The sequence below is a fragment of the Nelumbo lutea genome, chromosome 1 (genome assembly GCF_056320005.1).
Source record: "Nelumbo lutea isolate HS-2025 chromosome 1, American lotus-T2T, whole genome shotgun sequence".
NCBI classification, from domain to species: Eukaryota; Viridiplantae; Streptophyta; class Magnoliopsida; order Proteales; family Nelumbonaceae; genus Nelumbo; species Nelumbo lutea.
Window position 1 is genome coordinate 115,730,558 of NC_142684.1, and position 72,089 is coordinate 115,802,646.

General features: G+C 38.9%; 2 protein-coding genes across 4 annotated transcripts; both read right to left on the reverse strand.

The window, feature by feature from the left end:
* Positions 1–9,089: 9,089 nt before the first annotated feature.
* Positions 9,090–17,009, reverse strand: LOC148876956 (protein DETOXIFICATION 33-like). Of its 2 annotated transcripts, none has more exons than XM_088979197.1 (8): positions 16,612–17,009; positions 10,977–11,518; positions 10,780–10,866; positions 10,572–10,628; positions 10,200–10,438; positions 9,966–10,084; positions 9,767–9,853; positions 9,090–9,408 (listed from the first exon to the last, which is right to left on the reverse strand). In XM_088979197.1, the coding sequence occupies exons 1-8, from the start codon at positions 16,858–16,860 to the stop codon at positions 9,274–9,276; spliced, it is 1,515 nt and encodes a 504-aa protein (XP_088835323.1). In that variant the 5' UTR covers positions 16,861–17,009; the 3' UTR covers positions 9,090–9,273. The 2 variants fall into 2 exon arrangements, with proteins under 2 accessions (XP_088835323.1, XP_088835331.1); XM_088979205.1 differs by having other exon boundaries at positions 10,977–11,359; positions 16,612–16,959.
* A 2,506-nt stretch (positions 17,010–19,515) lies between these two features.
* LOC148876957 (cytochrome c biogenesis protein family) lies at positions 19,516–24,319 on the reverse strand. Of its 2 annotated transcripts, none has more exons than XM_088979216.1 (8): positions 23,600–24,319; positions 22,072–22,291; positions 21,884–21,995; positions 20,816–21,088; positions 20,403–20,668; positions 20,139–20,295; positions 19,978–20,061; positions 19,516–19,876 (listed from the first exon to the last, which is right to left on the reverse strand). In XM_088979216.1, exons 1-8 carry the CDS (start codon positions 24,012–24,014, stop codon positions 19,748–19,750), a joined length of 1,656 nt encoding a protein of 551 aa, XP_088835342.1. In that variant the 5' UTR covers positions 24,015–24,319; the 3' UTR covers positions 19,516–19,747. The 2 variants fall into 2 exon arrangements, with proteins under 2 accessions (XP_088835342.1, XP_088835348.1); XM_088979222.1 differs by having other exon boundaries at positions 20,403–20,527; positions 23,600–24,308.
* Positions 24,320–72,089: the final 47,770 nt, after the last annotated feature.

Consider the following 72,089-nt stretch of genomic DNA (forward strand, 5'->3'; position numbering starts at 1 on the left):
CATAGATCTGTGAGCCACTGGTAGAGTTAGCATTTTTCTTGGCTCCACAGCCTGGCTTCCACTTTTCCCAACCTTTAGGATATCCAATCAATTCATAGCACCTATCCTTAGAGTGACCTTGACGCTTACAATGTTTACACCACATTTTGAGCCGAGGGTTGGAAGCACGATCAGCAGATCTAGAGACAGTCAAGGCAGCAACATTTGAAGGATAGGTGGTCTCATGAGACATAGTTTGATGTTTCTCATCTTGAACTATGAGTGCATAAGCTTGATTAAGGGTAGGAAGCAGATCTAAGGCCATAATGGTGGATCTGACATTGTTGAAAGCATCACTTAGACCCACCAAGAATTGGTAGAGTCAGTCTCTTTCACGATCTGCTATTATTTCTTTGATCGAACTGCAATATCCCACGGTCACAATTAGGAATGATCATACTGCAATTTTCGTGTAGGCAACACTCTCGTGGAGTTCACGAGCTAGGGAGTTGAAGATCCATGTTATCACCATGGAATTAACCTTGATCCATGCATGTTCTTCCACCATGGACAAACTTGGCTGCTACAACGAACCATCCACAAATCCGTATTTGTTTTTCGCCCTCAAAGCAATATGCATCACACATTCCCAAGTGAAGTAGTTGTCTCCAATGAGTGGGCAAGAAACTAGAATAGCTTAAGGATTATCAAAGGGATGTAAATAATAAGGAGAACTTGGATCTAGATCTGTAGTCATCTTTGGTGATCAGTCATTGATGAAGAGAAACAGAGTATGATGAAGAAACTTGATCGCCAGAAGTTGCAACTGCCGACATTCTATAGTGATGACTACTTGTCGATAGGGAAAGGAAACTCACGCAACAGGAAGGAACAAAGTGAGTCTTGATCGTTATCAAGGCTCTAATACCATGACAAATATGGCTGCGCAAAAGCAATGTGCAAAGAAACTATTTTTTTCTGTATTAAATATGAAACAGATTTACATATTTATAAAGGTGACAGTTGGTGTAAGTCGGTTGGGATCTTGGATCTTTTATAGCTGTCTTGCTAGGTCAGTTGGTTTGGTTCTAATAATCTAACTGTTGTGTATCCTCTAATAGGGAATGTGATTAGGGGGCTAGGAGAATGAGAGAGGGACATAACAAGTGAAAGGATGAAGTCACTATTGTTGGTTCATTCGTGACAAAGGGGGACAAATCTGGAAAAGATGAAGAGGAGAAAAGGAGGGGAAGAAGAGAGAGATGAAGAAAAATTTTGCCATTTTGTAAATATTTAAATCACACATGATGTCACGAAATACACATAATTGACTGCTAGTTAACGGTAGGTATTAAATTGGCATATTTTGAAAGTTTAGACACTGGATTGGTACATTTTAAAATTCGAAGGCCAAAGTGAGACTAGGCCCAAAGTACAAGATACTAATATGCAATCTCTCTCTCTCTCTCTCTCTCTCTCTCTCTCTATATATATATATATATATATATATATATATATATATTAAAATTGGTTTGTCCTCATCAGCATACCTCTCCTTGCAGGAAACCACCCATTCTAATTTTCTGTTTTTTTTTCTTATTTTTTTAGTCCACCTAATTACCACAAGAACCAATTAGATGAAGTGGGCAGAGACGTGCCAAACCTTACTCAAACTGGACTCTCTTCTAGTTGTACTGCAATTGCTCTCTCTTCTCTTATTGCTCTCATTGGTTCATCTCTTAAATTGAACTCTCTTGCTCTCTCTTCCTGTACTAGTCTCATTGATTCATCTCTTAAATTAGACTCTCTTCCCGTTCTACTGCAACTGCTTTCTCTTCGATCCATTGTTCTTCAAGCTCCTGTTATATGAAACTGGACTCTCATTGGTTCATCTAGGTATGCTTGCTCAAATACTCTCTTAAATTGGTTTTTCTTCTATTTGGTGATGACTGTATCTACCGTTCTTCAGGCTTAACCCACAGCATAAGATCATTCATCTCAACTTGCACCTTCTCGTTTGTTTTGCTCAGTCTAGGTATGTATTACTTTTTTTTTTATTGGTGACGACTATATATGAGTGGAAAAAAAAAACAACACATTAACATGGGATAAAAAATGCTGAAACACTTCTGCAAGTGTCACTTATAACAAATTGATTTTTCACATGAATATCCTTCCTTTCTAGATTTTTCTACGAAAAATGTTGCAGAAATATACAAAAATGATTATCAACTAAGAAAAAAGTGTATTAAAAAGGAAAAAAACTGAAAAAAAGAAAAAAACGCATTCGAGTTGATGCAGGACCCGTATTAATGATCGGGCAAAGAAGATGATCAAAATAGGTCCTGCGTGGCCCGATTTCGATACGTGTTCAGGTTTACCCGAATACAACCCGTGTGGCTCACGGGTTTACACAAGCTGTGCACCATACAATTTGAGCATACCGTCTGATGCACGGTTTACACAAGCCATGTAATTAACAGTAATTATAATTTAAGCTATAAATAGCATAAAATTATAATTAATTGCCAGAAAATTACATTTAATTAGTTTTAGCAAAGAAATTACCAATATAGTATTAATTAATTAACATAATAATAATAATAATAATTAACAGTATTATTAAAACACAGTATTTTAAAAAAATACAGTATTAACAGTATTTATAGTATTGATAGTACTAATAGAATTAACGGTATTAATAGTATTTATAGTATTTTAAAAATATTGTATTTATAAATTAACAGTATTTATAGTATTCATTAATATAGTATTTTTTAATTAATAAATACAGTATTTTTCATAATTTTTAATTATTGTAGTATTTTAAAATTACTATATTTGTTAATTAATAATTACAGTATTTTATTTAATTAATAATTACAATATTTTGATAAATGTAGATAATCGCAGTATTTATTATTTATAGTATTTTTTTAACAATTACAGTATTTTCATAATATTTAAATTGTAATTAAATTTTCTTTTTCTATTATTCTTATTGGATTAGCTCATTAGCTCATAGGATTCTATATACCTAATTAATGCTAACAATAATTAACACTGTATATTATCAGCACATGGGTTTAGATCCCTTTTTTATTGAATATGAACAAATGTTTTTTAATAAATTTAGTTTTATTAATAATTTGTAGTAATTTTAATAATGCTTATTCTTTTTATTATTTTAAAATGAAATTTTGATTAATTTTAAATAAATAAAAATAATTATAAAATCTAACATTTTTATTAATTCCACTTCTAATTAACAATTATATAGGAATGACAATGGGGTTGGGTTCAAGATAGGGCACCCCATCCCTTTCCCTGCCCCATAGTCAAGACACTTCCGATTTGCGTCTATTTTTTGTTTAGTCTATTTGTTCAAAAGATTTAAACTTAAAAATTAACTTTAAATCACATAAATTACAATGATATTATTAAAAATTAAATCTATGATTTAAAATATTTTAGACTAAGAAATATGGGAATTTTCCTACTTTCCATTATTAAAAAAATTAAATTTAAAATATAAAATATTAATATATATTTATTAAACCAAAGTCGATCTAAAATACTAAAAAACTGATCAACTCGGGTTGAGTGATTGAATTGTTTATTAAAATGTTAAAATATAAAACAATTATATACTCTTATGTATTTCTATTGTTTAACTTTTCACTTAACAAATCTCGTGCATCACATGGGTCCCCGTCACCATGCCTCTCCTTGCTCTATTATCCCCACCCTACATTCTCTTTGATTTTCTCTCCTCTACCCTTCCCACCACTCCCATTAACTCATGTCACCCAACTACCTAAAAGTATTTGTATAATCTCTCCTATGGTATCTCATTTAAACCAATAGGAAAATATCATGTTGCCCTAATCCCTAATCAATTCCTCGAATGCATCCCACCAATCTATATCCACTCTCCCTCATTTAAAATATTCATATTAATTAATAAATTGTTAAATATGGTTAATATTTAATTCCATGCATATTCAATAATTATTAAATAGTGTTATTACCAAAAGTTAATAAATACGATTAGTAAATTACCAAAAATTAAATATTCTTATTAGCACGGTTAGTAAATTACCAAATATTAATAAATATTGTTATTAATTAACTCATTAACAACATTTTATAGAAATTGAAAACTCTTTAATTAATTTCTATAAAATTGAGAATTATATTTAACAATTATAAAAAATATAAAATTTTAGTTATTGTTATTATTATAATTAATAACCAAATACAAATGGGGGAACAAAATATTATGATGATAGAAAATGAAATTATTAATTAATTTATATTGAAAAATAAAAGATAAATTAGTGTAATTTTGTTAGTAAATACCCAATAAAAATATATATTTAATAACAATTAAAAAAAACTTTCAATAAATCCCCATAGTTATACAAATGTAATAAAATTTTCAAAAATTTTCATAAAACTACATTTTCTTAAAATAACATTTTTGAAATTAAAAGATATAAAATATTTGAAAGTTTATTTAAAATGCATTAAATAAATATTAAAAATTATTAGAATATTTTGGAAATTTTAGGAAAATTTATTACATTTGATAGATTTTGGAAAACCATTGAAAAATTATGTAATTTTCATTGCAAATTATTGAAATTTACTAAAGATAAATGACTATGGGAAATAGAAAACTATAATTTGAAAAAATAATTACATAAATTATTATGATAAAATAGTATATTATTGGAAAAGGGAAATTATTGGTTAGTTTATATTAGAAATTATAAGATAAATTAGTATAATTGCATAAATAAACCATTTAAAATAAAAATAATTATTTAATGAAAATTTAAATAAATTTGAATAAATTTTCAAAATTACACAAGTACAATAAATTTTCCAAAATTTTCATAAAATTACATTTTTGAATATTAAAGTCAATTTAGTGTACTTTTAGAAATTTACCATGTGGTTGATACCTAATATATCCTTTTGATAATTTCTATCATCATATTGGGTTAACGCGGACTAAGTTTTCAAAATTGGATCAAACCAGATGGTTAGACTAGAAAATTTGGGAACCGGACACTATTTCACCTCAAAACCGCTTTTTGTCCAAAAATTGTTTAATTGGCTAGCGATCTATTGACCTAGGTGGTCAAACAATCAACCCAGACAACAATTTTTGGCATTTTTTTTGTTTTTCTAATTTTTTATTTATTTTTTGTCATAACGGGTCATCCATTCAGACCGAACAGTCGGACCACCGTTCGACCCTAGAATGGTTCCCTATCTGGTCCAATTTTAAAAACCTTGGATAAGGAGTGGGTGCGTTGCCTTGAGCTTGGCTTGGTGTGTGACATGGCCTGACCCATGGACAAGCCTGGCCTAAGGCACAGCATGGGCCCGTGCAAGCTCAAGCCAAACTAACCCCCCAAATTATCCTAGAGGAGGGAGGTATGGCCTAGGACACCTCGTGGGCCAGTACAGCATGACTCGCACTTTGTGCGGACCACATGCAGGTCGTGTCATACCAACCGAGCACGACTACCCAATTTACACCTCTACTTGAGCCCGCCCAATACTAGAGATGGGGTAGCGAAATTTGAGGATTCTCCATCCTTGATGAGGAGTGGGGTGCCTTGCCCCTGAACTCGTCCGACATCGAGGAGTGATTACCTTGCCCTGAATCCATGTGACACTGGGGACGGGGTGGGGATGGAGTAAAGTGTCTTGACTATGGGGGTAGGGAAAGGGATGGGGTGCCCTGCCTTGAATTATTAATAAAACTAAATTAACATTAAATGAAAAATAAAATTATTAAGTCATATTCAATTAACATTAAATGAAAAATAAAATTATTAATAAAATTAAATTTATTAAAAAATATTTGTTCATATTCAATTAACAATAATTATTTTTTTAAATTAACATTAAATGAAAAATAAAATTATTAAGTCCCTGCTAGTTTTCCATTTAAAATACTATTGGATATAAAGCATTAATAATAACATATCCTTTAATTAATAATTTGATATTCCAAAGCAGCGTAAATTACCAATGAAACTATCTAATCCTGGTAATTGGTATAGCCTTGGATACAGAATGCTTCTCCATTGTAGGAGTCTTCAGTGGATTCTTTTTATTTGTAAAGCAAGTTTTGATTTTGTAAGGTGCCAATCAGCTGGTTGGTAAGGTCTCCTATACTGGCAGTAGCAGAAGGTCTCCTATGCTGGTAGTAGCAGAGACTTGGGATCAAATCTCGCCTGCACCTAGATTGGATGGATTATGAATTGGGGGATGGGCTACCCCTGTTATATAGCCCTTCAAAAGATATCAAAAAAACAAAGCAATTTCTGATTTTTCTGTTCTTGTCGAATGATAACTCATGAGATATTTAAAAGGGATCGTAACTCCACTATTCAAGCATGGGTACCTAATCAAGGCTTCTAATTTAGGGACGAAAAATAGTTTCAGCTTCTACTGAAGCACTTTTGTCTATGTGAAAGAAATGTCAAATGGAGAAGCTTATGGATTTCACAATCCTTACAAATAAGTTGTATTAGCTGAACAGTACAGTTGTACCCAATTTTTGCTAGGTTACCAAATCTCCAAGTCGAAATCGTCAGCCTACAATCTTATCGGGCCAATTGATAACGTGATCCCATCAAACTTGAGTCCAATCAACCATGGGCTTCAAGAGAAAAACCCACTGTCGGATTTGAATTAAAAAGTCAATCATTTGACCATTAATCATGAAAATGAAAGGTTCTCCTTTGGATTATTAATTTAAAACCATCTAACATCACAATTTGGGCCCAAGTAATGGTTTCCCTCTCTCAAAACATAATAATATAAAAATTAATGTTTTAAAAAATGATCTGGAATCAGAACCGTTGTGGCCACCGGTTTCTGGATTAATAGTTTAACCGTTTGATTTAAATGGACAGTTTGTTCTGACAAAACAAATTAAAAAAAATAATTAAAATTAAAAAACAGCTAAAAACCATTGAATGGGTTAATGGTTTGATCGCCCCGCATTAACAATTTGTTAACCGATTCAATAATTTTTTGTCAGAAATAGAATTTGGGATAAAACAGAACTAATTGTCTGGATGATTCACAAACTGAACAGTCCAACTGTCTAGATCAACAACAGTTAAAAAATCATACAAAAAACCCATACACACACTCATACATATGACCAGGCGTCCCCTCAACGTTGCATAATGCAAATACGCCCATCAATGCCGTGAAGCAGTAGGCATTCACATGGTAGGAATGGGACATCTACAAATCAATACTGCTTTAATTTTAATTTTCAGATCATTTGGCATAAAGGTGAAGTGGTGATCAGCGAGATCACATCTCCGCCCCACAACGCCCCACAGCATCTCCTCCTTGTATTGGGAACATCACCCATGATAGTACCAGTTCCTGTGATATCATCATGAGATATGTTTTCAATACATGGCGGGGACGTATTGTGGAGAGTTGTGGGGCAGCCCTTGTGTGGCGGAGATGTGAACTCGTGATCAGCAATGTGCCAATGGCAGCTCATTAAATGTAGAGGCTTCAAGTAATGTGATGAGCACATCCTTTTATCAGACTAATTAATCGAAGACAAAATGATGGTTTGGCGCTTTTGTTGCTGCTTGTTTTGCTATTATAAGCGTTAATCTGTATCTTTATTGTCTTTTTGTGTATGCACCTCATTCTGTTGTTAGCGTAGAATCCATGGATCAATCTATTCCTAAGTCTTATTTCGTTGCTTAGTTTTGGTGACTATTCTATGTAAAATTGTAAGACGTCAATTAACAACTTTTAGATTGTATGATTCTTTGACATGATATATTATTTGACCAACTGTTCTAGTGTTTGGTCTTCATCGGGCCTATTATAACAAATTAAGTTTACCACAAGATATGGGTGGGCCTACACTTATCCATGCTTCAAGCCCAATGGGTGAATCATGAGATAAAAACCTATTCGAGGTTGAACGGTTTTTTAATAGTTTTACATTGAAAATGTTTCTTTTTTTTTTTTTTTTCTATCAAGGCATTGATAGGAAAAGTAGTTGTTTATGCCTAACTAGAGATGTCAATTGGACAGATTTGGTCCAACCCGATTCAGTCCATTGCGAGTCCATTTATAAATGGACTGGACCCAATCCAGTCCAAATCCAGTACAAACCAAATCCAATCCAATCCATTAAAATGTAAATGGATTGGATTGGATCCAATCCAAATCAAATGAAATGTAAAAAATTATATAAAAGTACTTTGATAAAAATATTTTCATAAAAGTGCTTTTACAAAAACACTTTTCTGAAGTACTTTCAATAAAGTGTTTTTCTAAAAGCATTTTTTGAAAAGTATTTTTTGTACAAGTGCTTTTGCATAGTACTTTTGTAGAAGTATTTTTATAAAAGTGCTTTTGTAAAAGTTCTTTCATAAAGTGATTTTTTAAAAGTGCTTTCATAAATGTGTTTTGTATAAAAGTGCTTTTGTAAAAGTACTTCCGTAAGTTTTTTGCAAAAGTGATTTCATAAAAATACTTTCATGTAAAAGTACTTTTATACTTTTGTAGAAATGCTTTTATTAAAGTGATTTTGTAAAAGTGCTTTTACAAAACTACTTCCATAAAAGTGCTTTCATAAAAGTGCTTTTGTAAAAATACTTTCTTAAAAGTATTTTTATAAAAATGCTTTTGTAAAAATATTTTTCATAAAATTACTTTTATAAAAGTACTTTCATAAAAGTATTTTCATAAAAGTGATTCTATGTTGTTTTCAATTTTGAACGATTTTAAATTGTACAAGGGTTTGGCCTTATGATTAGACTATTGAAAATTTGGTTTAGGTCTAACTCAAACTAATGAGAATATGAACCAATTTATTTCAGATTGACACAATCTGAAATGGATTGGACCCAAACCAAAACCGGTGGATTGACACCCTATGCCTGAGTCCTATGTACGTTTGTGTGTATCTAATTGTATTTTGATCTTTATGTCGCAATGAAAAAACAAGAATGCATGTTTGATTTTTTTTTTACTCACTCACTTTCTTTTCTCCTGTTCCTATTTAATCCATAAACAGAGATACCGAAACAGAGACATTATGGAAGATGACCACTTCACTTGTTATTACTTATCAAGAAGGTTGAACCATAGAATTACAAATTTCCTCGTTACAGTGAGAAATTTAATACGGTTTCCTTTTCCCTTTGCTTTCTTTCTTCCTATTTTGTTTTAATAATCTTTTTGTTTTCCCTTTTTTTCCTAACCCCCTTCTCAAGATATTCAATGGCTCATGATCGATATAGATTCTCGCTGTATCAACTCTTGTACTCCATTTTCATTTGCCGTTTCTTTTGGTGTTTGTTGAGGCTCCGATTGACCACCCCATGTTCTGACCCGCTCCTCAGCTTGCAATGCCTGTTGCATCAGGAAAATCCGGTACTCGTCATCAACGGGACTAATGCCTCAGTAAGAACCATTGATAGTTATCGTGATCTTGGAAGTAGTACGCATACAAATATATGTAGAGTACTGCAAGCAAGGTTCAAAGTATTGACAGGTATTGGCCTGTATCGGCCGATACATATCATTCTGGACCCCTCCCATACACCCGTCTGATCGGTTCAAGAGGTAGAGGAGACCTAAACCGGGCCCCTGAACCGGTTGCGAAAAAATAAAAAAATGTATATCGATTCGCCCAATATGCCATTATCGATATTTTGAGCCTTGAATACCATTTCTACCACTTTCTTGATTAAAATAAGAATCCACTTACCTCTTTATGCCAGTTAGCTCGGAGCATGATAAACAACAAAACAACAGTCTGAAGTAGACATCCCGCCAACATCCCTGTCCAGATGCCCTGCATGAAGAATGATGGCCAAGTGATGAGCTGCTGCTTCAATATTTCTTATTTCTTAATTACTAGTAGTTTCACGTCTGTAGCTGTGAGTAAATAGGGTAAATTGCTTTACCTGAATGCCAAGATTGAACTTGTAACCAAGTAAGGCACCGATTGGGAGCCCAAAAATGTAGTAGGACACAATGTTTATAAAGGCTACTAAGAATTGCCAACCTGCACCTACTGCTACCCCTGAAATTTGAGAAACTCATGCTTGTAAATGAATTGAAGTAGTTTTTAATGCTTAGTTTTCTATGTTGAGAGTTGAGTGACAAAATTCATTAAAAGAGAAGGAGAACATATATACCGTGGAGAACTGGTTGGATGCTGTTGAGAAAAATAGTGGCTGCCAAAAGGTACCCGAGTTTGGATGTCTCCCTTATAACCACCGGTTTTGCCGTGAAAATTTTGGGATAATGGCTCCTGGTGGCTAGAATTGCAACAGTGAAAAATGTCCCAAACAGGACTGATGTGGTAACAGCCACCACTACCGAGAACTTTGCAGCTTTCGGTTGCTTTGCTCCAAGTTCATTAGAAACCCTCACGCTGTGTACATGAGAGAAGATCGATCAATAATATATATCATTAAATGAAGATCTAAGCCTCCACATGAACAGTTAAGTTAATTAACAGAGGAGCCATGCATCTTCACATATGCCCCTCTTGAGGAAGTGCTTACCTGACAGCAGCATTGAAACCCAGAGCAATCATCAATGTCCATTGCTGCAAATTCATGCTGCAACATCCATGCAGGAAAAAGGGAGAAGAGAGGCAATTAATTAAAGAAGGGAATAAATCAATATAACATAAAAGAAAATGTACGGAAATCCATTTTTCAAGCCTTAAATAAAAGATGGGAAATTAAAAATGAATTGGTAACAACTTACCAGATTGAAATGGCATCTACTGCTATTTCTGGATTTTTCAAGCGGCCAACCAGGAGAATAACTATGGTGTAATACCAGAGCTCCAAGCTGCATGTTATCAATTGCGTTTTATGAGTAATTAGCAACAGGGAAGATTTGGCAAAAATCGAATTGCTTGCATTGCATCTGAACTGAAAGTCTGAAATCCAAGTACTAACCACAGCATAATGGCCGAGGCGAGTGAGAGCTTCACAAAGGCAGCCAATTTTTGGAATGCTGACAAGGAAAATCCGGTCCATGCATCTGGAAAGTACCCAGAAACCACATAAACTAGTTGAGCCAAAACCACTAACCACCATGAGATGTTCCCTGCTATGGCAGCCCCGGCCAAGCCATGTCCAAGCTTGGTGATAAGTATCCAATTCAACAATGCATGGAATGCCAAGACAGCCCCAGAAATTATAGTCATGACCCAGACTTTGCTCTGAGATTGAAGGAACTTCTGTGTGGGGAAGTTGAGAGCATAAGCAAACAATTGAGGGATCACCCATATTGAGTACTTTCCTGCAAGCTCTGATATGTCATCACTCTGATGAAGCAGCTTCAACAATGGTGATGCAAACACATAGACAGGCATCAGAATTAGTGCTGTGACTCCGGTTATGAGCCATGATCTTTGCATATAGATACCCAGCATGTTCATTTGCCCCGCACCGACTGCTTGTCCACAAAGTGTTTCTAGGGCACTTCCCATCCCTAGCTATATATATTTATATATTAAACAGGAATTATTATAAGCAAATGAGAGTTTTTGCAGCTCAAAACTGGTAAGTAGGAAGATGAGTGTCAGTCATGTGTTTTGATTATTGGGTGGATAAAGCTACACTGATATCAAAGCTTGAGCAGGAAAGAAAAAAGATTCGATCAATTGATAGACGCCAGATTAAATGGGAGACGCTGGGCAATGCTTAGTATGATATACTTTTGTTTGTTCGGCTGAAGATGATCTAGCGTTTCCCTTTATTATAATTTATGGAGTAGTCCAGAAATAGTCTTGACCTGTTGTTTGTTTGGACCCCTGAAAAGCACTCTTGGTTCTTTCCACACACACACATAAACTTGATAGAGCATAGTTGAGGGGACAGAATTAATGCAGACCACCCCAAATAGTGTAGGATGATTAAGGCCTGAATTGAGTTAAGTATATTTTCTTGCTCAACAATGTTTGGTACTTCAGGCTTGTAGATACATGCAAGAATGAAATGGTTAATAATTTGAGTTGAGACCATTGAATCAACAGACATTACGCTTTGTCCGGTCATCTCTTGATTTTCACATTTAAACCCTAAACCCCTAATCCCTAAAACCCTATGTAACATGCATTTGGTAAAAGTAAAACATATGTCCTCCAACCAACCAGGTAGAATGGACAGATCACAAGAAAAAGGGGAAGACCCTCCTCCTCCAGACTTGGTCAAGCAGTCGAAACCCACTCACTAATCAACACTCTAGATCTCAATCTAAGAAACTTAGATATTACTCAATTTGCAATATGATAATTTGGTGAAAGCCTATCTAATCACTATTACCTAATTAAAGATTCCTCTCCGTGCGAACCTGAGTTTCCCGTCTATATATATTGATCATGTTAGAGTCGTTAGACACGATTTTATTTCATTAAAACAATAAATAAGCACGTCCCATTTCTTTTAAATTCAAAACTCTAATCACTATGGGTGGTCAACGAGATTTTGGACTTGCTGCGATGTGGGAGTGGAAGGGCTAACAAATAACAAAGAAGATGAAGATGCACACCATCTACCTAGGAATGATTTTTTTTTTTTTTTTTGTTGCCATGTACATGGACCATATCATCCATCTGATCCATTGTTTTGAAAAGTTCCCTCCCAACACGGACCCATTTTTGGTTCCTAACACACCTACCTTGAGTTTGGTAGCATCAAATGTATTAAAACATCTAGATATATATCTTTCCAATCTCTACGGTTAGCATTTTTATTATATAAAATAAAATAATACAACCATACAGTAATCTGATGGCATGTTCCAACTTCCATGATGAGAAAATCATAGAGCTAACTCAAATTCAGAATAAGCCTGTTCTAAATCAAGTAAATAAAAAGATGAGTGAAAGCATGTCCAAACCAGCAAGAAACGAGGATGATGATAAAGAAGAAGAAACTTGTTCACAGAGAGCCAAAGCGTGGGAAGATACATATACATTGAATGGAATAAAATCCTTGTTTTTCCTTCAATTTTGTTAATGGAGGGATCATTAATCCCTAAGAAAGACCAATTACAAACAAGAAAAGGAGAGCAATGTGAAGGGAAGGTATCAGTAGTACTCGCCATGATCCCATACACAAAACCTTCAATAACATTTTGAACGATAGAGACGGCAGCTAGCTCCACATCTCCCAAATGTCCCACGAATGCAACCGTCACAAATCCAATGGAGAATTGAGCGACTGTACTCAATATTGCAGGTCCTGCTATATGCCACATCTTCTTCGATTCAACCCAGCTTTTATCACCCAGCTTTCTCCTACTCTTTATGATCTCCAACGCCAACCTTCCTATCATACCAAATCTTTGTCCCTCCATTGACGAAGCTTTCTTTGTTTTCTGTCCAGATCTCTACACTCACGCTTTGACCCTTACACTCTATATCACCACTTAGCTTTACCAACCACCCGACAAAGCCTTTGTTTCCCGGATCAAGAAATGTGCAGAAAGCCTCAGAGAGGTAAATCCAAGTCAAAGAAAGCCCAGTTCGGAAGCATCTTTGGTTTTCAGAATTGAATAAACAACTCTGCAGGGTCGTTACAGCTGGTTTGTCAAACCATGGAGTCACCATCGCAAAGGCTCAATTGGGATAACTAAATACAACTTCTAATTGCTTCTGGTTTTCGAAGTTAGCTATGAAAAGAACAAAAACACAGTGGGTTGGTGTGATGCGCATTTTAATTCGTTACTCGATGGCATATTCGATGTTGTTTTCCCTGTAACTTCACCAGTTCAGACTGAAGCGACCCTAATCTAATCTTGCTGCCTTGGTAATTGAAAACCGAGCACTCCATTGCAGTTAAATTAAGAGGGGTTTCTCTGGTTTTGTTTTCCTCAAAAGATGAGATGAGAGCGTTCCGCCGACGGATTACCTCGTAGATTTTCTGCCATATATTCCAACACGCCAGTGTCCTATCACGCGAGCCAGTTGATGTGATGTTTTATTTTGTGTTTTAGCAGGGGCCTCGGAATTGTGGAAATGTGATCTCCGCGGACTTAAACATCATCAGCGCCTCCCAATACAAAGTCGGGATGTGCTGCGGGCACTGATGAGTCATGTGAACTACTATTTCCGCCGGATCGATGGCACCTGAGAATGTCACGGGGGTAGTTATGGAATGGAAGAAATCCGTGCAACGTACAAGTTAAGGTGGTTAGTGATATGAGGCTAAAAATTGTCTGAGATGGCTGCGTCAAGGTAACAGTGTTTTTTTTTTTTAATCTTATAGGCAAAATGACGGTGGTGGCCCTTAATGTAAACCCGTCAAGTATAGACAAGACTAACCTTGTGTCAGATCGTGACGGTCTCCCTCACTTAATCCATTGTGGTCCTCGACAATGGCTCTTCTCGTGAATGGGCATATGTCTCGCACCATTCACTTGTCTACCAATTCCTGGGCCCACCTGACCAACTTGGGTCTTGACTATATTGGTGTCCATTTATGGGGACGGAACTATTTCACCATGTTGGCCTACCTGGACTTTACCCCCTGTGTTGAGGTTACTTAAACTACACAATGGCTATGCCGTTGAAAGTGTCAAAAAAGGGCCCTCGAAGAAATTGGATGTGATGCTTCGCGAAGGTCCACCCCATGTATCCATCTTTACCTTAAGGCTCGACCGTCTTCTTGGTAGCATTTCGGTGTTGCTACCGAACACGATGTGATGGATCTACTCTTGTTGTTGGCGTGTCCTGAGTGTACCCTTTCACCATGCTGGCCTACAAACTTCACCTCACTGTGTTCAGGTTACTCAAACCTAGCCATGGCTTATGCTCTTTTGGCCCTCGAAACTACATTTCACATCGCCGGTTTGGGCTACATCTTCGGTCCAAGGGGACCCCAATCTGTTGCCTCAAGGAGATCTAATTGCAATGTGTGTGCGAGTGTGGCAACTTTTTCCCATGATATTATCAAACATGCATTCGCCTTGTGACGTGAGTTGTTAATGCAAATGTTTCGCCTGTTGAGCTGAGCATGTCCTCCTGATACCTTGCCGATGCAGGGCCACCATGCTCCAATGGCCAGTGTACCCACATTCCTATCATTCCAATATTGTGGCTTTAACTAATGACCCATTTTATACAAAACTGCCACTTCAGTGATATTCCTTGACCAACTGTCGACACCAACCAATTTCGGACTGTTACCCCCACCTTAATAGTGCCTCAAACAAAACTACAAAACAATGGCTAATCCGTCATAAAACCAAGATGTAGACACACCGCCCAACACCTCACCAAAATGAACAACAACTAATATCTATGAGGAAGCATGGCACTCCCCCACTCAAACCACCACAAAATGCCTTCAATGTGAAACTTGAAAGCATGTATGATGTATCCTCCTCCCCACCCCCCACCCCATCACCACAACCTCACCCTTTTTAAGTCCAATGCCAACCGCCAACCCAAAGTCAATCATTCTCACCAACTTTATTAAAATCATTTCAACCGATATGTCATATGGTTGTTGGACTGGGCTAGTGCCATCACCCATATCAATATGAATTACCAAACGCATACCCACTTTAACCCTTAAAAATCTCCACACGGCAAAGTTTTCTGTTTTGAAATTCCGTGCCTATTGTTTAAAGCCGTGTTAGTTATTGGCTTCTTGCTTTTTCCTGGTTGCAAACTCACCTGCCCCATCCTTATTGCTACAAGTGTCTATTTCGCCGGGGCAATGCATGCATCTTCTTTGGGGAAATGTCAATGATAATATTATAATTATAATATGATCTTTTATTATTTTAATGTTTTTTATATTATTTTCCAAAAACTTAATTTATAAATAAATAGTTGAGTGGTACAATATAGGTGCCTTCTTATTACGTTTTATACATTGTTAGTTGCATTGTAGACTTACTCAACCCAATCGAGTGCCACACGGGGCCTCGTTAAGTAACCCCCGAGCCCCAACAGTCTGGTCTCATACCTCACCTTACCTTACCCACCTGAAAATTATAACCTCTTTAAATTCTGTGCCTATTTTCAATTTGCACATAATTGATTACAAACAATAATCATAACCCTTCCTTTTACCTGATATTTACCCTAACGACACCCCCACCACCAACAGTAATAATAAGCCATAGTATGAACTTCAGCAGGTGCAGGTGCAAATTACCTTTGCTTCATAAGAAGTTTCCTTCCTTTCGGTAAGAGAAATCAGAGCCAAAGTCTCTGAGATCCCATAACGAGCTAATGGAGATGTAGTAGTAACCCCATACTACCGAATTCCTATTCCTATTACTGCCTGACCCTAGCTCAGCCAGTGAGATTAATTTGAAAAAGCAAACAAGAAGCAATACTAAACCACTTCCAGGGGAGGGGAGGGGACATGGAGAGGCAAATATATGGGAAGAGCAAGCTCTTGGAGAACTTTCTTTTTTTATTTTATTTCGGCTTTCTGTTCTTCAAAGATCATATTCCCAATAGAGGCCAATAACCAAATATTAATGAAAAAACAGAGCGATATAAGAGAAAGTGGAAGCTGAAACTAAGAGTCTTAAATTTAATGCAAAAACGGTGGTATTAGCACTCACCATGATTCCGTAGACGAAACCTTCAATAACATTTTCAACAACAGAGACAGCAGCAAGCTCAACCTCTCCCAGATGTCCAACGAAGGCAACAGTAACAAGTCCAATAGAGAATTGAGCAACTGCAGTAAGTATTGCCGGCGCTGCAATATGCCACATCTTCTTCGATTCATCCCAGCTTTTATTAGCCAACCTTCCCTTACCCATAACTTCAAACGCCAATTTTCCAGTCCAGCACCTCTGTCCCTTCATTCCAAAGGCCTCTCTCTCTCTCTCCCTCTCCACTTCTCCAGTCCAGAACCTCTGTGACTTAAGAGATATTGGAAGAGTTTATAGAGCAACCAACTCAAAGAAAGTCCAATATAATACAGTGAGGGGACGTAGTAAATGTCAAAATAATCAAAGAATCTGTAAGGTTAGGTGTAGTAGAGTAGTGGGTGTTTGTGAAAAAACAAAATATTGGTGGGGGCACATCAGAACATGCTGAAGGCCTGGCCTCCTGTAGCTTGAGGTTCTAGGTGGTTTTAGGAAGGGTTGGTGTACAGGATGACATGACATGAGGGAGGGTTGATGGAAAAGAGGTTGGTTAAGCAGGGAAAAGGACATTTTGCATGAAATTGCGTATAGACTACTTGAACTTTTTGAGGGATTACAATTTACAAAGAGGGGTAATGAACAGGAACAGCAGAACGCGAGTATATGCTTTGATCTTAGCCAACAGGCCGAGAAAGGCATGAGTTTATAGAGTAAATCTGGTGCCTACCTGCGTCCTATTCCGAATCTCCCATGGCCAATGGGTGTCCTTGTCCATGTCCAAATCTCACATACAAGAGAGGGTACATAAACGTCAGGTGTACCCTATCTTGATCACAGAAAGGGAGGTGGTAGTTCACGGGTGGCGGCATTTGATTGAATCAGTATTAAACTGGGGTCACTGACAAGATGAGAGCAGGAAGGAGGTAGGTAAGAATAAAGATAAGGTATAGAGGGAACACGACAACCGAGGAAAATCGATATACAAGCTGCCAGATTTGAAAATAATTTATTTCTGTTTGACTTGAAGAGAAAAAGATTTAGGCTAGGACTGATGGCAGAGACTGATCGATTGCTAGAAAAATCAGGAACATACAAGTATAAGAGACGTTCTAACCCGAATTTCCGAGTCCTGACTGACTGAGATTAGCATCAAGTCAAACAGGTTAGGCGTCTTTTTTTTGTTTGGTATTTGGTAAAGAACGGAGCTCAGGAATCTCGGTTCTTTTATGTGCTCAAACCTTCATGTCATCTATTCCAACTCCTCGAATTCTTTATTTAGTTTTTTAGAAAATTCTGAAACTCTTGAAGGTTTGAGTATATGATATGGTTGGCAAGGTTAAATTTGTCGGGTGGTTGTTGTTCATCAACATATGATTAAACAAAAATCTATCACATCACGTAAACCAGACACTGGATCTTATGATAATACAGATGTGTAAAACTATGAGTGAGCACGCCATGGGATCCATGTGTTCTTTCACGAGTACGGATCTCCTCCCAACAAAAAAAAAATGTTTGAACTTCCTAACACCATCTATATCCACACATCTCATATATGGCGGGTCTCAGTCTCATGGTGAAATGTGCAATACAGATCATGTTGAAACAGTTTTTTGTTGGGAGGGAATCCCAACTCCATCTTCATTCTTAGTTGGTTACATAGCATGTTTTAGGCCATGTATTTAGAGTTAGGATCTGCCCTCAACAAATCACTACAGCCAGACGGGTAACATCTCCCCTTGACATTCATGGGGAGATGAGATGTTCCAAATGTGCAGCTGTGCATGGTTTCCTGTTGGGAGGCTTGTTGGAAGTGCAGTTTCAGTTTCATGACAGAAGATTCCGATATATCTTGAGAAGCAAAGCATACATGTTTTTGCTGATGCAGAAATTACGTTTTTCTGATAAATATGTGGCAATTGTTTTTATTTTGGAAAACAAAATCATGCAAATTGGCCAACACTCTAAAATCATCAAATGTTAATGGGATCCTCTTATCATAATTTGACAAAGTCAGTTAACTTGAGGTAATGTACAGACTAATTTCAGAAACCTGGAGTGGTGTCTACTGTCTATCAAGTATAAGCTAAAACAAAGAATCATAATTAGCAAGGTAAACAAGATTAATGATAGGATACGAATGGGTGCTTCCAGGAGCGCCCAAGAACCACCCTTGCAGAAAAGCACAAAAGTTAACTAGTTGGTGAAATAATAGCTTACCAAAAACATCAGTAGATGCTCTAACAAGGTAACATAATGGAATAAGACATGAGCTAGACTCCTATGTCAGATGGCAGTAAAGAATTTTATGCAATGGAAGAAAGCCAAGGAAGACATTTATGCAATGGGACAAAACCAATACAGCAATTCCAAAAAGACCAAAATCCATAGGCCTTAATTCCTCTTTCCGTTTCTAATGAATTATATAACACATTCGACTAATATTGATCAACACAACGATTGAACTAAAAAAATGTAATTTAACACAGTCAAGGGCAGTTGCCTAACTCTCATTCAATGACAATGCCATCATATGGCTTCAATGGTTAATAATAAGCCTAATACCATGATGTTCTCAGTTTTCAACCTTTTCATTATCCTTTCACATGAATAATGAGAAATGAGCAAGGAATCATGTCATTTCTCCTCCCCTAACCTATCATTCTTCATTCTCATTCCTTTCATAGTTCTTCCTGATGTTGGGCCTCAAATTACAACTCTTACTGGCAATATCAATCAAACCTTACTGCATACGGAGATATGATTAAAAAAGTCAGCAAGCATCTTAGATGACATTAAGTATACCGCATTCAATAGATTGAACTCTTTATGAAGTCTGAAAGCTGAGTCAAATCTTCCATAGTACACAAGTGGATGCAAATGCAGATATGTATAGAATATATGGAGAAATTATTTGCGCTAGACTTTCTGTTATTGTTTCAGGTTCCATGCATATAGAAAAAATCAGCATATATACATATTCACAAAGAATTAAATTGACTGTCATTGTCATTCTTTTTGGATTCTGTTAACATTCTCTCTCTCTCTCTCTCTCTCTCTCTCTCTCTCTCTCTCTCTCTCTCTCTCTCTCCCCTCATTCCAATTATAAAGAGGAATCTACTATCTCTGGAACCCAGTCAAGCAAGCGATTCATCTCCTCAGGAAATTCAACCTTAGCTCGATTAGTCTTTCCTCCAACAACCACTGTTGTTCCATCTTGTAAGGCCCAGATCTTTAGGATAAAGAAGCACATTCAAGATTCATCAGATAACAGAAACAGTAAATAGTTCACTAGAAGAGAGATCCATGAATAGAACAAGGCGAGTATTTCACCTGAGAATGAGATAGATAGCTAATGCAAGTTGTGAGCATAAGGGCACCAAATCCAGCATATACAATTGGAACCCCTGGATCAGTCTGAATAGAAGAATATTAAGCTGGTAAGATAGAGAGCTAAACAATTTTACAAATAAGGCAATTATTTAAATCATAACCTTCAGATCAAGGCCACTACTACCGATGGCATCTTCAATTACTATTTTTATCCCATCAATTTCAATTGGAAGTTTCGAATTAGGTCGCCGGACTCCTGCAAATTTCCCCTCTTGATCGTACAGGACAATTGACTGTAGATCGCGAGCAAGCATGGATCTGAGCTTTAGGGAAAATAAATAAAGGGAAAATGAGGTGAGAATGCATTCCTTCACTGTCCCGGAACAGATCAGCAAAAATAAAGACAAATGAATAGAAGAGCATACATTCCCTTCACATTAGGAGAATCAGAATCTGCAACTGGTAGGAATGTCCCAAAAAGCTTCTTGTCCCCATTTAGTTTAAGAGGTGCCACAGCCAAATTGAATGGTCCTTCATCATCCTTGCGTATCTGAAGTGCTGAAATACTCCAATCAGTCTGATATATAGTGACACCTCCATATCTCAAAGGGTCATTCACACTTATTGTTTTCCTCAGCACCTCTTTCCCATCGAGGTCAAATAGAGAAAGATCGGTATGAAACTGTGACACCTAATGGAGTGAAAGAGATGGGGATCTAATCTTTAGAAGCTTATTAGAGTCAAAAGGGTAAGAACTTTCATGATGATCTAGTGGTACAAGATATTAAGGTGTAAGTCTAAGACAAATCTAAAAGGGAAAATAAGAGATGTTACCTACCTCGCCACTGTCATAGTAGTCCATGTAGAATCTGTTTATATGAACCTCAGTATTGAAAGATGACGTTGGAGTAGAAAGAAACCCACTTGGCCTTAGCACATCTCCAACAATAAAGTTCAGTCCCTGTGGAACAGTGACTGAGCCTCTGTAGCTTCCAGCAGCACTGAGAGTTCCTCCTGCCATTATCAAGAGCATTGCTAAATGGACTCCAATTGGGGCAAATCGACCAGCCAACCCCTTGAAGGCATATAAACATGGTCCTTTCAAGAATACCTACAGCAATCAGTTTTCACAAAATGAATGATCCAGGAGCAAGGGCTTTATATTAGAGGAGAAAACCACATGTGGTCCAAACACTTATTAGCCAGAGATGTGGAGACTCTATAACTTGATGTACCTTATTAGTATAGTCCCTGCTGTATATTACTTTTACATCTTATTCTTCTTTTCTCTTTCAGCCCTGTATGGGCATTCTTGTAATTGTACATATCTTTTAATATATAAGAGACTCTTGGAGGTGGGGGTCATTTTATTCTTGACACCTCAAAGATTATTCTTGTTCTTTTCTCTATTCGGCCAAGAGTGTTGACAAGAGAAGTCTGATACCACACAGATGGCCATTGACTCATTGGATTGACTTAAATATAATAAAATGATGTATGTAATGGAGATTTAATAACCAAGAAATGTTAATACAATTTAAAAATCATGTAAAGAAAATATTGAAATGGCAAAATAAGTTGGGGAACATTTTATTGATATACCAGGTTCTCTTACTATCTATAATATTAGTAGTTATTTGCTATTCATTATTGAGAACTTCCTAGAAACTCCCTTTTTTTAAGTAGCTTCCCCATTAGACTTCACCTTGATACATTTGTTCGCACAAGTATCAATGTGTGCACAGAGAAAATATTGGAACGTTCAACAAGTATAATGTTTCCTTGTAATATATCTGAATTCTAAGCAAAGAACAGTTGGAAATTAAAGAGATAGCTTACACACTCATACGTTCAAAGTGAAAAACAATAGGGAAAGCACACAACACTAAGATCACGTATGGAGTACCTCATAACCAGCACCCATTAAAATAATGCCCAAGTCTTGAACTGATGCTCTAGGCAGAGAATCTGCATATTCTTGTTTGCGGATAGCCTCAACTGAGTGCAAGAAAGACCATCTGCAGATACTGATTCATTTTTAAAGAAAAAGTCCAGATAAAGAAAAAATGATAAGATATGCAGAGGGAATCAGACCTTCGTGCAACCTTAACAAGTGGAATCTGTGTTGTGTATGTACAGGCCATGAGTGATGCAGCAAGGAGAACCAGCATCCCCAAGAAAACAGGAGATGAGAACATGTGATCAAACCCAAGCCCAAGAACCCATCTCCAAGTGAAGAATCCCAACAAAGGATTATCTTCTGGGTACTTCTGGAAATAGAAATCTGGAGCTTCTCCTTGATCAATTACAGTCCCTGCATAACCAACGAATACATTGGGGAAAATCCAGCCATTAGAGAAATGCATCTGGGGTAAAGCACGAGGACATTCAAGATCAGGGTGCAGGTTAGAGATTCTAAAAGGTAAGGCAGGGGTACCAACCTTTAGAACTCGTAAGTAAGAAGGTTGCCCAATAAAGTATTTAAATTTGGAGATGGCATTGTTGAAAGACAGATTATTATAGAAATATAAAGACGTGCTCTAAATTATATTTGGTAGAACTGATCAACACTGTACATGCACTTCAAGGTTATGTACCGTGACTGCAGGGGGAGGAGAGGAAGAATTGGATATTCAAACTTTTTGACAAATTGGAAATAAAGTTTATTACCTAAAAAGTATCCCAAATTACTTTTCATTCCAAAGAACAGATCATCATCATCATCTAAGTCTTGTCCTATGGGATCAGCTACAAGACTCCTGTTTCAACATTTCGTCAAATTATGAGCACTTAAATTACTACTTCCCACCCAAGTCCTTTTCAGTCTGCCCCTAACTCTTCTAGCCCCTTCAACTTGTAAATGTTCACTTCTTCTAACAGGTTCTCTAGATGGTCTTCCACGCACATGACCAAACCACCTCAGTCTAATTTCTCTCATTTAATCATGTATTGGAGCTACTCCTAAGTTCCATAATATGACTTCATTTCTGACCCTATCCTTTGTAGTTTTACACTCAGACATATAAGGATAAGCATTTATGCCACACTCATTTTTTGGATGTGCTGTTTCTCAACTGCCCAAGACTCTTGCTCCATACAACATAGCTATTCCAAGGAACAGATGAAGGAATCAAAATTATCAAATTCCTGCTCCTTTGACATCTCTGCCATTCATGAACTGAAGTTTTTACTTAAAGGAATGCAGCAGAATAAAAGTCAACCAAGTTCATTTTCTTACCCTATGTTGTTCAAGTTTCTGTCTTTTTATATCTTCATTCTTCATTTGGAAATTTGTACACAGTTCTGAATTATTCATCTGAGCGTCTGCAACCAGGGGCAATGATTTTATTGCTGCTTTTTTGCTCTCCCTCCCCTCCCTTTTGGCTTAATCTGACTGTCTGGTTCTTCTGTTCAAGTCTATGAACTTAAACGACAAAATCTCAAAACCAATAACGGACGATGCCACTTATCGCAATTTCAGAAGTTGCTAAAGTTATACATGCCTACATGTTATGGAATTTGGGCAAAAACTTAAAAATCCGATGCTCAACGTCTTAACTTTCGAAGATAACAACATAAACAAATCAAAGAAAAAGGGAAGAGAGTGAAAATAACGACATACCTAGAGCCATAAAAGCTGCAATGGAAAACATTTCTCCAATAGCCAGGGGTAAATTAGAGAGGAGCACTAAAAACCTTCTTGGTATCCTCTTAAAGAACCGCAACACCGGCATTGGACTCGACGAATTCTGGGACTTGGCCGAAGTTTCTTCATTTCCAGCAACGTCCTCCGACAGAGGCGGTGCCCCTTCAGAGAGAATTATCTTCTGGGTAATAGGTTTCTTCTTGCTATCTTGAGAAGTTTTAAGTTTAGAGTCAATTTTGAGAGAGGGAATTCTCCTATCGGGGAGAGCGTGAAGATGGCTATTGAAGAAGAAGCGCTGACATTTGAACGTAGATTGAAGAAGAGGAGACTTGGTGAGAAGGGCCTTTGGTGATACTCGCTTCAGGGTCTTGGTGGGGATTAGAGGCTCCATTTACAGAGACTGTTATTACCCGAAACTCGCATGGACTGAGAGACACAGCGCACATATAATGAAGACGTTAGCAAACCGCGAACAGTTGAAGAGAGAATATAGTGGATAACAGATAAGATGAATATTCCGCTTTCTCTTCTAGATTTGAGATGGATCCAGTGCCACATGATCATCAATCAAAACCGTCCTCCAAATATTTTTCTATTGATTCCTTCTTTCGTTGGTAAAAGTAATTCATTGATCAACGAGATAAAACAACGGAAAATTTTTCGATTACTACCCTACCCTGTACTTGGGGCCTTGCCGCTTTGGTTTTCAAACCTTAAAGCGCAATAATTAATTACCCGAACTTTCAAAATATCTATTACCAAAAAAAACTTTCAAAATATGTGAATCCATTACCTCTCATTAATCAACCCGTTAACTACCTGTTAGATGGCATTTGAAAAGATACAAATGTTTTTTTAAGTGTCATAATTCTTTTTATCAATATTTGAGATGGCATTTGAGATGGATTTTGAATTCTTTATTTTTTTGTCAATGTTTAGATGGTTAATAAAGAGAACTAGATGACATTTGAATGGCATTTGTATCTTTTCAAATGCCACTTAACGGCTAGCTAACGGCAAGTACTAGATTGATACAATTTGAAAGTTCGGATATTAAATTGCCACATTTTAAAGTTCGGGGGATCAAAGTGGCACTAGGCCTGAAGTACAAGGTACTAATCGGGAATTTTCAAAACAACAAGTACCCCCATTCCACTCCAAACAAACAAAGAAAAAACAAACAGAAACTTGAAATTATAGTAATTTGTATATTATAGATTGGAGTTTTATAAAATAAAATTATAAATAAATAAAAATTTGTTAGATGGGGTAAACCATAACTTTCATTAAAAAAATACATTTACATATCCATTAAAAAATACAAAATTAAACATTTACATATGTTTGTATATTGGCGTGCTGTCGTAGGCACCCAAAAATAAAACCTATACTCCTAAAAATAAATGTAGTAGTGCGAGTAAAGATTGTTCCATAGAGAGTATCTAACCTAATTTGTGTGTTATGGGGGGGGGGGGGTTATATGTAATGAACCAGAATTAAAAAGAAAGAAAATCAAATGAGAAACAATGCAATTCAGAGTACTGAAATTAATCAAAAGAATGAGTCTTGGTCTAAGTCAACATCTACCATCAAAATTTCACTACTATTCATCGATGCAAAGATAAATCAATTCGGACTTTGAATATTCATCGTAGGAATTATTTTCTTGCATCTCCCTAATCTCAGTTAATCGAAAAACAAGCGATCCTTTTAACCCTTACTACTGAACAACCCCTAAACAAGCGTTAAAGATTTAATCCAACAGTGGCCTTAAGCATAAGAGATCGATGAAACTAAACAACACAAACACAAGCGGTTGCATTTAATTCAGTCGAGTGTTCTTCCTAAGATCTAACAATTTTTTATGCAACAAATCATTAAACCCTAGTTGCTTCGCAGATTAGAGGGATCAAACAATTACGAATCTGATATCTAACCTAACAGTAGACTGTAACAAATAATAAACTAGTAGGCCTCCTAGCAATCAGACGAAACAATCATAAACATGAACATAGAAGAACATTTGATATTCAAAGTATAAATCAAATAATAAAAATCAAATTAGATCTCAAAGTTTTGTTGATTTTGAGACTTCCTGTTTCCTTCGACCAAGTATCAGAGTTTAGCCACTCATGGTCATGGTGAAAACTCAAGAAAAATCAGAGAAGAGAGAAGAGAGAAGATAAGAGAAGAGAGGTGCAGCAACCCTATGTCTGATTGCTTTCTTGATTTTCTTTCTCTCTACTTCCCCCAAAAGAAGCCTAAAAAATCTCTTAAATTCTCTAGATATCAGTCTCCAAGTTTGACTTATCAAGAAAAATATCAAAGATAAGATAAAACAAAGTTCTAATGCAAGTGGGAGAGTGGTGATTTCGCAAAGGAATGCTTCCAACACGTCAGCAATGCAGTTGCAGCTATTTTGGGCCCTATTTCGACCTCGATTTAGTCACTATCTATCAAAACTCAAAACATGAAATTTGTAGAGCTTTTCCTTATAGTTCCAACACATCTTTAATCATCCCAATCGGAGTTTGGATGAGAAAGGTATGTCCAAATTACGACACAGTGCCGAAACTATCTAGAATTACCCGATTAGCCTTGTTTTTCACTTAACGCCTCCATTTGTGCCCTAAATCAAAATATAAGAATAATGAGTGCATTTGGGCATCAAATAAGTATAAAAGACTAAATATTAAGGGAGAAAAATATGATATTTTTCATTTTCATCATATATCATAATATGGGAGGGCTCGAGTTGGGTTATGCCTAGGGGTGGATTCAAGCCGAGCCGAGTCGAATAGCACCAGGCTCGAGACTATTCTACAAGGCTCGAGCTCGGTTCGAGCCAGAACCTTGAGCTCAAGCTCGACTCGAGTCAAGAGTTCATAAGCTCGAGCTCGAATCATTTTATATTTTATAAAAATATTCTATAAAAATATTTAAAAAAATATTTTATAAAAGTAAAAATTATATATAAATTTTGTTTATTTTATATTTTAAAAATTAAGAATTATAATATTTTTATTATATATATTAATTTCTATAATTTTATTATATATATTAAATATCAAATATATATATTCAAGCCGGCTTGCGAGCCTCACAAGCCGAACTCTACTAGGCTCGAGCTCGGCTCATTTAACAATCGAGCCACTGATTGGGCTCAAGCTCGAGCTCGAGCTCGGCTGAAACTGAGCCGAGCTCGAACAGCTCGTGAAAAACTCGGCTCGTTGCCACCCCTAGTTATGCCAGACTTGGGTTACCCAAGTCCAACCCATTAGGCCAGGCCCGAATTTTTTTGCCAGGCCCAACCTAAAGCCTAAAAAGTCAAGCCAAGCACATGCAAAGACTCAAGTTGGGTCAGATTGGGCACAGGTTAGGCCCACCCAAGTTGCACCCCTAATAATTTGTATAGCATGGATTTGTTCAATGGAAGTTGGGTCAGATTGGGCACAGGTTAGGCCCACTCAAGTTATACCTCTAATAATTTGTATAGCATGGATTTGTTTAATGGACATAATAGGTGGATGAAGTTGTTTCTACCAAAAAAAAATGATAAAATACTTAAACCTTCCTTGAGTTTCCTATCAAATACAAAAACATTCTCTCCTTTTTCAAATTGAATTAAGACCTCTCCTAGTGGATGATGTCAATAGACAAAAAAAAAAAATCCCCTTTATTAGCATTTCACCCAGATTAATATAAAAGTTCAGGGGAAGGGGGGGATGTCATACCCCAAAGTAAAGGATGCTAATTTGTATATCCTTTATTTTTTTAATGGAAAAATTATACATTTAAATTTAGGCTGCAGATTAGTCCAAAAACCAACAAAGCTCTGATAATCGACTCTATATTTCAAATTATAAAAACCCCCACCATGCCATTAGAGGCTTATGTGGTTGTTACCAACATGGGACTCTTAATCCATATTGGACACAACAAAAAGCTTATACTAAAATTGCCAATGAGTTTTAAGTCTCTCTCTCTCTCTCTCTCTCTCAACAATTGTATCATTTGAAAATAAATAAAAATGGTTTTTAGTTTCTATATTTACGTTCTCCCTATCAATGTCCCTCATTCTCTCTCTGTACAATCTCTTTCATTCTCTTTCTCGGCCGATCTCTCCTTCACCATCAATCTCCTTCGTTCTCCCTTAGCCTCTCTCCCGCTCCCTCTTTTGTTTTTTTTTTTTTAATTTTCTTACACTTATACGATATTAAGTAGGCCGTATAAAAAATATGAAACCAACTTAGTATGGTTCTAAAATCTTTACATCAAACTCTTAGCTATAAAATTTACACCAACTTGATAGAAATCCATAACTTGATTGTAATGATTTTAGAACTATATCAAGTTGGTCTTATACTCTTTTATATGGTATGATTAATACCATATAGGCTTGTAAGAAAAATAAAAAATGGCAAAATTTTTAAACTATCCCTACTATTTAGTTAATTGACTAATTCCACACGTACTATTCAACTATTGTCTTAAATCACCCCTACTGTTTCTAACAACTAACTAGCTCTACCCCTGTCATTAGCATCCTTAATGTTCCATCAAAATCCGTGCACACGTGACACTAAGTAACATATAAATTTTCTTTAAAACTCGATATTACCCTTCTTCCCTCTTCCTCTCCCTTCTTCTTCTTCACCGTCCCTCTCCCTGGCGGTAGTCAGTGGTGCAATCATTCCACTCCCCGTGATCAAGCTGAAGAATTGTTGCAAATTCTTATTTTTTATGCGACAACAATCAATCAGAGTTTTGCGAGTCAAAGGCTGGATACTGAGCACTTAGATATCATACTTACAAACGTGTACCTCTTATTCTTCTTCATTAGGTAGTTATCTTTATAATTAAATCAGTCTAAAATAGAATCTCAATCAATCTAAAATAGAAAAGGAAAAAAAGAAGAAAAAACAAGTTTCAAGTTTCCTGTGTTCTTTTAATCAAGAAGAGGTACAAACCAGTTGCCGTAGCTTGTAGCCCATATTAGAACCCTGGCCTAGGGGTGTTTCGAACTCACCAAGAAATGATTGTTTCGTTAAGTCATTGCTGCTAGTTAGGTGTGTGTGTGAGAGATTGCTGCTAGTTAGGTGTGTGTGTGAGAGAGAGCGAAAACCACCAGAAAATGACTGTTTCAACATGTCACCGCCGCTAGTTAGGTGAGAGAGCGTGAGCCTTGGGAGTGGGGTTGGGTTGCGGGTTGTTTGAGGCTGCGTCCATGAGAACTAGCAGCATTTCGAATTAAAAGCTCCACCATTTCGAATTCGTAGGAAAATGATTGTTTCAGTAGGTGGTTGCCACTAGTTAGGTGAGGGAGAGACAGCCACCGGAAAATGACTGTTTCAACAGGTTGCCGCCATTGGTTAGGTGAGAGAGTGAAAGCCATGGGAGTGGGGTTGGGTCATAGGCCGTTTGAGGTGGCATCCATCAAAACCTGGCATGGGGTCATTGGATTAGAAGCTTCTCCATTTTGAAATCACTAGAAAATGACTATTTCAACAGGTTGCCACCGTTGGTTAGGTGAGAGTGAAGGGATGAGAGATCCATCATATGGATAGCTGAACCCTGCAATTAGGTAGGGCGAAATTTCAAAAATTTATCTCTCTCCCATATGGGAATCACATTCCCTGTTTTAGAAAACTGCATTTTCAATGATCAATCTTGAATCTAAACCAGACCAGATCTGAAACCAAAAGGTAGGAGAGGGATATGCCTGATACGGAGTAACAGTAACTCCCAATAAAAGTGTTCACACCCAAGGAAAACACCAAAGACTGTTCCCACTGAAGATGACACAGCGTAGAGTGGAGCAGAATCAACAGGTGGTTCTTCAACAAGAATTTGATGGAGGGTGAGTGAGCACGACTTCATATAAGTTTTTCACCAAAAACTGATATGAAGAACATTTCTTGTTCGCTCTTACAGGTGAAGATCGAACTGGCAATAGCGACAACAATAGGAGGCAAGAGCAGAAGATGGCGTCAGTCTAACTGGAGTTGTCTTCTCTCTTGAATCTGTAATTTAAGGATGAACTAGGTTTACCCTCATCCTCTATTTATAGCCCTAAAGAGAGGTTCTCCTAATCTCATTAGGAGTTTCCTAATCCAAATCCTGTATTTGGATTTGAACTCTCTTTAAGAGATAAGGATAATCCCTTATCTTATCTACAGATAAAAATCAACCCTCCTAATCTTATTAGGAGTTTCCTAATCCAAATCTTTATTTGGATCTGGACTCTCTAAATGGACAGGGATAATCCTTTATCCTATCTGCTGATCTAAATCCCAGAACTATCCCCCCTTTAATTAATCATATTAAACCAGTTCGATTTGGGATTTAGGCCCATTAAGTCCATGTGCTCACTTATCCTCCAAACTGCTGCCCAGTTGGGTATCCTTGTATGGCGTGGGACCCAAACATTGATCTACACATCAACCACATGGGTTCAACCAAGCCTCTGTTACAGGCCTGGCCGAATTCATTGTAGATGACGGTGAACCCCTAAGTCCATCACCATGGGCTCTTAATGGGCCCAATATTTACACTAAATGGTTATTGGGTCAAGCCACCTTATAAAAACCCAAGGACTGTTGCCAGATGCAAGATTAGCCCATCAGGTATTACCCTCAATGGTCTTACACTTAACCTCTCAACCCATAATGATCAAACACTGCCTGACATGAGAAGACCTCTCCCTCGGCTGCAAGGAACAGTGTTACACTCTCTACTCACATGGATCCCGCGAATTAAAACCTTTTGCAAACATTTTGAAACCATAATGTATATATGTATATATCTATATAAATATATTTTGCAAAACAAATTTCAACGATTGAAATCGACTGCCAACAACTTTGGTTTCCATCAGAGAGAGTGCATCCCCGATCATTCACTTTGTCCGACAAAGGGGCTGATCCTGTCACTATGATCACCCACTCAGATGAATTCTCTAACTGTCCCAACATACCTAGGTTTTGACCCCCTCTAAGGATCTCACTGATTGGCATATCAAAGACAACCCAATCTGACACCTAGTATAGTATCATAATCGAGTCTAGGGGTCAGGTGTAATATTTCAATTTTGCCCTTCTATCTCCAAGGTCCAGGGCAATACTGGAATTCTAGTCCAGTTTAGGGTTTCAAGAAAACCCACACTACATGTACCTCAGGTCTCACCCTGGCAGCTGAGACAAGCCACCCGAACCAACTTGGCAGTACATCAGTGTCAACCTTGACAGGATAAATCTTCCTAGATCTATCCAATGGCTGTGAAGATTCTAAACTAACACGAGTCTCATATGTGTCCAATTTAAGGGTATTACATAGAAACATACAATAATAACATTAATCAAATATGTACTTTATTCATTTACATTAAATGTCATAATGTACATCATTCTGATTGGAGCTAAGGGCATACATTGTTTAACAACTCCCACTTGCACTTAGGTCCAATCGGGTACAAGCCGGAGTCCCAGACTTTCGATGTGTTTCTCAAACACTTTTTGTGTCAGTGGCTTAGTCAATGGGCCTGCTACATTCTCCACTGATGCTACCTTTTAACATCAATCTCTCGTAGATCCAATGTTTGTCACACAACAGTGGAATGGGTGATGTGTAGAATTCCAAATTCTAGAATGAACACATTCATTCATTAGGCAGCCTCACTTGCGGCAACGTATTCGACTTCGGTTATGGAATCCGCTGTGGACCCCTGTTTGTTGCTTTTCCAGCAAACAACACATGATCCTATCGTGAAAAATACCCAGATGTATACTTTCTATCATCTGGATCTGACTGGAAGTTAGCATCAGTATACCCCTAGATTTGTAGCAAGCTACCATCGAATACCAGACAAAACTCTTTTGTCCTTCAAAGGTACTTAGTATGTTTTTCACAACAGTCCAATGCTCCTGCCCTGGGTTGGCCTGGAATCTACTTATCACACTCACTGCCTGAGCGATGTCAGGACGAGTGCACAACATGGCATATATGATGCTCCCTACGGCTGAGGCATAGGGAACGTTCTTCATGCCCTCAATCTCCTCAAGAGTCTTGTGAGACATGCCCTTGGAGAGAGTGACTCTATGCCTGAAAGGAACATTTCCTTTCTTGGAGTTCTCCATGCGATATCTCTTGACTATCTTGTCAATGTAAGCAGATTGGAATAATCCTATTATCCTCTTTGATCTATCTCTATAGAGTCGAAGACGCAGTATATAGGAGGCTTCTCCAAGATCTTTCATGGAGAATTGCTGTGAAATACCCACTGGATTTCCTATAAACATAGGGCTCATCCGGGTTTTGCTCAAAGTCAAACTTTTTTATGGTAGTCAAACTAGATTTTCCAACTCCTAGAAGCTTGCTTAAGTCCATATATGAATCTATTTAATTTACATACCATGTGTTCATGACCTGTAGCTATGAAACCTTGTGGTTGCTGCATGTAGATATCTTCACTAAGATCTCCATTCAGGAATGTAGTTTTGACATCCATTTGCCAAATCTTATTATCATGGTATCCTGCTACAGCTAGCAGGATCCTAATGGATTTAAGCATGGCCACCGACAAAAAGGTTTCCTCATAATCGATTCCCTCTTTCTGAGTGTACCCTTTCACCACAAGACGAGCCTTGTAGGTCTCAACCTTACCATCAGGACCCTTCTTCTTCTTATAGATCCATTTGCAACCAATTGCTTTTACCCCAGGGGGCGGATCTACTAGAGTCCAAACTCCATTGGTCTCTATCGAGTCCATCTCAAATCTCACGGCATCTACCCACTTCAAGAAGTCTATGTCCAACATAACTTCTGTATAAGTCACGAGATCCTCCTCACTGGTCATAGCTTCCACCAGGTAACTATCCTGGTCATAGCTGAAACAAACTGGAGGCCTAGAAACCCGAGTAGATTTTCTAGGTTGGCCATTACCTAGAACTTGTGGGACATCTCCCACAGACCCTGAGCTCTCCTTATCAAGAATAACTTCTTGACGATGATTGTTCAGGATGTAATCATCTTCCAAGAAATGGACATTTCAGCTACAAAACACCTTATGTTCTCTTGGGTCATAGAATAAGTAACCCACAGAGCATTTTGGGTAGCCTACGAATAGGCAACGACTGGTCTGGGATTCCAATTTGTCCGCACTCATTCTTTTAACATGTGCTAGACGACCCCAAATCTTCAAGTGTCTTACACTTGATTTCTTACTGGTCCAAAGTTCATAAGGAGTCTTCAGAACTAATTTAGTTGGAACCCGGTTCAACACATATATCCCAATCTCCAATGCGTAACCCCAAAAGGATGTGGGAAACTCTGAGTGTACGAGAAATGATTGGACCATATCCAATAAAGTTTGGTTCCTCCTCTCTGACACATCGTTTATTTGTGGTGTAGCAAGAGGAGCTAGCTGTGATACTATCCCGTTGACCTTTAAGTAGTCCCTGAATTCATCAAAGAGATACTCGCCACCTCGATTCGATCGAAGGGTCTTAATTTCTCTCCTTAACTGTTTCTCGACCTCTTATCTGAACTCTTTGAACTTTTCAAATGATTCAAACTTGTGTCTCATTTGGTACATGTAACCATACCAAGAATAATCATCGGTAAATGTTATAAAATAAATGTGTTGGTTACGTGTCCTAACACTCATGGGACCACATACATCAGTATGTATAAGGTCAAGCATTCTTGTACATCTTTCAGGCTTACCGTTAAATGATTGTTTCGTCATCTTACCCTAAAGGCAAGGTTCACAAGTCGGAAGATCTTCTACAGTTAGAAAATCCAAAGGGCCATCCTTTACCAACCTTGTGATACGATCCATGTTAATATGGTCAAGTCGGTAATGCCACAGACACATGGGATTAACTGTATCATGGGTTCTTTTCTTGGGGATGTCAACCGACGTAGTTTTGGCTACGTTAGTTTCCAGAGAAGGATGAAGAACATAGAGACCATTCTTAAGTTCTCCGTAAGCAAGGAATTTGTTATTTCTTTTGATAGTAATCGTATTACTAAAAAGAATAGAATATTCATCCGCACACAATTTTGAAACAGAAATCAAATTTCTTCTCAAATTCTATATATAAAGACAATCTTTCAGTATAATTATTTCCTCTCTGAAAATTAACTCTATGGTTCATATAGCCGTAGCTGCAACACTTGCAGAAGTCCCCAAGTAAAGAGTTACTTCTCTGTCACTCAGTCTTCTGCTTATCCTAAACCCCTGTAGTGATTTACATGCATGAGTCGAAGCCCCGGAGTCAATACACCAAGAAGCAGAAGTTACCAACAAATTGGTTTCTATAACATAGGATTTGAAATTACCTTGTCTCTTGGATTCCAAGTACTGAGGACAATTCCTCTTCCAGTGGTCGGTCTGCTTGCAGAAGTGACAAGCATCTGATGCCCTGTCTTTCATCTACTTCTTGGACTTAGTAGCTTTCTTCTGAGGCTTTCTCTTTGCCTTCCTCTTCTTCTTGCTTGATTTTCTAGCTTCAACAAGCATGGCAATGGGGTCATCCTTCTTAATCAATTCTTTGGCCCTCTACAACATATTCCTGAGTTTCTAGATGCTGACATTCAACTTGTTCATGTTGTAGTTCATGATGAACTATTGAAGAAAGGAGGCAGAGAATTTAGGATGGCATCTACCTTGGTCACATGGTCCAGCTTGGATCCAAGAGCCTCAAGTTCATTAATATAACCCATCATCTTTAGAAAATGGTCATAAACCTGCTGGTTCTTGGACATCTGTGCAGTTATGAACTGTTTCAAGACCTTCTGTCGAGTAGAATGATTATGTTCTTCATACATCATCCTTAGACTATCCAAGATATCCTTGGACAATTTGATCTGATCGAACTGTCGCTGTATCGGATTATCCAAGGAGGCTATAATGTAGTAGAGGGCTAGGAAATTTTTCTCTTCCCATTCTTAGTAGTCCCTCCTACGAGCCTCAGAAGCCCTATCACCTGGACGATCCAGGGTAGGATTCTTATCTACTTTGTCTAATTTCTCTAACGTGAGAGCCAACATAAGGTTACAGTACCAGTTAGCATAGTTTGGGCCTTTTAGTTTGTTGTCGTCCAAAAGCTTAGTGAATTGTCCGTTTGTCATTTTTGATAAAAAGCAGACATTAGTCCACAACCTAATTTGATTCATATTATCTACATAGATATGATTTTTAATCTATGTTTCATTCTCATTTGTTCATCTCTGAGATTTTCCTCTTATCTCAGTGACGGAGACTACGAATTATGTCTCTGAAAATGTGGGAAATCACATAGGGTGCATGGAGCCAACTGTTTCAGCTGCATAACACCACCACCTTTCTGTGAATGATCACATCCACTCATTGTATGACCTTTCCCTTTGGCCTCTGTCAGACAAGGTTCATTGCCATTTTATGTTAAACCTTTATGTCCAATGAGTGCTCACCCATCATATTCGTGAACGCCAAGGTACTGTGAGAAAGTCTTTCATTTTAGGATAGGCCCCTCCCAGATCGGTCTATGACGCCCCTATCTTCTTATGAAACATTCCAACAGATCCAATAGCAATTGGATAGCCCAATTTTATGGTGCGTTTCCTCATTACTGAAGGACTCATCTTCATGTCAATGATGGAAGGCCTTTAGAGAGTTCATCACATGAATCTCCCTATCACATGCACTCATATTTCAGGAGAGAACAAAAGTTACACCCTAGTTTAATTTAGGTCAAACCAAAGTGGCTCCCACTGACTTTCATAAAGTCAGATTTTGGTGGCCCTAAATGGTTAGGGTACCGCATGGTCCCTCTCAGAGAGGTGTGGGGCCCACCACAAAGGGAGGATCATCCAATGATCTTAAGGACACCATGGCAATGATGTGCATTCAGCCATGGTGTGCGCAAGAGCCACTATCGTATCAGCATGGGCCAAGTACTTATAGCCCATGAACGTTGCACATCACACATACAGACATGACATTCAAGGATAAAATTGATCCAAACAATTAATTGTTAGGCAGTTTTGTATGCCCTTAGCTCCAATCAGTTTTGATGTACTTTTAATATTTAGTGTAAATAAATAAAGTACATGTTTGATTCATGTTGTGTGGTATGCTTCTGTATAAGACCCTAAAACTGGACACTTAATGAGACTCGTGTTAGTTTTAAATGTTCACAACCGTTGGATAAGTCTGGGGAGATTTATCCTGCCAAGGCTGACACTAGTGTGCTGCCAAGTGTTGGGGTGGCTTGTTTTAGCTTCCAGGGTAAGACCCAAGGCACACGCAGTGTAGGATTACTTGAATCCTTGAACCGGACCAGATTTTTAGTATTACCCTGGACCTTGGAGATTGATGGGCAAAACTGGAAAGTTACACCTGACCCCTAGACTCGATTATGATACTGCACTAAGTGTCGGATTGGGTTGTCTTTGATATGCCAATCAGTGAGATCCTTAGCGGGGGTCAAAACCTGGGTATGTTGAGACAGTCTGAGAATTCATCTGAGTGAGTGATCATAGTGACGGGATCAGCCCCTTTGTTGGACAAATGTAATGATCGGGGATGCACTCTCTCTGATGGAAACCAAACTGCCAACAGTTGATTTCAATCGTTGGAATTTTGTTTTGCAAATTTTATATATATGATATATATATATATATATATACTTATACGGTTTCAAAATGTTTACAAATGGTTTTAATTCTTGGGATCCATGGGAGCAGAGAGTGCAACACTGTTCCTTGCAACCGAGGGAGAGGTCCTCTCTTATCGGGTAGTGTTTGATCATTATGGGCTGAGAGGTTAAGTGTAAGGCCATTTAGGGTTACACCTGATGGGCTAATCTTGCATTTGCCCACTGTCCCTGGGTTTTTATACGATGGCTTGGCCCAGGGACCACTTACTGTAAGTGTTGGGCCCATAGAGTCCATGTGATGGGCTCAAGGGGTTCACTGGGCTTTCTAGTGAATTCGACTAGGCCTTGTAACAAAGGCTGAGCTGAACCCATGTGACTGATGTGTAGATCAATGCTTGGGTCCCACACCATACAAAGAAGCCCAACTGGACAACAGTTTGGAAATTTATTGAGCACTGATTACTTATTGGGCTAAAGCCCATTTCGACCTGGGCTGATATGATCACCCACTTAAGGGGGCAGATCTGCAGATAGGATTAAGATTAACCTCCTGACAAGATCTGGAGTGAGTTGATCTAATCTGCAGATAGGATTAAGATTATCCCCTATCCAAATACAGATTTGGATTGGGATAACTCCTAATAGGATTAGGAGGTTTCTTAATCACTAAGAAAGGAGGAACCTAATCTAGAATTACAAGAATTCGACCTAGGGTTTTGGAGTTACAACTTCTTCAATCTGAGATAGGATCTCTACTTCCTAAGCTGAAATCTGCATCCACACTACTTTCAGCCTTAGGAACTCCTCCAGCCGCCGCCACCTTATTGCTTGGTTCGAACTCCTCTGAAGGGAAGGTCAAGAAACTAGTTCTTGAGATCAATCTTTGCTGAAAGGCTGATTTGGTTTGGTGCTCTAAGCCTCCAACGGATTCTTGCAAAGAGTTCGGTACGTAGGACGTACGCTATTGGTTCTGCCCCACCATTGTTGTCATCTTCAACGGGAGCAGATCTTGGATACTTATTTGGGCATGAACACCGACGTTGGGAGATCTTGATTCTCCGTATCAGGTATAACCCTTCCCTTGTTCTTTGGTTCTGATTTGGTCTGGTTTGGTTCGAGTAGGATCATTGAATAATTGATTCTAAAATAAGGGAATACAATTCCCAGTTGGAAGAAAGGTAGGAAATTTTTGAAATTCGCCCACCCATTCTGTAACCTTTTTGGCGTTCATACGATGGATCCTACCATTCTTTCATTAATATCTGTAAAGCCCAATATTAAAGCCCATAATTATCCATAATATTACTAATTAATATTATCTAGGTATATGGGCTGAATTGCAAAGAGCAGTTCGGCCCATATAGCTTTTATGCAGTTAATGGGTTGAAGTAGTTTTAACACATTAAAATTGGGTTTTACAGGTGTGGGTCGAATTAGGTCTTGCAATTAACTATCAATCCCTTGACCCAAGAGTGAAAAATTAGGGCTGAGAACAGCCCCCATCGAACCACATATTCGGTCCAACCAGTTTGGTCCAATCTGGTTCAAATGGGTCTAGGGTTTGATTTTTAATTCAAGATTTGATATGAAATTAAATTACTGATTAAAGACAATCAAGAATCAGTACTAGGGCTGTTCGCAGATCTGCTACCTGCAAAACATATGTTAGATTACAGTTTGCAGTTTCACAAGCTACAAATCGCAGATAGCAAAACCCTAATCTGCGAAATCTCCTCCTTCTATGCAATCAGCTTCGAACTTGATTGAAATAAAATAGAAAAACCCTAATTTTCTATTAATATCACATCGAATCAAATTCCTATACATTCAGTCTAGAAAATTAAAACAAAATTAATTACAGACCAGAATGTAAAGGACTACAAATCGCAGTTTTCCTGTGCCATTCAAGATTACGATCTCCACCGTATGAACAACCCATAAATCAAGATAAATATAAAGAACAGTTCTAAATATAAATCAGATTTGAGAGATTTAATTTCAGATCAATCGCCCTTAATCTGGGAACCGATTTCCCAAAAAGTCTCTTATCTGCGCAAATCGGGTAGAACGCCTTCTGCCCATTTGCAGTTTCAGATCTGATCAATTTTGGTTCAAGATTTGAACCTACTCTAATACCACTGAAGGGATGAAAGATCCATCATATGGATAGTTGAACCCTACAGGTAGATAGGGTGAAATTTAAAAAAAATCTCTCTCCCATATGGGAATCACATTCCCTATTTTAGAAAACTACATTTTCAATGATCAATCTTGAACCTAAACCGGACCGGATCTGAAACCAAAAGGTAGGAGAGGGATATAACTGATATGGAGTAATAGTAACTCCTAACGAAGTTTTTCATGCCCAAGGAAAATGCCAAAGGTTGTTCCCACTGAAGATGACACAGCGTAGAGTGGAGCAAAATCAACAGGTGGTTCTTCAGCAAGAACGAAACTCTTCAGCAAGAATTCGATGGAGGGTGAGTGAGCACAACTTCAGATCAATTTTCACCAAAAACTGATATCAAGAACATTTCTTGATCGCTCCTACAGGTGGAGATCGAAATGGTAATGGCGGCAGCAATAGGAGGAGGCAAGAGAAGAAGATGGCGTCAATCTAACTGGAGCTATCTTCTCTCTTGAATCTGTAATCTGAGGATGAACTGGGTTCACCCTCCTCATCTATTTGTAGCCTTAAAGAGAGGTTCTCCTAATCTCATTAAGAGTTTCCTAATCCAAATCTTGTATTTGGATTTGGACTCTCTTTAAGAGATAAGGATAATCCCTTATCTTATTTGTTGATAAAGATCAGCCCTCCTAATCTTATTAGGAGTTTCCTAATCCAAATCTCTATTTGGATCTGGACTCTCTAAGTGGACTGTGATAATCCCTTATCCTATTTGTTGATCTAAATCCTAGAACCGCCCCTCTTTAATTAATCATATTAAACCAGTTCGATTTGGGCTTTAGGCCCATTAAGTCCATGTGCTCACTTATCCTCCAAATTGTTGTCCAGTTGGGTATCCTTGTATGGCATGGGACCCAAACATTGATCTACACATCAACCACATGGGTTCAGCCGAGCCTCTATTACAAGGCCTGGCCGAATTCATTGTAGGTGACAGTGAACCCCTGAGTCCATCACCATGGGCTCTTACTGGGCCCAACATTTACACTAAATGGTCCTTGGGTCAAGCCACCTTATAAAAACCCAAGGACTGTGGGCAGATGCAAGATTAGCCCATCAGGTATCACCCTCAATGGTCTTACACTTAACCTCTCATCCCATAATGATCAAACACTACCCGACAAGAGAACCTCTCTCTCGGTTGCAAGGAACAGTGCTGCACTCTCTACTCACATGGATCCCGCGAATTAAAACATTTTGCAAACATTTTGAAACCATAATGTATATATGTATATATCTATATAAATATATTTTGCAAAACATATTTCAACGATTGAAATTGGCCGCTGGCAGCTTTGGTTCTCATAAGAGAGAGTGCATCCCCGATCATTCACTTTGCCTGACAAAGGGGCTGATCCTGCCACTATGATCACCCACTCAGATGAATTCTCGTACTGTCCCAACATACCCAGGTTTTGACCTCGTCTAAGGATCTCACTGATTAGCATATGAAAGACAACCCAATCCGACACCTAGTGCAGTATAATAATCGAGTCTAGGGGTTAGGTGTAACATTCCAGTTTTTCCCTTCTATCTCCAAGGTACAGGGCAATACTGGAATTCTAGTTCGGTTTAGGGTTTCAAGAAAACCCACACTACATGTACCTCAGGTCTCACCCTAGCAGCTCTGACAAGCAACCCCAACCAACTTGGCAGCACATCAGTGTCAACCTTGGCAGGACAAATCTCCCCAGATCTATTCAACGACTGTGAAGATTCTAAATTAACACGAGTCTCATATGTGTCCAGTTTAAGGGTATTACACAGAAACATACAATAATAACATGAATCAAATATGTACTTTATTCATTTACATTAAATGTCATAATGTACATCATTCTGATTGGAGCTAAGGGCATACACTGTCTAATAGAGAGAGAGCGAGAGCCATGGGAGTCGAGTTGGACCACATGTTGTTTTAGGTGGCATCAATTAGAACCCTGGCCTAGGGGCATCAGATTAGAAGCTCTACCATTTCGAACTCACTGGAAAATGCCTGCTTTAGCAGGTTTCTCCTACTGGTTAGGTGTGTGTGTGTAACGGGGGGGGGGGGGGGGGGGAGAGAGAGAGAGAGAGACCCTATTCCCAGTAATAGGTTAGGTATCGAGAGGTAGAAGATGAACTGTTTTCATCACCACTCTCATCAGAGGGAAACCCTGTTCTTGGTAACTATTTCAGTAGATCATCACTGCTGGTTAGGTGAGAGGGGGAGAGATATTGAGAGAGAGACCTATGTTCTAGAAATTAATTGAGATCTGACTCATGTTGCACATCGCCAAAGATCTCAGACTGGGAACTTAGTTGGCCAACCGCCAGTCAGTTCAATATTAAACATTCAAAACAGGGGAGGACGGTAAGAGAATAGACACAAAAGAGGGATGAAGAAGTTAGGGAAGGAGTTTTTCTTTTAATTTAAGGGCAAAAAGGACATTTCATCCTTTTCCATTATGATTCAATGACAATAGAAATTGTTAGAAGCATTAGGGGTGGTTTAAGACAATAGTTAAACAATAAGGGTAGAGTTAGTCAATTGGCTAAACACTAGGGGGTAGTTTAAGAAATTTGCCTAATAAAACAAGAATGAGAAAGGAAGCGAGTGAAAGATTGAAGGAGAATGATAGAGATTGAGGGAGAATGAGATATTGACTTAGAGAGAGAATGCATGAGAAAGATTGAGGGAGAACAATAGAGATTGAGTGAGAAGGAGATATCAACCGAGAGAGAGAATGTGGGAGAAAGATTGAGGGAGAAGAAGATATCAACTGAGAGAGAGAATGTTGGAGAAAGATTGAGGGAAAAGGAGATTTTGATGGAGAGAGAATGCAGGAGAATGATAGATCATTTGAGAAAGAGAGAGAGAGAGAGAGAGAGAGAGAGAGAGAGAGAGAGAAAACGGGAGAGAAACAAAGGTCTTGATTTGGTTGAAGATTGATGTTGAGAGAGCGGGAGAGACAGAGGGAGCGAGAGATTGAGAGATGACTCTGTGAGTGAGAGAGTAAAAACCTATTTTCTAAATATGCTTTTTGCTTTGTCCAACATGGATTAAGAGTCTCATGTTGGCAACAACCACATAAGCCTTTGATAACATGGCAAGGGTTTTTATAAATTGAAATGTAGACCCGGTTGTTAGAGTTTTGTTGACTTATGAACTAATGTACAATCTAATTTTAAATGTACAATTAGTTCTAACTATAAATTTCCCTTTTTTTAATTCCCAATAACCCTTAATTTCCTCACCTCCTTTGACTTTCATGGTGTCTAACTAGGGAGAACTTGCACTTCAAATTGCAGGGACTTGAAGACCATCTCCCAACATTTTTCCCTCTCTACTCTGAAGTCAAACCTTCTATTAGATTTCTCCGGCTTGTACATCGTAACACTGACCCTTAAGACTTCTTCCCCCATAGAGAGGTCAAGAAGGCTCAACTCTTTAAGTACCCCATCATCATCTCTCCAACAACAGTGCAGTAATTGATAAAGGGAAGAAATAGGATTAAGACACATGTGGTTGTGGGAAGCAAATAAAGACAACTTGCTGCTCGGGATAACTAACACAAACTTATCTTTCTCTTCCATAAAACAACTTGTATTTTTGTTTCTTAAGCTATAGTTTGATTTTATTCACTATGCTGCTTTTAGAGGGATTAAAGTCGAGCCTGAGAAGCAGTATTCATGTCTGAAATGTCAAAGTTCGATGGTGTTTTCTTCACTCATTGCTAGGACATAGTTGGAGATGATGTTTGCAAAGCCATCAAATCTATTTTCATCTCTAAATGCCTCCTAGGTATTACACTTTTAATTTCATTGTTTTAATTCCAAAGATTGATAATCCCAAGCAGTTCCCAGACTTCAAACCAATTAGTCTCTATTGTTTTTTTCTACCAGATTTTTGCAAAATTGCTATTGGATAGGTTGAAACCTTTGCTTCCTCGTATCATCTCTCTAGAACAGGGTGCCTCTATAGAACGCTGATTTACAGGAGAAAACATTTCCATTGTTCAAGAGATGGTTAGTGAAATATATAGACGTTCTATGGGAGGAAACATAGTTCTTAAACTAGATATGGCTAATGCCTATGATAGGCTTAACTGGAATTTCCTTTTCAAAACTCTTTGAAATTTTGGGTTCAATGACTCTTGGATTGAACTAATTAAACTTGGAGTTTTTAACTGCTGGTTTTCTATCTTGATCAGTGGCTCCCTAATGAGCTATTTCAAATCTTCAAGAGGTTTGTGACAAGGTGATCCACTATCTCCTAGCTTGTTTATAATTGCTGAAGAAGTTTTGAGTAGAAGGCTCAACAAAATATATCACAATGGTTATATAAAGTTTTTTAAAATGCCAGGAGATACTGTTAAAATCTCTCATAGCCTTTTTGCAGATGACACGATAGTCTTTGTAAGAGGTCTCAAAAGAAGACTAGAAAATCTTATGAAGTTCCTTAAAGTCTACAAAGAAGCTTCGGGACAACAAATTAACAAGCAAAAGTCATGTTTTATCACTTTTGAGAAAATACCGAGGCAAAGAATTGAGATGATCGTCCAAGTTGCAGGTTTTTCAAGAAAATCACTCCCTTTTATGTATCTAGGAGCCCCAATTGGAAAGAAGAAGTTAAGAATAAGGGACTTTGATCCTCTAATTGGCAAAATAAGAAAGAGGATATAAGGTTGGAAAACAAAATTACTAACTCCTGGAGGCAAGCTTACTCTTTTTTGGAGTGTGCTTCAAAGCATGACCATTCATATTCTGAGTACAAAAAGTCCCCTTAAGAAAGTAATTCATAGTATTCACAAAATCTTCGCCCAATTTTTGTGGGGAGACTTTGAGTACGGGCCAAAGCACCACTGGATAAATTAGGAAAGAATCTACAAACCTATAGAAGAGGGTGGATTGGGGATCAGGTCTTTATTTGAGATCATCAAAGCTTTTCGAATGAAAGCTTGTTTCAAGCTAATCCAAAATAATTCTAGTTGGGAAAATTTCTTTCATTCAAGATATTTGAATGACATATCTCCTGTTCTCATATCAAATCATGTGTCTTCATCAAAATTCTAGAAAGAAATATGTGAAGTTAGTGATCAGACTACAATGAATAGCAAATGGATTGTGGACTGAGGAAATGTTTCTTTTTGGTACCACAATTGGACTGGCAAGGGTATCCAATCAGGCTTAATAATTTCGGAGGATATAATTGATTTTAAAATCTGTGATGTCATCTCCGAGGATGGATCATGGATCATGGAATTTCCTAGATTTTTCAATGTTAATTAGAACATCCGAGAAATTGCTATAAACTCTGAGGTTGTAATTTCATAAGCAAATGACATGCAAGTTTGGAGTTGTGCAAATAGTGGAAACTTCACAGTTGGATCTGCTTGGAATCTCATCCGTTCACAAGGTACTCAAGTAAATTGGTCAAGGAATGTTTGAAATTCAGGTATGCCCACCAAGATCTCCATGTTCATGTGGCATTTTCTTAATAAAGCAATCCTAGTGGACATGGCTATCAAACAAAAAGGGATAATGCTAGCCTCTAAATGTAGGTGTTGCAGAGATGCTAACGAAAAATCATTTGATCACCTTTCCTCTAATGGAATTTTAGCTACAAAATGCTGAAAGTTTTTTGTAGAAAAATTTGGCATTCTAATTCACTCCACACAACACATCAAAGATCATATCCTAGATTGGTGGAGTATTTGCAGCATTAACTCCCATTGAACCAAGTTCTTAGGGTGCTGCCTTCGGTGATCCTTTGGGAAATCTGGGCGGAAATGTGTAGACGAATCTACGATGGTAAGTCTATCCCCGCAAGACAGATACTCCAACGTATCATAAATTGGTTGGTTAAAATTGATAAAGTTATTTCATTGCCCACTACTAAAGACGCAAATGATTGGTGGAGGATAGGTTTCCCAATTCCCCCCAATCCCATCAAACCAAAACTGTACAAATGGGTAATGTGGCAAGCTCCTTCACGTGAAAAAGTTAAACTAAATACCGATGGTGCTTGTTGAGGAAACCCAAGTATAGGAAGTGGGGGAGGTCTGATTCGTGATGAGGAGGGCAGATTTATCAAAGCCTTCGCAAGCCCTTATGGTTTTTGCACTTCCCTTCAAGTAGAAATAAAGGCTCTTCGGGATAGAGTTAAGATTTGTATTAACCATGGTTATCTTAATATTGAGATTGAATGTGATAACTCTACAATGGTAAGCCTTTTCAACTCAACTGTTATTCGATGGAGTATTCATTACTATGTAGTTGAAATTAAAAGGCTCCTTGACTTCTACCACTTCTCATTAAAGCATATGTACCATGAAGCGAATAGACCAACAGATTGCTTAGCTAAAATGAGCGGGTTGTTGGAAAGATTCACTAGTTTCAATGCCATTTCACATACCCCAGATTAGGTAAGAAAGTTAAGTTTTGAAGATCTTATAGGTTTGCCCAATTTAAGAGTTAGATAATTTTTTTGTATTTTCCTTATGGGCTGGGCTGAGAGGCTTAGGTTGAGAGATTTGTATCTTGGGTTTAGGGCAAGGAGGGCTATGTCCTCCCCTATAATATCTAACTAGCGGGGTGGCCCGTGCAAATGAGTGTAAGAAAAAAAAGTTCTTAAAGTGTGAGATTTTTATACTCCCCACTGTGATAAATACTCCTTATAGTAGTTAACTCTAACAATTGTAAGGGGTGTTCTGGTGTTTTCATATAAAGAGTATTGGTCACAAATAATGAAAAATTAATTGTTGATCACAGTAATATGTTTTTGAAAGAAATTAATTATACATGTAGAAATGGTGTAATAAAGCACTGCCCATATGAATTTAAAGAAAGGTTAATATGCTTTTTAAAAAAAAATTCTTATCCTTTACTTAAACATGTTAATGCATTCCCCTTGAGATGAGCTATTCGAATTTCCTTACATACCCTCTCTCTCTCCCCATCGTTGTTATTCTATTCAATGTTTAGGAACTGAATCAAGCCCTAAATTATTGAGCAGCTAAAAATAAATAAAACCGTAGGTAAAAGAAAACAAACCCAGATGATGGAAGGCGACATGAGGATCGTGTAACCCGAAACGGTTAAAAAGCTATCGCCTGCAAGATCACCCTCTGGTGTATGGATGGACAGGTCCTCTAGCCTTGTAGCAGTTATGAGTGTAGTACGACCTCCCGGAGTGAGGTAGGCGGGGGATCCAGTTGGCGGAGAAAGCACCGTAGGAAATCAGCTTTCCTCTTGAAATGCTGGCAGCGATGGCGTCTTTCAGTTCATTTGTGCAACCAGATGAGTATTACCACACCAACCAACATCCCAGTCATGCATTAACCCACACAACAACCAAACATGTTCAACTGGAAATCAGTCACCTCAGCTTCACCTATAATGCAACCTATTATAGTTCATTTTTACTATGTTGATTTCAGCCATGTCAAGTAAAGAAAACAGCTCTCGTATGCTACTGCGAGGATCCAGCAACATTTGTTCAGTTCATTGATAGCAGTAAAGCAAGGCAATTGAAGTCTCTTAAGAACTTTATGCATAATATAGCAGATGCTTCCATAATGCCCAGAATATGCAATCAATAATCAATTCCCATGTGCTACATGAACTCATATAAAAATGACCGGTATAACTTGATGGCGCGTGATCTGGCTACTCCCAGCTAGAGGGTGATCCGAACTCTAGATGGACAGTAAGCTGGATCGATCTGTAAAACAGTGTATCAGAGAACCTGGGTAGCTAACCCGGCGAGGTCACTCCAATGCTTATGTCAGTAATTATGCTGTGAATGCGAGCTAAATGCTTGAGAGCTTGAGTGCTAGTGAGTAGAGTAATCACGTGTACCTTTGCCTGGAGATTTCAAGTCTTTATATATTGGAGTAGCCGTGGGCTTTACGAAAGAGCTCTGGGTTCTCCGGCCTATAGAGATAAGGTCGGTTCCATTTTTAAAGGAGAGCAGTACGTGGATGAGGCTTATCGTCTACCCCTGATTCAGGCGGAACCGGGATGAGTTCTTATTGTGATCTCGGGAGTTTCGGGATCTGTTGGCTCATCATGGCCCCAAGAGGTTCGGGATCTATTGGGGAGGCCTTCAGAATTGGTTATACGACACTTCGACTCGCTAGCTCCAAGCTGAAACTTTGGTTCTTCAGTCCCGACCTAGATTGGATGCCGAGGTGCCTCTATGCCGAGGTGGGTTTTGGGCCGAGGTGGCTGGATTCTTGAACTACGAATATTGCAAATTGGGCTTGCCTGGCTGAGTTGTCATCCTTCCATCAGATCGTGCCTACGTGTCCCCTTCCTGTTAGGTTGTGCCAAATCACCCTTCATCAATTGCCACCCACTCCTCATGCCAGGGGTCCCAACTCGGTGCGAGGAGTTCATGAAGGGTCTAGGTGGATTTGGTGCAAGGTCTAGTCAATTTGGAGAGCGAACCGTTGGTCAGGCCTGTTCAGCCGTCTAGCTCAACCATGAGATGACCCAGGTCATGTCCTGGGCACACGCGAACGTCACGCTATTTATCGATTCTGTAGACATCAAAGAGCGCGCTCAACCGATTTCGTCCTCGGGTATCATGCAACCAGATTTCATGGGAGCCGTTGGATCGTAGAGATCTCAGCTGTTGATCGGAATGCGGTAAACTATAAATAGGGGACCAAAGGGCCCCTTTTCTTCGCCAAAAATCTTGTGATTGAGCTCTCCTGAGGTCGCGTCGAAGTCTTTAAGCTCGCCACTCTTTCCTTTGTGTCTGAGGTTGTTTTCGTCCTTTTGGTGAGTTCATCTTCTTTAGTTTATTCTCCTTTCTTTTTCCTGTTCCAATATGTCTAGTGCTAGTATAGATAGGCTACTTAGTGATTCTAGTGAACCCGAGGGTGCCGAGGTGTAGTCCTCGTCTCCTGTCAGCGAGGTCAACTCTTCGCTGGAGAGTTCCTCCCTTCACCTCTTAGGAGAAACACCTTTACCCGACGCGGGGCCATCTCGGCCTGAGGAACCTGAAACTCGAGTAGAGGGACCGACCTCCAGAGAGGGGGTCCCATCTTCTTCCCGGGGTTGGGATCTGGATGACTTCGGCCCTTCCATGATGACCTCAGACATATTACTATCCTTGGTAGCCCGTTATCGTTTTCCCGAAACCCTTACTTTTAGTATTCCTTTGGGTTAGTACCCTTGGGTTCATGGTCACCATGAGCTTGTGGTTTTTGAGGAGCAACTCGTAGTTGGGTTGTGCTTCCCACTCCACCCTTTCATCATAGAGATTATTAAGTTTTTTGACATTACCATTGACTAGTTACACCCGAACTCCATCCAAACCATAATTGTCACGATCTCTTTGTTCCACAAGTATAACCAACCTCTTTCCTTAGACACCTTTAGTTCGATCTGCTCGATCAAGAAGAACTCCACTTGCTTGCGTGGGGATACCTGATAAAGTTATTACATTTCCCTCGCCCCGGGTTCAAAATCCTGTTTGGCAGCCCGAACAAAGTACCAGCCTAGAATCCTGAGGGGTGACCATTCCCGACTCACTGGCGAGTGGCCATCAAGGACCCTGGGGTGAGGCTAGATGTTGAGACTAGGGCAGTTGTTAATTCCTGGAGGGACCTCGGCCTGGAAATGAAAGACTTATTGGCCGAGGAGAAGCTTGTACGAGCTGGGCTGAGTCCTCCTAGTAGGCCTCCACCTCGGCGCTCATATTACCTTTTCTTATTTTGTACTCACTTCGGTTTGTGACTAACTTCTTCCTTTTTCTCTTGTAGCAGCTATGACAGGCGTCGATGCAAAAAACCTTCTGAAGAGCATCTAAAGGGGGAAGAAGAGGAAGGCCTCTAAAAAGTCTCGTTGGGAGGTCGATCCTTCAGTTCCCACCCCACCCGAGGCCGTCGCACCGGAGCCGATCTCGGCCAAGCTCTCAGAGGAGGAGGTCCATCCCTAACCTCCAATCGTTGACCTAGATGAAGACTAGGACGAGGGAGCTCCACCTCGCAAGCCCGAGGGTTCCTCAGTGCCCGAGCCTCAACTCTCGAAGGAGAGCATAATGATCCTGCGGCTCGGGCTCCTCAAGAGTAAAGACGTCATTTTTCTTGACGAAGTCGCAGAATGGGTTGACATACCCACAAGTCAGCTCAGGGGTAGGGCGGCCAGTTACTGCATGGTGGTGAGTAGCTCGCCCTTTTGTTCTATTTCCTTATTCTTCGATTAATGGTACTTACATCTGCTTTTCTTTTTGCTAGGTGAACTCCACCATCATTCGCTTGTCTATCAGTCTGAGATCCGCTTGAAGCGAGCCCGGGAAGCTGAGGAGAAAGCTCGAAAGCTTTACTGCAAGCTGGACTTAGCTTGGGGTGAGGTCCTTCGAGCTAAGAAGGGAGCTCAGAGCCAAAAGGAACTGATCATCATACTGAAAGAGGAGAAGGAGAAACTTAGCACGAGAATGAGAACCTCGAGGCGATGATCAAGGAGTGCACTTAGATCTTTGAGATTTCCATCCAGGAGGCGCGGGCTCAGGAGAGAGAGCGCACCATCGAAGATTTCAAGGAGTCTCTGGAGTTTCACAATCTCCAGGTTGAGTACAGATCAAGCTCATATCAGTCCGATTTCAAACTTTGCAAGTGGGTGATGTGGCAGAAGATTCCCGAGCTCGACTTCGGAGCTATTTCCATGTCGGATTTAACTCCTGAGATGGCAAAGGCGACTAATGAAGAACCCGACTCCTCCGAAGAGGAAAGCGACGATAAGTCCTTGAGGCGGGGCTATCAAGAGAGGCAGGCCGAGAGGATGCAGAGGAGGATCGCATGGAAACCGACCTACCTGGCATGGCAGTTCGGATGTATAACCTTGCCTTTTTTCTTGAACCTCTTTACATACAATGTACATCCCGAGCCTCCGAGCTCGGTTATAGTTTTTTTTTTTTACTCAAAGTTCTACATTAATGAAATGCAAGTGTTTTGGCAATCTTCATGTGCAAAAATTTTTCTAAGTGTAGATTACTCCCGAGCTGGTGAGCTAAACCAAATAGGAGTGAACTTTTCCTAAGTATAGGTTGATGCTGAGCTGGTGAGCTCGACACTACTAGGAATGATCTAATAGCCATTGCATGCCAGGACAATCAGACACTGTAGGGTACATACCCAACCTGTCCATGCCTAGGTTTCTTATTTGTCTAAGTGTTGGTTATCCCTACATGTCGAGCTAACGAGCTCGACTCCATGTGGGATTAACCTTACGTTGCTGTACGTTGAGGTGAATTAGACATCATAGGGTTTGCACCCAAGCTGTATATGCCTCGTAGGCAACTAAGACTCGTCCATCTATGTCGAAGAGGCAACTAGGACTTGTCTGCCTATGCCGAGGAGGCGACTAGGACTTTTCTGCCTATTTCGAGGAGGCGACTAGGACTTGTCGCAATGCCGAGGTGATGTTGAGGTCTTCTGACAACTCGGCGTCATAGCCCGTAGGCTTTTGGGAGTGATTTGCAGTCCTCTCTCCAGTCCATCATCTTTTTCGATTAGTTCGGTGGTCACATGCACTTGGGGAAATTTTGCCTTTGGGTTGCAAGTTCACCAGTAGTACCTTCTGAGGTTATCTATATTTCATGCTCGCAGTACTTGCTTCCTTTCTAAAGTTTCAAGCTTATACGTGCCTTCCCTGAATACCCATTTTACTCGGTATGGTTCTTCCCAATTCGGTCTGATCTTGCCAACACCGGGATCGGGAGTCATAACCTTCCGAAGAACCAGATCGCCAATGCTAAAGTGTCATTTTTTGACCCGGGTGTTATAGTACCGAGCTACTCTTTGTTGGTAGGCTGCGTTTCGAATGTAGGCTAGGTCTCGTACCTCTTCTATCAAGTCTAGGTTGGTACGGAGCTCATCATCATTCGTCTCCTTATCATAAGCCTCCAACCGTAGTGTGGGCACCTCGATTTCCACCAGAATCACCGCTTCTGTGCCATACGTGAGGTTGAAAGGGGTTCCACCTATGGCGGTCTTAATGGTAGTTCGGTAAGCCTAAAGGACACTGGGTTCATCCACCCACAACCCCTTGGCTCGAGCTAAGTGAGCTTTCAGTCTACGAAATATCACTCTGTTAGTGACCTCTGCTTGCCCATTCGCCTAGGGGTGTGCCACCGAGGTAAAATTCTGTTGGATCCCCATTTCGGAACACTAGTTTTGAAACTTGATATCTTCAAACTATTTCCCATTGTCGGATATTAGCACCCAGGGTATTCCGAAGCAACATACTATATTTTTCCAAGAGAAGTTATGTACGTTGCGAGCTGTGATAGTTACCAAGGGTTTCTACCCACTTCATGAAGTAATCTACCGCTATGATCAGAAACCTCCTCTACCCCATTGCTGGGGGAAAAGGACCGAGGATGTCGATTCCCCACTGTGCATAGGGCCACAGTCTAGTGAGGTATTTCAAATCAACGGCAGGTTGATGGTGAATGTTGGCATGCCTCTGACACCTGTCACATTTTTTGACGAGCTGAGTGCATCTGTCTTCATCGTGGGCCAGTAGTCCTTGCCTTAATGCTTTCTGTGCGTGAGCTCTGCCCCCCAAGTTTCCGTTGCATAAGCCTTCATGGGTGTCACAAAGTACATGCTCAGCTTCTGAAGGTCACAAGCAGTGCAGGTAAGGGAGTGTGAAAGACCTCCTATACAACCGTCCGTCTATGAGGACATATTTAGCTGACTAGTGCTCTATCCTTTGGGCTACATTGCATTTTACAGGTAGAGTTCTGTGGAGCAAGTAACTCACAATTGGGTCAATCCAACTCAGTTCCACTTGTGATATGGGAGCAACCTCTCCTGCCCCCTCGAGAATGCTGGGCCGAGGTAGGTCCTCTACGTACACAGTTTGCATGGTGTTGCTGCTAGCTAGTCGTGACAAGGCATCAGCCTCAGCATTCTTAGACATTGGAATATATCTAATGAAGTACGAAACGAAGTTGCGCAGAATCTCTCTGACTTTGGCCAAATAAGCTACCATAGTAGGGTCACGAGCTTCGTACTCACCAGTGACTTGGTTAACCACCAATTGTGAGTCACTACATACAATGAGATGCTTGGCCTTCATTTCCCTTGCTAAGGTTAACCCGGTGACCATATTCCAGCTTCACCTTGCTTGGGCCATATAGTGTTAGTCCTACACTGCTCCCCTACTGGTTGGACGAGCCGTCGACGTGGAGGATCTAGGGCTCCTCGTCTCAGGTCATTTTTGCTCTGATCAGGACCAGTGCCGCACTGGTCAAAGCTCCCATCATGCAATCAAGCTCAATCAGCTCGGGGGTCACTATGCTGAACATGCATTATGCTACAAAATCGGCTAAGACTTGAGCTTTGATTGCTGGACGAGGCTCATACCGCATATCGTACTTGCTCAGTTCGATGGACCACTTCGTCAATCTCCCAAATACCTCGGGTTTGAGTAGGATCTGTCTCAGGGGTTTGTTGGTGAGAGCGACGATAGTGTTGGCCTAGAAGTAAAGGCGAAGCTTTCGAGCTGCTATATCAGTGCGTACGCTAATTTCTTGATTTCCAAGTACCTGGTTTCTGCGTCCTACAAAATTTTACTAACATAGTAGATGGGTTGTTGGACCCAATCTACTTCTTTGATTAGTACTAAGCTAACCACCTCTTCGCTCGCAGAGAGGTATAGTTTTAAAACCTCCCCTTCTTCGGGTCAGGATAAAACTAGGGAGGTACCTAGGTATCTTTTTAGCTCATCAAAGGCGATCTGGCATTCTTCAATCCATTTGAAGTCTTTACTCTTTTTTATCGCTATAAAAAAGGATAGGCACCGATCTACCGACTTGGACATGAAGCGGCTCAGGGCGGCTATCTTACCAGTCAGCATCTAAACCTCTTTTATGTTTCGGGGTGGTCTCATATCTAGAATGACTTTTATTTTATCCAAATTGGCCTCGATGCCACATCGATTGACTATATAGCCTAGAAATTTACCCAAAGTGACTCCGAAGACACATTTATTTGGATTTAGCTTCATGTTATATCTTCATAAAATTTGGAAAACACTTTTTAAATCATTCAATAATAAATCAAAAAACTGAGTCTTCACGACCATGTCGTCCACATAACACTCTCGTTTATTGCTGATTAACGGCTTAAAAATCTTATTTACAAGGCGTTGAAAGGTTGCCCCAGCATTTTTTAGTCCGATGGGCATGACCTTGTAACAGTATAACCTGAGCTCGATTATGAAGGCGGTCTTCTCTTCGTCAGCAGTATCCATCCTAATCTGGTTGTAACCGGAATAGGCGTCTAGGAAGCTCAACAACTCATGCCCTGAGGTCGTGTCCACTAGGCGGTCGATCTTGGGTAGCGGGAAGCAACCTTTCGGGTTCAGGTCGGTGTAATCGATGCACATGCGCCACTTGCCATTGGCCTTTTTCACCAGAACCGGGTTAGCCACCCAGCTCAGGTAATGGACTTCCCTGATGAAGTCTGCCGCTAGGAGCTTCCCAACCTCTCCATTGACTACCCTCCAATGTTTCGGGGCGAGGTTGCTCTTCTTCTGCCTTACTGGCCTGACTAAAGGGTCGGTGTTCAATTTGTGAGTTATAATTTTTTAATTAATTTCAAGCATTTCTTTCGCGGACCAAGCAAAAATATCTAAGTTTTTGAGTAAGAAACTTACTAGTTGGGAGCAGAGTGGTTTGTTGGTCAAAGCACCAATCTGAAAAGTCTTGGCTAGTTCGTCAACAGAGACCAGTATGTGGACCGTCTCCTCTGTCGGGGAAACTCACTCGTCGATGTACTCTGTAGGTCGCTCGAGCTAGACATCTTCTGCTAACTTCACTTTTCCTTTAAGAGCAGCTACATAGCATTTGCGTGATTCGAGTTGGTCACCTCGCACGACTCCCACCCCATAGTCAGTTGGGAATTTCATCGCCAGATAGTAAGTGGATACTACTGCACGTAAAACAGGTGTGATGGGCTGACCTACTATGGCGTTGTAGGGGGAGAGTCGCAACTACCATGGTGTGCTCAAACCGCATAATGTTTGGCCACGTGCCAACCTCTACAGGTATTGTGACTCGCCCAAGAGGTCTGACCTCCTCACCGTTGCACCCTACTAAAGGGGTGTTTATTGGTTTCAGGTTGCTCTACTGTAGCTATAATTTATTGAACGTCTCCTTGAAGAGTATATCGGCCGAGCTGCCTGAGTCTACCAATATCCGCTTTACTTTGAAGTCATTGATTCGCAACTTTACTACTAGAGCATTGTCATGAGGATACTAGATCCCACATGCATCGTCCTCAATGAAGTATATCGGTCCTTCAAGCTGAGGTCGCTTTGGCGGGTTTTCCTCTTCGTTTTCTAGCTCGTGGACCGAGGTCCTTCCGACCGTTGATGTACACCCCGCGATGATGGACCCGCCGGTAATCATGTCAATTATTCCGCGAATCGGTCTCTCTTCTAGCAACTGTTGTGGCGGTTGCTCGTTCTGCCTACTGGCTTCGGGAGCGTTCCTCCTCTGGTCCCCCTGTCGGTCTGCCTGTCGATCTATTTGTCCCCTTTCTTTACGTAAGATGAAGTTCTTCAGGTATCCACATCGGATGAGTTCCTCAATCTCATTGTGAAGATTCTTGCAGTTCTCTGTGTTGTACTCGTGATTTTAGTGAAAATGGAAATAAACATTTGGGTTCCTTACTGTTGGGTCTCCCTTTAGCCTGAGAGGCCATTTAACAAAGGAGGAGTCCTTAATGGCTATTAGGATCTCTCCTTCTTTTAGTGTTCAAGGGCATGTTGTTTGTTCTCTCAACAGGTGGGGTTCTAGAGCATCGACCTGATTTACGAGATCGTGAGGGGGATCGACTTCTAGAGTTGTTTCTTCCCTTGCTCGGGGACTTGCATTTCTTCTCTTCTGTCTGCCACTACTCATCCCTTCACTTTCTCTCTTCCTCTTCTCCGGTGGTGGGTTATCGACCTTTTGATTGATCTCCTCCTCAGTACCAATGAACTGATCTGCTAGCTTAAGGAACTCAGTGATGTCCTTCGGTTTGTTTACTATCACATGCCATTTAAACTCCTTGTGGGTGATTCCTTTCTTGGCTGCAATGAGTCTTACTGCCGGGTCGAGGTTTGGTATCTACACGCAAGTGTCATTGAAGCGATTGATATAGCATCTGATCGATTCTCCTTCCCTCTGAACCATATTGAGAAGGCTTTCCTGTGACTTCAGACACTTTTTGTTGGTAATGAAATGTGCATTGAACAAGTCGGCGAAATGCGACTAGCTTTTGATTGAGCCCAGTGCGAGGTTCTGGTACTAAGTTTGAACTACCCTTTTAAATGTAGTAGAGAAGGCTATGCACATGCAAGACTCATCAGCCCCAGCTAGGTGCATCTGAGACTAGAAAGAGTCTCTATGGTCATTAGGACCAAATGACCTGTCATACTTGTCTAACGGGGGCATCTTGAAATCTTTTGGCATTGGGGTCACCAAGAGTTCGGGAGATAGAGGAGATGACCTGCGAAGTAGTGGAGGGGCGGTCTTTGTAGCCACCAAGCTCGCTTCTTCCTTTCCTTTGGCTTGCTCTTCTCGCTGGCCTGGCTTTGCTGGCGGGTTATTCTTGACTGAGGTACGATGTGTCTTGCGACATCTCGGTTGCTACTTTTTCACTGGCTCGACATTGGTGCTGCTGACTTCAGTTTGATCTGGTGTTGTGGCCCTGTCACGAGGCAGATCATGGATTCTCAAGGAATTGTGGGGCTGGGTATCACGAGGGGCGGAGAGGCCTTGTCTCGAGTTCACACCTTAAACCCCCAACTGGTTATCTTCTCACGAGCCGTCATTCTCTCGCTGTGAGTAGCGAGGTGGATTAACCCGATGCACAACGTAGGAGCATGGGGGAAGGTTGGCTGCTGGGCTTGCCCCCTAGTGGTGTTCATCTCGACGCTTTTCCCGGTGTGGATGGAGGATGCCATTGAGGTTGAGGTTAAGCTTGAAACTGCAAAGAGATAGGAATGGCCTTTCGATCGATTTCCCACAGATGACGCCAATTGATGGTGCACGATCTGGCTACTCCTAGCTGGAGGGTGATCCGAAATCCAGATGGCAGTGAGCTGGATCGATCTGCAAAACAGTGTATCAAAGAACTCAGGGTAGCTAACCCAGCGAGGTCGCTCCGATGCTTAAGTCAGTAATTATGTTGTGAATGCGAGTTGAATGCTTGAGAGCTTGAGTGCTAGTGAGAAGAGTAATCACACGTACCTCTGCCTAGAGATTTCGAGTCTTTATATACTGGAGTAACCATGGGCTTTACGAAAGAGCTCTGGGTTCTCTGGGCTATAGAGATAAGGTCGGTTCCATTTTTTAAGGAGAGTAGTACGTGGATGAGGCTTATCGTCTACCCCCGATTCAGGTGGAGCTAGGATGAGTTCTTATTGTGATCTCAGGAGTTTCGGGATCTGCTGGCTCATCATGATCCCAAGAGATTCAGGATCTGTTGGGGAGGCCTTCGGAGTTGGTTATATGATGCTTCGACTCGCTAGCTCCAAGGAATTTTGATTCTTCAGTCCCGACCTGGATTGGATGCCAAGGTGCCTCCACCGAGGCAGGTTTTGGGCCGAGGTGGTTGGATACCCAAACTGCGGATATTGCGAACTGGACTTGCCTGGCTGAGTTGTCATCCTTCAATCAGATCGCGCCTACATGTCCTCTTCTTGTTAGGTTGTTAACTCATATAAAAATGATTGGTATAACTTTTCTCCCATATTAATAACTTCATGTTTTGGTGATTTACATGTTACCAAATTAGCCAAAATTTGAGAAGGAATTAGAAGTGGAAATTTTTTTCCTCGGGAAGATATGAAAAATCCAAACCAAGCTATTATCATATGTTAGCTAGCTACAATTCTACTGGCAAGTTCAGCAAATGTGTACAGCCACATAACGCACAGCATTATCAAGATTCATCAGCTCAGCTAAAACCATACATTTTTCCGATAATTGAGCAATAATCAAACCATTTTTTGCCGGTACATGCAAGATACTATCACATTTGAATAATTGTATGAAATATACAAGGAGAATAAAAAAAAGGAGCTAAACATGGGTTGAGCACACAATCAAGAGTCAAGATAGCCACAGTGCATTCCATCCTGCATATGTATATGTGTGCATGCTATGATGTGGACATTACAGTTATGGGAAACAAAACATCAAGTACAAGTACAACATCTAGAATACTTAACAATTATCTGGATATTTGAGTTACTATGGTCATATCTCAGAGCTAGAGTCCTCATGGGCAGGTTTCATTTGGGCATCTTTGTCTGAAGCTGCACTTCTGCATGCAATATTTCTTGTTTGAGGTCCTCTTGTCTCATTTGGAGCAGATTTTAGAATAGCTTTGCCCTTTCCTTTTAAAGAGCTTGCATTACTATCTTGAGCTTGGTCCTTCCTAGATGCACCTCCAATAGTAACGAGTGGAAGAAGGTGTACATGGTGATGGTGATGAAGCACCAGCTCCTGCAAGTGTTGTACCAGGCTCAAAATTTCCTAAAGATGCCAAGGGTTTCTATGCAGGTTCATCTTGCTGAACTCTTGGCCAAAGAAATTCTTTTACAGCAGCTAAACTTGCAAGGGGATTAATCAACACAATGTTTGACGAATTATCACCAAGAGATTTTGTTGGAAAATGGGGTCACTGTAACTTTGGAGGAGAAGCTCTGAGGCGCGTCTGAAGGCACTGTCTTTAGAACGTTACTTGCCCCCACTCAGTTTCACTGAGTTTGTTGTTGGGTTATAGGCAAATCCATTCCCAGGATACAACAGAGCCTTGGGTGAGAATCTGCAACCAACAAAGTTGAAGAATCTCCAGAGAAAGTTGACCTTAGAGTTCCACAAACATAGCAAAATCATTTCTTATTGTTTCTCTTCTTGAAGTTTCCATCCTTTTTCTTTACTTGTAATGCAGGGTTAGTCTTTTTCGATCAATTTTCCATAAAGTTGACCTTAGAGTTCAACATATCGGTCAGGGTCTTATCCCTATTGTCTTTAATCCGAGACTCTTCTTCAGTACGAAGGTGTTGCTGAATTTGCTCCAAGGTAAGTTCTTCAGCGTTGTGCATAAGCTTCTCCCTATAATCCTTCCAAGAGGGCGGAAGTTTGACAATGATTGCTCCCACTTGGAGAGATTCAGGAAGGATGATGTCAAGAGATCGAATTTTATTGACTATCACCTGTAGTTCATGAACTTGCTCCAGTATGGGTTTATGGTCATTCATGATGAAGTCAAAGTATTCTGCAATAAGATACTTATTTGTACCTGCTTCTTGCACCTTGTATTTGAATTCCAGGGCCTTCCAGATTTCTTTTGGAGATGTAAGTTCCTTGTAGAAGTTGTAGAGCCGGTCTGATAAGGCATTCAGTATGCGTCATCGGCACAGAAGTGAGTCCTCTTCTCGTTTTTCTCTTTCCTTCTTTAGTTTTTCTGAGTCTTTGTCAATGGGTTTAGGAAGTGATTGCAGATTCGGGTCCAACAGATAGTATAGGTTTAGCGTGGTCAGAAAGAAGAACATATTTTCTTGCCATCAGCTGAAGTTTGTTCCATCGAACTGGTCTAGTCAAACAAGATCTTGGTTCATCATCTTTATCGAAGTCATGCTTGTTTCTGCCTCCATTGCAGAATAACGTTCTAAAATTGTTGGAAAATGGGGTCATTGTAACTTTGGAGGAGAAGCTCTGAAGCGCATCTGAAGACACTGTCTTTAGAACGTTACTTGCCCCCACTCAGTTTCACTGAATTTGCTGTCAGGTTACAGGCAAATCCATTCCCAGGATACAATAGAGCCTTGGGCGAGTATCTGCAACTAACAAAGTTGAAGAATCTCCGGAGAAACCTTCTGTGAGACTATAGTAGATTGGACTGAGAGAGAGAGAGAGAAAGTGGGTTTCGAAAATGTGTGTTTTGAAGTCTGATTCATGCTCCTTAAATAGTTTATGAAGAGGTATGAAGAAAAGGTAGGTGCTGGTTCACAGAAGGCACGTTGAACACTATTTAAAAAGTAGTTAACAGTTAATGACTATTGACTTTGAATTGTGCCTCTTGATCACACCTGATCGAATCGTGACCGTTGATCTCATCAATAGTGATCAAAGGTCAGCATCACACCAAAACCAAAACCACCCTTCACGAGCCACACAGGTGCACCAAAGCCTCCCTTCACGAGCCACACGGGTGCACGCGTAGTGTGAGCAAAGTGTGTCTCTAAAGCGCCTCATTGCGCCGCACACACGCGTGTGCGCGCATTGCACGGTATCAAACCCCCATACTCTCCTCTACTACTTCTAAAAAGTGTAAATCAACTCCTATTAAAATACTGAAAACAAAGCTTATAATTTTCCAATGTGGGATAAATTCAAAAATGAGTTTTGTAAGAGAAAAGCTAATTTTTCAATCAAGTGTACAGGTGCAATTTCTCATGTAATTGACCAATCAAACCTATTGGATTTAATCTCTCATGAGCCAATGCAATCAGCCCTGATGAGAGACGTGCACTTCCATTGGATGACCTAGAGGAATGGCTTGGTACAACTGGAAAACACTCCAAAGAAGACAGGGAATTTTGACGCTTCTGAACCAAGACAGTCATTAAGTTTCATTCCCTTCATTAACACCAGCAGGAAGAGCAACAGAAATAAAAGACTTGAATCTTTTAAGTGCTTGTTGTTGAAACCTAGGCAAATTAGCTTCTGCTATTCTCTCGTTGGAAAAGGTTCCACAAGAAAAGTAGTTCAGCAAAGCTGCAACAACTCCACTACCAATGAACTCAAATGTGAAAACACCATCTCCTTTACTCAGTTCTGCTAGCATATCAGATATCACTCCAATCAGGTGTTCCTCTGTATTTGCTGAAAGGTCAGCTAGGCGAGGGCCAGAAGCCTTTAATTTACCCTTTGATTTAGTCTTTTGATCATCAACACAAGCACTCAACTTCGAACATAGGTTTTTCAAGCATAGAAGGTCATCAGTTACACCGACTTCAGCTGCCTTGCTATCTGCCGAAAAATATTTATCTTTAAAAGCTTTTGCACAAACACTTTCGGTTGTGCGATGCTAGAATTAACAGTTGGGATTTCTACTGATGCTGACGGTGAACCAACACTGCCAGGTGTAACACTTTTTGATTCTTCCAAGGGATTTACATATGCATTTTGAACAACCACTGCGTTGCTGATAGCACCTGGAACGTGATGATGTTCCAGGTACATAATCATCTTTTTCAACAGAAGATGATTGGACAATAGCTGTATTTTGAAGAATCATTTAATATAAATGTATCTACAGCATGAACTACCCCCTCTCACAAACATCTTGGAAATTGTTTCAGGAAGCTTTTCCATAAGAATCTCTGCTATCTGAAGGGCAGGAATCAATACTTGTGGATCTTTCCACGCTAAAACACCAGCTAAGAAACTGGGAGGTCAAACAATAGATAACCAAAAAATAAACTTCTTAAATATGCACGACAAAAAAATTACAAACTGAATAATATTTGCACAAAGAATAAATCAATGCAAGCACCTTGATATGTTTGTTACACTTAGTAAAGACTGAATCATATCTGCTAGTGGTGCTAAAATATATTAATTTTCCAATAACCGACAAACATTTGTGGCGAACTGGACCATTCATACTAGATCCATAGATCTGCTCAGCAAAAGGGGAGTAAAATAATAAAAAAGTATGAACTCTATTATCTATTTAATTGAAGGGACCGATTAAAGCCTCTTAGCATAAAATAAAACCCTTGGAGCAACTAACCTGTATCAGAACAGAAAGAAGATCCATTCCAAATTGCTGCAGGAGCTCAGGTCCAAATGGTTGGGGTCCGTTTAGGAGCAGTTTTGGTAACTGGTATCATCTTGGCTGCCATATTCTGGCATGTAGACAACTCTCGGCATCCAAGAGAGACTGGGATTCTTTGCCTTCGTCATGTCGACGACATTCTACACCTGCAGAAAGGCGATGCCAATGTTCCTGCATGAGCGGTACATCTTCATGAGAGAGACAGCTTATAACGCATATCGTCCTCAATCTCAGTCTAGAAAAACAGGGGAAGAGGGGATGGTCTTATCTACTGCTCTGAGGGGGCGGTGACGATACGGAGGGAGAGAGAAAAACAGGGGGATTAAGTGATGGAAAGAAAGAAAAATCTCAATACGTGTCTATCATGCAATGGGTATACGAAAAGAAAAAAAAAAAAGTGGTGAGAAGAATGAGACTAATGTAAGTAAAAGATGGAAACAAAGAAAAATCTCGAAACCTGTCTGTTATGCAATAGATATACGTACGAACTGCTTGAGATTAAAAGGAAAAATGGTGAGAAGAATGAGACACACATTTGTGAGAGACGGAGAGATCGTTTTAGCCATTCAAACAAAATCCTCCCCTCTAGAGAGGGACAAGAATAACTTTTCGTGGCTAAAATCGAAAATCAAGGCCTTTGATGCATTGCAATGGCTCGATCAAAAAGTCACTTCAACTAATTCATGATTGGGCCATAGGCCTTGATTTTCTTGTTTCAGATATACGAAGATTACTGTTGAGAATGGAATTATAAAAGGAGAGGAAAAGAGGAAGAGAAAATTGGAGAGATGAACAATGGCCAAAGTTCCACAGTTTGGAAAAGACATAGAGAAATGCTTGCTAGGTTGTAGCAGTGATGTGCCTAGCTAACGCCCAAGGGTCCACTGTTAAAATTAAGTTTGAAAATGATTAGATCGGGTGTGTTGTGAAATATATGATTAAAAATCCATATGATCCAAAATTTAGCCCAAGACATCTCTCCACCGTTAGACATACGTGAATGTATTTGAGGGGAGGTCTTAGTCCAACTTAAAAAGAGAGGGGATGTTTCGTATTTACGAGAAACCTCAATAGAGGTTTAAGTATTTTAAACCCCACCCCCAAAAAACTACCAGTCATTATCAACAAGTTGGTTAAGCAAGCTATACTTATTTCTTATATGTATATATGGTATTTGCCCCATTTTTTTCTATGAGATTTTATTATCTGACTGTAATCCTGAGGTTAATGAATGATTGAGTTGCAGGGTATACTGCCCTAATTTCTCTTTTTGAAAAAAAATAAATAGAAAATCAGAGATGTTTACCATAGAAATGGAAAATTAGGTAGTTTTCGTATGTATTGCCTACATGCTACAATGTTTGACATCCATGCTCATCCCCATGCATAGCCACCAATCTAACAGCCACAGTTACAAATATATTCATTTAATAGGGAAAAAGGACTTCTGATTACCCTCTTATCTTATCCGAGATCTGATCCGATGTGTTATATATTTATAAATATAAAAAAATATATATACATATATACATATATATGTTACTTATTTATTTATAAACATATTATTTATATTATATTTTTATAAATTTGTTATATTATTTATTTTTTTATAAAAAAACATGTATATATATGATGAAAATTTTTAAAAATACTTGTATTTTTTATTTAAATTGGTATATTTTATTTTTATTTTAATAATTAATTAATTTTTAAAGAAAACAAGTCAGATCAAATCAGATCTGAAGATCTGATAGGATTTAAATTCATATCAAATTCTATCAGATCCGGTTAGATCTTCATATCAAATCATATCTGACATGAATAGTGTTGAATTGGATTCGAATATACCCTGATTCGAATTCGATCCGATTCGTTTGCATCCCTATTCAAGATCTAGTAAAACACCTTCCGGCTAAGAATTTATGAAGAGATGTGCAATGGTTAGTGTCATCGATGAAGGAGGTCTAAAAAAATCCAATATTACCGTTTTAGATGAGAGTACAGAGGTTAGAGGTATATGAAAAAACAAGAAGACCATAGAAGTTTTAACTAAAAATACTCGGCGAAGGATTTACAAGAAGGAGATGTGCAATGGTTACCATCATTAGAGAAGGTTTGAAAAAAAAAATTTGACATTACCATTTTAGTTTAGAGTTGTTAGGGAATTAAGATAAGGTTTGGTGTATGGACCTGTTATGATAAGGGTGATGTTGAATAGAGTTACATTACGAGTTCTCAATAAAGATATAATTTGTTATGTTATCATAGAGTTTGAGATGGAATAAGATAGAATACATAAAGTTCTAGATAGAGTCTAAGAGTTTGAGTTTGAATAGATTTGATATGTTATAGTCTATAAATATGATGTAATTACCATATTCAATTAATACATTCTTTCTAGCCTTCTTTGAAATCTAATATGGTATCAGAGCCAAAGGTTCAACCTAGAGGCCTTTCAAATTGTTCCGATGTTTTTGGCGAGTGGCTAGCATCTTAGCCAACTGTAATTTGCCTTCTTGTTTAATTTAGTTTTCCATTCATATTTCTTGTTATAGTCTATTCTAGTTTAGTTCTACATTCACTTTTACTTTGGTTATATTTCTCGCATTCACCCATCTCCCCCACTCTCTAGTCCATCACCATCACCCACTATTCATTGTCTGTACATTGTCTGTACAAATGCTCAACCATCTATACACTGGGGGAGGTTGTCTTTGTCTTTGTAAATCATTTCCAAACACCCAAATTAGAGATTGTAATTATAGAGTTTCAAAAGGAATTGATATCATTTTCTATGGAAAAAAAAGGAACAGTTCTCAATGTAGAAAGATGTTGCTTCATATAACTGTTAGTGGGTCGTCTATGGTTCAGGATACAGGGTTGAGTCAAGTCGACCAATGTGGAGAAATTTCGGTTTTCCTCTTTACACCTACCTCATAGCACATTGAAGTTTCATATCTCACAACGAATATCTTCCGTACTTGAAATTGCCCCGTGTTTTCATTCATGGGGTGATGGTCCCAATACACAACTAAAGTGTTGTAACTTGTGAGTGAGTATGAGTAGAATTCTTTGAAGATAAAAAAAAAGCCCACTGAGGCATTTTTCGTTTTCGGCCCACAGTGGCCCATCTTTAGTGATACCTATTGAGGTTGTTTATTAACCCATGGTGGTTGTTGGCCCTTGTTGGCTTAGTTTGATATTGGCTGGATATGGCCCACTTTTAGATTAGCTTAAGAAGCTGACCCATAGAGGCACTTTATTAAGGTCTTTTCTTGGCCAATTTTCAGGTTGACCCATGGTTGGCCCATTGACAATTTTCACCATTAGCCCATGGAGGCTCTCTCTTAAGGAAGCAATAGGTACTCATCAGCATGCTATCAACACAATCGTGTCATCGTTAGTTTATCACAATAGAGTTGGAGATTTGGACACATCATCATAGGTCCTCATCATGTCATCATACATTCGACCATTATTTGTCATGTCATCATCATCATTTCTACATCTTCACAATAAGACACCATCAAGATCATCATTATCTACATAGCTATTGTCATATTCTGGGCATTTGTGATCAAACGCATGAAGATTTTATATCCCCTTGTGTTTGAGGGGGCGTATTAGAGAATTAAGATAAGGTTTGGTGTATGGACTGTTATGATAAGGGTGATGTTGAATAGAGTTGCATTACAAATTCTCAATAATATAGAATTTGTTACATTATCATAGAGTTTGAGATGGATTAAGATAGACTATATAAAGTCCTAGATAGAGTCTGAATTTGAGTTTGAGTTTGAATAGGTTTAATCTATTTGTCTATAAATATGATGTAATTACCAAATTCAATTAATGCATTCTTTCTAGCCTTCTATGAAATCTAATAAGAGTACAAATAGTAGTACTCTAACCGAATCCAATGAGGAACAGCGAAAATGATGAATAGAAGTGGGTGGATGGCTCAAGGAAGGAACAAGGAACAAAAGAAAACACTTCAAATTCAAATGTAGGTATATGAGCAGTGGTAGTGACAAATAGAAGTGCTCCGATTGGGTTTTAATCGAACAAAAGAAAAAACTTCAAGCAACGACAGTGACAAATAGCAGCGCTCCAACTGGGTTTTAATCAAACAAAAGAAAAAACTGTCAGTGCTCTGACGAGGTTTTAATCAAACGTATTCACTAGTGGCAATGCATATCCAACGAGGAGCACTAAAAATGACAAATAGCTGCGAGAGAATGAGTAGAGATGAGCTGATGGCTCAAGTAAGGAGCATTGAACAAAAAAACAACTCTTGTATACCAATTTTTGTGCATTTTGATCTACTTAGTAAGTTCAACTTTAAACATGTTAGGGGCCATGTGAGTTCCACACTAGATCCACGTCAATGAATTGTTGGGGGGAAATGGGAGGGCGTTGGGGGAAACATCAATTTTATCGCTTCCCCCAATGGTGAGTTCACGAAAATTGAGGCATGATATCAAAAAAAAACTTTCAAGTGATCTAGAAGGGTTTGACAATAATACCGAAAAGACATGATATCCAAAAAAAAACTTGTGACCAATCAATCAGTATCATAAATGTTGTAACCAATGGGATGTAATTATCAAAATTTGATGAGAATAAAAGTTATCATATTTTTATCCCTAAATATTCAGTCTTTTATACTTAATTAGTACTTAATTGGACTCATTATGCTTGTATTTCGATTCAGGGCATGAAAGAAAGTGTTAGGAGAAAAATAAGGCTAATCGGGTAATTTTGCATGGTTTCGGCGCCGTGTAGTAATTATGGGCATAACTCTTCCATCCGGACTCCGATTGAGATGATTCAAGATGCATTGGAAAGATAGGGAAAAAACTCTACAACTTTCATATTTTGAGTTTTGATAGATTCGGACTGCATCAAAGTCAAAATCGGGCCCGAAGTCTGAGAAAATTCGTAAGGAAGCCCAGTTCGCAGTAGAAGCCAATTCGTAGCAGAAGCCCAATTCACAGAGAAGCCTTGCAGCGGCCCAATTTGTTAAGGAACCCCAAAACGAATACAAGAATAAGAAACTACAAAGAGTCCTATCAGATTCAATTTTCTGATGTAATTCTAGAAAGATAAAAGAGGATATGATAGGATTAGATTTAAACTAATCATTAGGAATTAGGACTTTCTATTTTTGAGAAAGAACTCCAAAAAGGAGTTGGAAACAGCTTGATGAGACAAAAAATAACCCTATTTTTATCCCTAATATTCACTCTTTTACATTTATTTAGCACTTAAATGGACTCATTACTCTTGTATTTCGATTCAGGGCAACAAAGAAGGCAATTGGAAGAAAACATGGCAAATCGGGTGATTTTGCACAGTTTCGGCGATAGTCATTAATCTGGGCATAACTCTCAATTCCGAACTCCGAATTGGACAATTCAAGAAGCATTAGAAAGATGAAAGGAATGCCCACAACTTTTATGTTTTGGGTTTTTGCAGATTCAGTCACATCGAGTCCAAAACCAGGCCCAAAGTCGGAGCAAGTTCGTAGCTGGGCCCATTTCACAGCTGAAGCCCAACTCGTAGAAGAACATGGAAGCAGCCCAAGTTATCAGAGAAGCCCAACTCAAACGCGAGAGGCTAGAGTCCTAATTCAAATGTAATCTCCAATGAGGGAGAGAGTCTTATTAGATCTAAATTCTGAATGTAATCCTATAAAGATAAGAATGATGAGGATTAGATAAGAGATAGGATATGATTAGTTCAAAGAAGATCAGGACTCCCTTAAGATAAGATGATCTCGTAGAAGGAGTTGGAAAACAGCTATCTCCTTTGACTATATAAAGAGGGGGGGCGGACCAGCTCTAGCATCACTCAATCATCCAGCAATCAAGCATCAAGCAACTCAAGAATATCAGTTTAGCCATGGAGAAGCAAAGCATGGGGATTGCGTAGATCATGAGCAACTAAGCTTCCTTTTCTGGTTCAAGGGGGGAGGTTCGATTATGTCATTGTGAGGTTTTGTAGTTAATTTAAGTTCTTATTTTCTAATTCAAGTATTCATTGATTCTTGTGCATATTTTCATTGGATATTAATGTTAATTAGTCTAACAAATTGAATTAATGTTGATTTTCCTACTGCTATCCATGATTTCGGTGATCCGTAATTGTCACAAATAGTGGTACAAGTAGCAATTAGGTTAATATCTTTTTGGGTCAATTGTTCGTGACAGCCTTTGACCAATGTATTGACATGTTTTAACCTAAAGGGAATCGATGGAACAAAATTCAATAATTGCAGTTATCTCAATTATTGTTATTTTGGTTTAACTATTTTCACAAAGCTTAATGTTATCATTAATTAATATGGAGCGCTATCGTACCCAGTTGATTAAAGATAAGTGTTGATCGAATGCTGGGTTTGGTCAACTAATATAGGAAAACACAATGTTTATTATGGCTATCCTAATAAATCTAAGGTTAAATGCTTGAATTACAAGAATGTTGAAATTTACCTAGGATCGATGGCCAATCAACTCAACCCGAACGCTTGAACCAGAATTCGGTAAGACTGATTTTCTCTTGTTTGTTTAGTTTGTTATTGCTTTCTTATTCTTTTAATTTTAGTTATTAAATTTTTCCACTCAATTATATTATCCATTCGGCTAAGAGATTATTGATTAGCTCCCTGTGGGATTCGACCTAGTACTATTTTTACTACAAATACTTTATTGTGGGACTAGTATTAATTTTGAGGGCTTCGACAAACCCGTCACAGCCCTTCCTCCTAAAGCAATCAATCAAACAATCAAGGGAGCAAGGAGAAATCCTCCAAGAGAGATTCAGCCTCCAAGGAAGCAGTCAGCAACTCAGGAGGAGAAGAAAGGCGACGAAGAGGAGAATTGAAGATTCAAGGGCGAGGAGTTCCCCTCAAACTAAATTTTATTATTCAATTTCACTTATGTTTAATCTAAATTTTATCATTGGAATGATTCTTTTCATTAATAATGAGTAGCTAAATTTCTTGATCTATGATTTGGATGTAGTCTTTTGATTTGCCTATGATAGACTTTGTTTAATTGATTGGGTCGTTGATTGTTGGGATTTATCTTTTATCTTAGGGCTTAATGCTAGAAATTAATTGGCCATTAATTTCTTGAACTAAGGTATTGTGTGAAGTAGTGAGAGTGGAAGCATAATACTAGTTCATTGAGATAATTGACCTAGGGTATGTGTTGCTTAGAGATAAGAATACTCTTTTGTGATTGTTAAACTGATTTCATTGATCTTAATGGGTTTGTGTTCATTGTCTGTGATCACGAGAGTAGACACGTGGTTAGCATAAACACATGTATTGTATCTTGAGAAAGAACTTCATATAATTTAGGGAAATCTAGTCATAAATTCCTACAACGATAACCCAATATAAGAAAACATAAGTATGTCATAGGTAATCATTTGATGAAACTCGAATCCTAGGCTTTTTATAATATTCTGAATTAAACCTATTTACTTGCATTATCATTTCTTTAATTTGGCTTGAGAATTGAATTTCTAATTTCTAAATAATAGAGAAATCTTAAAATTTGGTACTTGACAACACCTTCCCTGTGGGATCGACACTCTATTCACACACTATTACTTGCCCACGATCTGTATACTTGCAGAAAACGTACAACAAAATTCAAAGGTGGATTTTGATTGGTCAAAGCTCTCCCAGTACCATGTCTTTTCCGACATCATAAATGTTTCCATTTTATTTTTTCGACTAAACTATAGTGTTATACTATAAAGAGTTCCTTTTTTTTATTATTATTTGCATTCAAACTTTAAAATTCCTAGAGTGGCCATCAACCCAATGAAGCACATGAACGAAAAACTTGGCTAAAAAGAGGGAACATGAAATATGAATTCCAATGTTTAATGGCTTCAGATTTCGGATTTCGGATTTCCTTTCACAAAATAAGCTTTAACTTTCATATATAAAAAAGGGAAAATTCCACTTAGTACCCGAACTTTGGGAGTAGTGTCAAGTTAGTACCAAACTTTCAAATGTGATATTACAATAACTTTCAAAAAATGTCAAATTGGTCCAAAACTTAAGGGGCGTTAAATATCATACAAAAGGACAAAAATGCCCTTCACCTATCATCTAATTTTTTTATGATTGGTATTCGATCTCTAACCAATAACCACCTCTGATATCCGATCTCCAACCAGCATTCACATCAACTATGGAAATATAAAAATGAACAAATAATTTTTTAATTGACAATCATGAAAGGAATCTCATTCATTGAAGATAGAAAAAGTCATCAGAATTTGCATTTTCTGAAACATGATGCTGATTGCAAACCCAACAACCACAAGTAGAACACCCCATCTGACCAAGATTGGTATGTATCTTCAGTAAAAAGGAAATCCTTGCTGTTTGTGAACAACATGTCAAACCCAGCGACTGACAGATTTCCCTTATCCTTTCAGGGAGCAGTGATTACAGGGTGATCTTTCTCTTTCATGGAAGTAAGCTGCTCATAGAGGTCATTCAGCTTCTGCTGCATGCTGGATAGAACTTGATCCTGAAAACCAGATCAAACAACAAAGTGGGCCACCAGAGCTTCTTCGTTTGTGTAATAAAATTCGAAGGCTAATAAACTATCGAAATAAAAAGGCGCAAAAAAAACTGAATCATGATTCATGATAAGTTCAGCAACTAGAGATTAATAGAAGTAAATTATTTGGAAAGGGCTAATGAACTTCATATAGATTATAGAGAAGTAATGTGAATGCCTAGATTGCAATTATGAATCTCAAACAAAATTCAAACTTTGTTTTAGGAAAAATGTTCAAATTTGTTTAAAAACATTTAGAATCAATGAAACAAAATTCAGAGATAGAAGCCCACTAAATTGAACCCTTACCTTAACAAAAAAACCGTTAATAAACAAGCAGTGGAAGAAAAATAAATGCATAGCAAAACAAAAGCAAACTAATTAATTAATACAAGCTTATATTACGCACTCTAAGATCTACATATCTTCGCAGCTGTCATATCTGACGAGATTTCTTTAAGTTTGTCCTCAACGGCAACGGCGACGATGGCAACAATTAAGATCCGACGAATGGGTTTAAAGAACTCCCAAGCCAGGCCCTCTTCTCCACTCAATTTACCTCCAATGGTTTTAACCGAGTTGGCTTCCTCTGCTCCAATAAGACGACCTTGGAGGGACACCCAACAGAGTTGCTGAGCTACCAATGGGGTGGCTTGGCTCATTGAAATGGGTTGAAAGCCGGTGAGGCGAGGGCGTGATTGACGGTAGGGGCGTATTGGGCATTTCAATACTTGTTTTTTTACTTTTTTTTTTTAACTGGTTCAGGAGAGCCGGTCTAGGACCCCTCCATCTCATGAACTGGTCAAACCCCCGATACACCCATTATAGGGGCGTATCGGAAGGGTCCCGGAACAATACGTATCAGTCGATGCGGACTGATACGTAACGATACTTTGAACCTTGCATAGTACTCGAGACACCTCAACCAGTTCAGTATAATGGTAGAAGACAATGAACAGTGTCTTCTTTTGAATGGTAGTTTTAATATTTTCAAAAATTTAAATTGCACATGGCATCACGTGATCAGATAAGGTTAAATACCCAGAGACTAACTTAACACTTTTTGAAAGTCCGAGCACTACAGTGACATGTTTGAAAATTCACATACTAAGTTCACAGTACTTCCAAAGTTCAGGGTACTAAAGTAGAATTTTCCCTAAAAAAATGACGCTAACTTTGCAGCCCACCTCATGGAGTCACAGACAGCCCTTCTACTAAACATCTCACTCAATTTGAAAAGAGTATAAATACAAATATATACCATACAAAATAATACCAAATACAATGTTTTGTATTATATTAATCCTTTAAAACTGAGCCTTAATAGCCCAACTTCGCAGGCCCAGAGTCGAGCAAGTAGGATATCCTATTTGAACAAGTTTTTCTCTGCATCGAGTTTGGGCCGGCCCTCTAAATTTTTATACGTAATTGGGCTCAAACCCATATATGAGCCTTACGATCCTGCTGTCAGATATAGTCGGTCCATTACATCTAGATTTTATCCAGAGACCAGAGTAAAGGCGCGCATTTGCGTCATATTCTAAGTTTACTTTGTGGGTATTTGATTATCGAAACAAACTCTTCTTTTTGTTTAAGATGGTGTAGAAGACTGGAGTAATATGAACTTCATCTAGAACTGAAGCTGTTGATGAGTTAGGTGCAAAGAAAATCGATAAATTCATATCCTGGTAAAAAAGATGACATTATCCTCCTTAGGGTGTATTTGATTTGGAAGAAAACGTAAAGAAAGGAAAGAAATGGTAAATAAAACTTGTACCAATAGATTAATGGTAGTAGCTGTGTCATGGCTATTTGGATGAATCAGGATTTGCTCACAGTACGGGAACCGAGATGTTCCTGATGTACAGTTGAGACATGTTGTAAGGTCAGTGAGGAATAGATCTGAATTCTATTTGGGTTTGCACGTGCCACTATAGTTCATAAGGACTAATGCCCACTCTATTTTTCATAAGCTGGTTAGTGCATTAGATTGTGTTTAGTTGCAATGCAAATAAGTTTGCACTGATGCAAAATCATGACTGTGCAAATTATTTGAGTGTAAATTCTGACCTGTTTCAAATTTTAGCTTATTTTGTTTGATTGAATTACAAATGAAGTAAATTAAGACATGAATCAAAATAAAATAAAAGTCAAAATAAAATTAAACAAGAATTTGCAATTTTTACATTTGCACTCCCATGCATTTATATTAGTACAAATAAATTTGTACCGCAACCAAACACAGCTTTAATGTCCATCTCTTGGAAGTATTGGTTATTTCTTCTTTTTTTTTTGTGATTTAATTTTGCTTCTTTTAAGAAGCATTTATTGCTTAATAATCCCAAATAGGAATGAAAACGGGTAGGGTATCTCTGAAAATTTCTCTTCCCATCATTGAACCCACTTATTACTCTTGATTCCAAATCCGTCCCAAACCCATTTAACTTTTCATCCTGATTTTCCAAAGCCGTTATTATAACATTTTTCAAATTTGAAATTCAAATTCAATCACCTTAATTAATGCTTATTAAACTAATCGTAATTGACTTTCTTTAACACTAATTTACCATAATTGACTCTATAGCTAACGTTTAAGGCACCGCTTATAATACTAATTATCTCTATCTCATATTAATTCCATTTAGGTTTCTAAAACTATTTTGACAACTAGACCACTCCATGTTATCTTGCTAAATGAGCATTGATAAGGAACCATATTATATCCATTTGCAAATACCTAGGTATTTAGCTATAATCATACTAGCTCTAAATGTTTTAGACTCTATAAACTCAATTATCCACTTAAGAGCTTTTTTATGATTACTTTCAAAAGTGAATTTAATATTTCTACTATGACATCACCATCATTTATTAAACATAACTTATTTTAATCTTATAACCTTTTAAATGATCATAATAGGCATATCAGTTTGTTATACCAATTTTTCCTTGGGATAATCATAGATACATAAACTATTAATTAAATTTCTTATTTTCATGTATGATGAGGGTGGATTTGGCCCTCCAATGATATTGTGATACATGGCACCTCGGAACAATTAGGTGACACCCGGAATCACTTAGGCAACAACTTGCCTTAGCCAAGTTGATGGTGTCCCACCTAGCGACCTGGCCCAGGCGTGACCTTGCAACTTAGCACAAGCGCCGACCTAGCGACCTGCGAGACGTGCTCGTCGACAAATT

Bases quoted from the DNA above. Each gene is read 5' to 3' on its own strand.
- LOC148876956 (XM_088979197.1), bottom strand. From the start codon at position 16,860: ATGAAGGGACAGAGGTGCTGGACTGGAAAATTGGCGTTTGAAGTTATG. The intron at 10,867-10,976 runs GTTAGTACTTGG...GATAACATGCAG, and splicing joins GCCTCGGCCATTATGCTGTG to CTTGGAGCTCTGGTATTACA. The intron at 9,409-9,766 runs GTAAGTGGATTC...CTGATGCAACAG, and splicing joins GAGCTAACTGGCATAAAGAG to GCATTGCAAGCTGAGGAGCG.
- LOC148876957 (XM_088979216.1), bottom strand. From the start codon at position 24,014: ATGGAGCCTCTAATCCCCACCAAGACCCTGAAGCGAGTATCACCAAAG. The intron at 21,996-22,071 runs GTCTGATTCCCT...CAGTATCTGCAG, and splicing joins CTTGTTAAGGTTGCACGAAG to ATGGTCTTTCTTGCACTCAG. The intron at 20,062-20,138 runs GTTATGATTTAA...TCTTCTATTCAG, and splicing joins GTAGTGGCCTTGATCTGAAG to ACTGATCCAGGGGTTCCAAT.